At 45.6% G+C, this 60,853-nt stretch overlaps 2 protein-coding genes and 1 long non-coding RNA gene across 3 annotated transcripts; 2 read left to right on the top strand and 1 right to left on the bottom strand.

The window, feature by feature from the left end:
* The first annotated feature begins 8,893 nt into the window (after nucleotides 1–8,893).
* On the top strand, nucleotides 8,894–14,537 carry LOC116668238. Its single transcript, XR_004325312.1, has 3 exons — nucleotides 8,894–9,147; nucleotides 13,519–13,713; nucleotides 14,172–14,537. It is a non-coding gene; the product is annotated as an uncharacterized LOC116668238 (long non-coding RNA).
* Nucleotides 14,538–24,550: 10,013 nt separating this feature from the next.
* On the bottom strand, nucleotides 24,551–30,318 carry LOC116668235 (protein FAM110A-like). The gene is made up of 2 exons (XM_032495054.1): nucleotides 29,885–30,318; nucleotides 24,551–24,715 (listed from the first exon to the last, which is right to left on the bottom strand). Exons 1-2 carry the CDS (start codon nucleotides 30,155–30,157, stop codon nucleotides 24,668–24,670), a joined length of 321 nt encoding a protein of 106 aa, XP_032350945.1. The 5' UTR covers nucleotides 30,158–30,318; the 3' UTR covers nucleotides 24,551–24,667.
* Nucleotides 30,141–57,968, top strand: LGI2 (leucine rich repeat LGI family member 2). The gene is made up of 8 exons (XM_032495043.1): nucleotides 30,141–30,533; nucleotides 32,458–32,529; nucleotides 34,129–34,200; nucleotides 36,176–36,247; nucleotides 41,280–41,351; nucleotides 42,061–42,230; nucleotides 48,368–48,532; nucleotides 55,446–57,968. The coding sequence occupies exons 1-8, from the start codon at nucleotides 30,331–30,333 to the stop codon at nucleotides 56,261–56,263; spliced, it is 1,644 nt and encodes a 547-aa protein (XP_032350934.1). The 5' UTR covers nucleotides 30,141–30,330; the 3' UTR covers nucleotides 56,264–57,968.
* The last annotated feature ends 2,885 nt before the right edge of the window (nucleotides 57,969–60,853 follow it).

Here is a 60,853-nt window from a genome sequence, read left to right as displayed (position 1 = left end):
GGTATTAGGACAATTATTTAACTAATGGGGGGAATATAGATTTTACCTCATACTTTTTACCAAAATTACTGATTGAAGAGTTAACCTCTCCCCTCACCCCCAAGAAGCCATAAAATCTAGAAGACACTATAAGTTAAAGTTTACTGGATTTGGGGATGGGGATGGACTTTCTAAAGCATGGAACATATAATGAGGGAAAAATTTACAAATTAAACTCCCTATGCAATATCAAAATTAAACTTAAACAAACCAGGATTAAAAGTTTGCCAAAGAAATATGACAGATGGGATTTGTATCTTTAATATATAAAGAACTTTTACAGACAAATATGAGAAGATAAACAATCCAATGGAAAATATGAGCTAATGATATAAATGTGCAACTCATATTGAATACACGTATAAGGGAAAAATTTAACCCATTAGTAATTAAAGATAGCAAGATTTTTTTTTTGCCAACCTCATTAGCAAACTGTGTTTTGTTTTCTAAATAAAACTCAATATCACTGAGTGATAAGGGAACTCTCATCATTGCTGGTAGGGGTTTGAATGACTATATTCTTGGAAAATAATTTTGTGACATGTATCTAGGGCCTTAAAATGTTTATGACTTTTGTTCACATCTATAGTATCATTTTTAGAAATGTATCCAAAGTAAATAAGCAGAGATACAGACATCTTACTGTTATTTATAGTAAAAAATGGAAAATAATCTTAGGCAGCTTTGCTGTGTAATAATCATAGCATCTTACATCATGCAAAAGTTACAACAGAATGTGATAAATACTCTTTATAACAAAGCTAAGTGCAAAGAAAAGCAAGAAACCAGGCAAAAAAGGGACCACTGTGCCTGGAGGTGTCAGGGAAGTCCTCAGAAATGATATTTAAATTGGGTTCAGAAGGATGAATAGGAGTTTACCAGGTAGAACAAAGAAGGGTTCAGGCAGAAAGATGTATGAATGTATGGAGGCCTGAAAGTGTACATTTAAGGAACAGTAAGGAGTTTGTTGGGGGAGGGAGAGAAGGTGAAAGGAGAGAATTAGTTGGGTCACAGGGTTTTGGTGCCATCCTGAGAACTAGACAATGGACAGTCAATTTGGATTTTCAAGCAGAATTGTGGAAGGATTTGTTCTACCTTTGAGTTAGCTACAGATGATAGAGTACAGTTGGTGGCCAAACTCAAAACATGTGTTTTCTGTGAATACATACAACAGCTTCTCCCAAAATGGATGTTTCAGGAAGTTCATGGGGCATCAGGAGGCAGAGGGACAGTCAGGAAGCTCAGGAGAGAGGCCAGCTGGGACTTGCTGAGGGCTGGCCCAAGGCAAAGGTGGGGGAAGGATTAGAGAGCTTTGAAGGAGCAGCAATGCCAAGGGGAGGACAAATAAACAGGAGGAGCACCTGGATTTGCAGTCTTTTGAGCCAAATGGGAACAAATCATTAGGATACAGTTGATATTTGCACTCAAGGATTTGAGGGGAACCAAGGTGGAAAGCAGTAAAACTAGGAATTTGGGAAGTTATTACCTGCAGAAGAATACCTTCACACCTGTGTCAGCCTTATCTGATGAAGATGAAACCTCTGGTCCTCCCTGCAGGGGGTTGGGGAAGTGGGGACCACAACCAAAACCCTGAGTGGGGCACACAGGTGTCTGTGTCAGTTTCCAGTGTCTGCCTCTTCCTAGACTTTTCTCTATCAGTTTTGCCCCAGAGTGAACATGGGAGAAATGAAAGTTCATGAAATACCACCTTTGAGTTAGCTACAAATGAGAGAGTACAGCTGGTGGCCAAACTCAAAATACGGATTTTCTGTGAATATCTCCAATAGCTCCTCCCCAAAATGGATGAATAACTTGGGACACTGGAAATAGGTTGTGCTCAAATGCATTCTACCTTACCCATCCTGCAAGCACTTTGCCTTCTTTTAATGGGTGACCATTTGCAAAGCTGATCCGAGAGCCCTTGAGAACATTTCCATATATTACTGTGACATTCTTGATATAATAAGAAAAAGAGAGAGGGCTGGGGCTTGGCTTGTAGGGCTGCGAGCTGTGTCTGGTAATAAGGCCCCGGGTTTATAAGGTTAATTCTTCTATCAGCCGAAGAGGCTACCTTCTCAGGCATGTCGGAGAGAGGAGAATTTATTCCCCCAGGCACCGCTGTCACTGGGCATGCTGGTAAATAACCGCATTGCCAGTGTGCTGTGAAGGGGACACACTTCCGTTCAGAGCGGTGCAGAGGAGAGCGCAAGGCTTGAGAGACAGGGCGGAGGAAAGACCACCCAGCTTACGTATTTGGATATTTCTCATTTGGGGACACTGTCACAGTCACTTGGTGAGACCAGATAAGCAGCCCTGGTTAAACCTGGGAAACAGAGCTGGTTGCACATTTTGGAGTCAGGTTCCAAACAGCACTGTCATTCTTACTGAGGCATTTAAACAAGCGTAGCCTGGTGACAGAGGGGCTTAAAATGCCAAGAGGGGGAGCACTGAGTAAAAGCTGCTGATTAAGCTCCATGACCCCTATTACCCACTGGTTTCTCAGAATTAGGTCCTAAGCCCAGATGAAGTTTGGATCCTACGCTATAGGCTCATAGTCTGTGGTGACAATGAACATTCGGGGCTCAAGCCTCTCCCAGGGAAAGCTGGGGAAATATCTTTTCTTAGCTTGTGTTCCATTGTCCCTCCCTAAATGCCATCTTTGGGGACCTCATCCTGCAGCTTCATCTTGTGGGCTCCCCACACGTTTTTAGGGTAAATACTAAACTATTGCAATGATACCAAAAAGAACAGAGCCTCAGACAAGACTGACATTTATTTCTCTCTCATAGAATACTTTAGTTGTAGAAAGATGGTGCAGGTAGGGTGAGCAACTCTGTTCCGTTGAGACCAGGTCCTCAGGACCCAGGTTGATTCTCTTCTGAAGTCAACCATCCTTTTGATTACGAATCAACAAATGTTTTATGGGCTGGATAATAAATGTTTCCAGCTTTGTGAGCCAAGTGGCCCTTGTGACGACTGGACTCTGCCATCATAGCACTTAAGCAGCTAGAGACCATACAAAACAAATGGATGCGGTTGCATGCCAATAAAACTTTATTTACAAAAGCAGGTGGTTGGTAGGATTTAGCTTGTGGGCTGTAATTTTGCTCACCTCTGCTCTGGAGCAGTGCTGTCCAATGGAAGTGTACAGTGAGCCACATATATAATTTTAAATTTCCTCGTACACCATTTAAAAATTACAATGAAATAGTGGAGAATTCATTTTAACATTACATCATTTTTAATATATATCTAAAATGTTATCATTTCAGTATGTCATCAAAATAAATATTAATGAGATACCTTACAGTCTTTTTTTGGTACTGAGTCTTTGGAATCCAGTGCTATATCCTTATAGCGCATCTCAATTTCAAGGGTTTAGCAGCACACATGGCCAGTGCAGTTGTATGAGTGCCGTCCTAGAGGGTTGTTCTTGTCTGCCTGGTTACAGTGGCTCATTGGTACTATGTTTGCATTCCAGCTCTTGAGTAGAGAGGGAAGGGGGGCACTTGCCCAACTGTGCTAGCGTCAAGACTCCAAAGTTGCATATATCACTTTCCTTGACTTAACATTGGTAAGAATACAGTCACATGGACATGTTCAGCTGCAAAGGAGAGTGGGAAATGTAGTCTCTAGCTGGATGGCCGTGTGCCCAGCTAATACTTGTCACGGGCAGCTTTACTACTAACAGGAGAAAGGGAAGAAAAGGTATTGGTAGGCAGCAGTTTTTGCCATACCATTGAACATTTATTTAATTGTTCAACGATCTTCTCTCTGATTCTGAAATCACAGCCTGGCCCAGGGTGGAAGTCAGTCTGTTGAGATGGGTGAGATAGGGGTCCCTGATTCAGACCTTATCTTCCTCTCCTTGAAGCCACCCATTCCTATGCCATTCTTCTGTCCCTCTCCATCGCCTGCACCAACTGCCATCTGTCTTAGATTCTTAGCGCTGCTGTAACAAATGACCACAAACCTGGTGGCTTAAACAACAGAAATTTATTCTCTCACCAAAATCCAGGTGCCAGCAAGGCCATGTGCCCTTCCAGAGTCCTAGGCGAGCATCCTTTCTGGCTTCTTCTTACCTCTGTCCCAGCTCCTGGCCTTCCTTGGCTTGCAGACCCATCACTCCAAATTCTGCCTCCATCTTCACACTATCTTCTTTGTGTTTCTCTGTTTCTTTTCCTTGTTTTACAAAGACACAAATCATGGAATTTGGGGCCCACATCCAATCCAGGATGGTTTCATTTAACTATTTATACCTGCAAAGACCCTCTTTCCAAATAAGCTCACATTCCGAGGTTCCATGTGGATGTGAATTCGGGGGACACTATTCAATCCGTTACATTACCTTACCAGGACTCTAAATCATGGCTAGAAGTTTTCCAGCTACCTTCTCCCCATGGTCCTGAATTTCTGCTGCTCAAAGGCCCTTGCATGTAGGAAACCCTTTGCCAGAGAAGAGCTCAGGAAGTTTCTTGAGGACCTCTTATATGGCAGGAGGGCTCAGAAAAGACTGGAGATGGCCGTGCAGAGCAGAAGGCCCCTCCACACTGAGGGTGGCAGTAGGGAGTGGGGGACAGAGAGCATAGAAGTAAAAATGATGCTTCTCACACCTGCACCAGGGACAAATAAGTAACCCACAACACCCCATAGAGGGAAGAAATGTAAAACACTTTGCATTCATTGATAAAATAACAACGAAAGAAAACAACAAAACAACGAGATCACTCTATGTAGTTCTAGTACCCAAAATAAATGAGTCCTTGAGTATTTCCTGACAGTTGCTGATTACCTAGCAAAATGCCTTTATCCCTGACTCGTGCGACACTTATGCCCGCAGATGTGGAGATGCTAATTATGCCTGAAAACTGCTGTTATTCCACCATGAACAGATGACTGAAAACTTGGTGACCTTGGTAGTTTCGCAGGGTTTTTTTGTTTGTTTGGTTTAAATATCAATTGTGTTTTTATTTTCTGGCTTCCTCGCAATACTTAGCAAATTGACTTCTTGCTTCTGTCTCTGAGTCCTCCTCGCATGGGTTTTTGTAGTTGTCAAGGGGTAAGGATGATGACAGACTGGGATGAGATCTTCTTCTCTTCCTCTCTGCAGGTCTTGATGATTATTGTCTCCTATCTCTTCATTCTGTCCCCTTCTTTCCACCACCACTCCACCCTCCTACTCCAAGTGTTGCCGGGACTATTGCGACAGTTCTAATTGGCCAGCCCACAGCTTCTGGCCTCTCTACAGCCCATCTTCTACACAAAGGCTAGAGTGACCTTTTTGAAATCCAAACCTGATGATGTCACCTTCTTGCTGCTAAGCTGCTCTGTCTCACTGTTGCTCTTAGAATCATAGCAAATAAGCATATGGTGCCAAATGTGTGCCATGTACTGTTCTAGAAAGTTTTACACACACCCTATTCATTAATTTAATCCTCCCATTAATAGTCTCATATTTCACGTGAGCAAACGGAGGGATTAAGTAACACAGCTAATAAGGGGTTGAGTGGGGACTTGAACCCAAGAAAACAGTCTCCAGAATCCAAACTCTTACCTGCTGTTCTGGACAATGGCTTAGTGACCTTGGAAACCCTCCAGGATGCCCCTGACATCTTGCTGGCTTCCTCACTCTCTGCCCTTCAGTGACACTGGCCTGCTTCCACTTCCTTGTACTCATCCTGCTCTCACTCACCACATGGCCTTTGCACACACTCTGCTTTGCTGAACGTGCTCTTCTTTCCTCTCAGAGAGAAAGTAACTCTTCCCAGAACTTGGTTCAGGAATGCCATCCAAGATCTCCTCTAGTAGATCCAATCCCCCTAGACGGGCTTTCGGGGCACTGTGAACCTCTCCCACAGAACACATGCCAACTTCTAGCTTTTTGTTGGTTTGAGTGATTACTTGATAATATCCCTGCCTCCCTTCCCCAACCCATGGGTGAGCTACATGAGGACAGAGTTCTGCTCCCTGCTATTCTTCCAGGACACAGCCTGGGGTCTGGCTCACAATATTTGCAGAATAAAGAGAGGGATGGTGGGGGGCAGTGGATGAATCAATGATGCCTGATATCAGGTTTAAAAAAAAAGTTCTTATTATGCAGATTACTGAAAAGCTAACCAGAGACAGAGAGGACTCAACATGTGGTTTTATTGTATAGTCGTGGTGCTAGTTCTAGTGCTCAGTGTGACCCACTGCTCTTGGTCCTGATGCACAGATCAGGGAGTGAGCAGGCTGTCATGGAGAGAGCCTGGATCTTTGGACCAGAAAGACTTTGATCCAAAGCCCTTCCTCCGGGCTGATGTTCTGTCATATTTCTGTGTATTTCAGAGGCTCTTTTTTCCCTTCAAATTTTAATGTTTTTGAAAGCACAATTGATCTTACAACAAAGCTGTACATTTAATGAAGTGGGTTTTTTTGTGGTTCCCTGTAAAGCAGTTATGAAATCAATGGTGAGTCCCACGGTCAATGGCATTTTGGAATTGAGGTAATTCCATTTGTGGCCTTGGGTAAAGTCTTTGCTTTTCTGAGTCCTCATTTCCTTATCTATAAAATGGCGGGGTTGTCTTAAATATTGGAGATGGATATCATGGCCTCAGAACAGCGGCTCGTAGCTTTAATTCATCAACGGGAAGTCTACTAGAAGTTTCATAGAATATGTGTCAGATTAGTGTTTTGCTACAATGACCCCTATCCTTGCATGCTCAGTCTCATATTTGGCTACTCACAAATTTAAAAGGGAAATAAGAGAGAACATTTTAGGGGCTCTTTCTTCTTTACATTTTAATTAATGCTGTACAAAAGCTCTTTCTAGTCCCCTGCTAGTATTTTACTGGTCAGGCTTCCCGGGCACCACCCACGGGGAGAAAGGCACTGTTGAACCGGTCACTAGGGTGCGCTCTTAAAGCTTGGTTTTCCCCTGTCCTCCACTTTCTAAAGACTCTACAAATATTCTCCATCGGACCTTGCTTCTTCCTTACATTAAAAATTATATGAAATTTGACTCATCTACGAGGCATATCTTTTTTTTTTTAAACTCAGGGCAGTTACTTGTTCCATTTCTACATCTAATGCTCTTTCTAGTTTATTCTTGGTGAGCATTAGTCAGTGCAGCTCATATTTTGGCAAAGGATTCTATTTGCTCCAAGCCAGTAACTGGAGTATAATCTCAGTAAAGTCATCTAAAATCTTCATTTACGTCACTGTTTGTCATTCAGCAACTTGAGCCGGGACACAAGCAATGACATAAATTAAGCTTTCAGATGATTGTGTGGAAAATGATGTCTTTATGAAGGACCTCCCTTTACCCTTAAAAATAGTCAGAGGACCAATAAATAGCTGTCTTAACCATATTTAACTTGGCAGATGAATGTGTGCTAAGAATAAACGAGAAAACAGACATTTGGACTGAAAAACAGAAAAAGCAACTGCTGAGTGAAGGCAGAGAAGAATGTGAAAAGTCTGAGCCTACTTGTCAAGTCCGGAGACCCAAATCTCTCTTCTGCTGATTGGGGAACTCAGCCGCTGTGAAAGGCGGAGGTCAAAGCAGACCTCTTCCATTGACCAACTTTTGTGGATGTCTGCAAATCATTTTCCCTCTCTATTTATGCTGCTAGGATAAGGTTTTCCATTATTTATTATTAACACATTGCTTATCTTTCAGGAGTTGAATTAATTTTTGGAAACAGCAAAGAACACTGAGAGCTGAGTGGGGTGAATAAAGCTGATGACCAAGTAGGGTAATGAATGTGTGTGTGTGATTTTCCTAATTGAATATAAAGCAATGAAACTAGTTGTAGTGAGTTGAATGATGTCCCCATCCCACCCCCTCAAAGAGGTATGTGTATGTCCTAATCTGAGGAAACTGAATGTGACCTTATTTAGAAGGGTTTTTGAAGAGGGAAGTAAGTTTCTTAACATAAGAGCATCCATAAATATCCTGGTAGGCCGTGAATTCAATGACAAATGTCTCACAAGAGGGAGATATGAGGCAGCAAAGAGGAGCCCATGTGAAGACAGAGGCAAAGATTGGAGTGATGCAGCCATGGGCCAGGGAACGCCAGGAGCCCGTAGAAGCTGAAGCAAACAAAGGATTCGCTCCTTTTTTAAAAAATTAAATTAAATTTATTTATTTTTATTGAAGTACAATCAATTACAATGTATCAATTTCTGGTGTACAGCACAATGTCCCAGTCACGCATATATTCGTTTTCATATTTAGGATTTGCTCTTAATTCTTTCAGATGGTGCACTGCCCTGTTGACACCTTGATTTCAGATTTCTGGCCTACAGAACTAAGACAATATATTTATTTTCTTTGAAGCCACCATGTTTGTGGGAATTTGTTACGGCAGCCCCCAAAAATTAATACTCTGGTTCTATGCGGGGGCTTGAAAACTTGGTTTTAAGACAACTGCCAAAGAGAAAGGAATTTCAGAACTCATTTGAGCAGCGACGGTATCATTGAAAGAAGTGTCTCTTTTCCCCCAAGAATTCCTCCGCATCTGTATCAATCGGGGACCAACTAGGGAAACAAATCACTCTGGGTTTTTATAGAGACGGAAAGTAAGGCAGGAATTTGTTACACCACTGGGGGAGAAGCCAAGAAGGCCAAAGGAAGCAGAGAGGGAATCCCGAGATTAGCAGCAGCAGGAAGCTATGCCCGTCGCTGGGGGCAGGTCAGCCTCCCCGGGGTGACGCGGGAACCGTGCCGGGCTCTGTGTGTAGGGGCTGCGGCTGCTGCGGGAGACGCGGCTGGGGAGGTGGAGAGGGAGGGAGGAAATAGCCCCGCCTCCCCCTTGCTCCACCCTCCCAACCCTTTCAGTCCCTCTCCCCCTGACGTAGTGGGAGCCGGGAAACTGCCTCTAGACCGCAGAGCAGGGGAAAGACGAGGAACTGATTGAGGACAAAGCTGCCCAGGACCTGGATCCTGTCATGGAGATGCGCTTCAAGAAAAATGCTCTAGCGGATGGGACGGCATTCTACTTACATCCTAGAAGATCTGGAATCATCCCTCTCTCTTCTTTTCCTCTCTGTGGCAGATGGGATAATGGTTCCCCAAAGACGTCCACATTTGGCGACACATCCTAATCCCTGGAACCTGTCAATAAGGTACCTTATTTGACACAAGGGACTTTCTCGACGTGATTAAATTAAGGGTTTTGAGATGAGGGGGTTTTTCTGGATCATCCGGATGGGCCCAGTGTAATCACAAGGGGCCTTATAAGAGGGAGATGGGAGAGTCAGAGACTAAAACAAGAGATGCGATGTTGGAAGCAGAGGTTGGAGTGATGTGCTTTGAAGATGGAGGCAGAGGCCACCAGCCAAGGAATGCAGGCAGCCTCTAGAGGCTGGAAAAGGCAAGGGACTCCCCTCTGAATCCTCCAGAAAGAAACGGAGCCCTGCCAGCACCTCCTTCAGCCTAGTGAAACAGCTTCTGAACTCCAGAACTGTCAGATATTAAATTTATGTCTTTTTAAGCCACTAGATTGTGATCATTTCTTACAGAAGCAAAAAAAAAAAATTAATTTTTTAACTTCCTATTTCAAACGGTAAGATGAAACCGTCCAATGTATTCTGTCTTCAGCTGACACAGCAGGTCGAACTGACCCACTGTATTTTTTCACTCATTTCTCAAAGTACCTCTCCACCGTGAAAGCTCAGTGCAAAGTCAAAAGGCCAAGAAAATAATTGCAGTGATTTCATGCAATCCAAAGGAGTACAAGTCATAGTTTTTGTCGTAAATGATGTTACAATTATTTTGTGTCAAAGTTGGCTTTCCATCTATAGGGTGGTATTTAATCCAATACCTGTACTCAACAGGTAATCATGCTGCATTCTGACAAATGCCCTTTAGAATACTTAGAAGCAATCTCTTTGCTTTGGGGGTTGGTTAGCATCACTTGGTGATCTTTATTAGAGAAATAAAATATCGAATGCTATGACTTTAGTGTCTTCATTAAATTAAGCAGGCTTGATTCAGATCAGTTAAGTGGGAAAGGAGATTCTCTAAAATGAGAGCTCATGCATTTACAAGAGTTTTCACAACCTAATTAACGGCAGAGCCTTCTTTCTGCATGCTAGGGACGGGTAGGGGGAAGAGAAAGAAAAAGGGAAAAGATAAGGAGGAAGATTCTTTTCAGACCAAGCGATACACTAATAATAACAGTGGCAACAGCAATACTGATATAATTTAACCATATAGAATCTAGGAGGGAGTGATCAGCTCTCTCAACCTAATGAAAGCAGTACAATTAGCCACATTTCACAGCTGAAGCAGGTGAGTCTCGGTGGATCAAGGTCGTCCAGGTGGTTATGCATCCAAACTGGAACTCCTGAGTCAAAATTTTTAAGTGCTGTATTCAGGTTTTTAATTCCCCACTCCCACCCCCCGGCTTAGCTTTCTGTTATTTGGGAAGGGGAGAAGGCCTCAACAGTAGTTTATACATGACATGCATTTGTTAAATATTTATCACATTCGTGTTCGAATAAATGAATGAAAATTGTCCACCCAGCCACTGCACACCTCCAGGCAAGTTACGTGCTAATTCTGTGCCTGAGCAATGTATTTAAAAAGAGGCAAGCCTGCCTCTGGTTTGGAACAGAATGAATGGCTTGATTTTGTGCATTCATTCATTCATTCTTTCCCCCATTGAACAGAGAGCACTGACGACTTCCCAGGAGCCAGGCTGTGTGCTGGCCGGTGGGATATACAGGTAAAGAAGACAGTTCCTTCTCTTAGGGATGTTCAGTGACCTCTGTATTGGGCCAAGAACCCCTGCCGACTCTGATAACGTGGACAACACCACTGACTCACGAAGCCTAGACCAGAAAGGGTCCTGGGAGGGACCCTTCATGTGGGAGAGGAATCAGCTGGCCAGCTGGACTGTAGCTGAGGGTCAGATAGGCCTGGGTTCAAACCCTGGGTCTGTCACGTACCAGCTGTCACTTACCAGCTCGTTAGCTGCACTTGCTCACTTGGGGATACTGGTGCAGTCGTCCCTTGGTATCTTCAGGGGAATTGGTTCCAGGGCTTCATGGGGTTACCGAAATGCCATGATACTCAAACCCCTCGTATAAAATGGCACAGTATTTGTATATAACTGATGCACATCCTCCCGTATCCTTCAAATCATCTCTTTCTTACTTATAATACCTAATACAATGTAAATGCTAAACAGTTGCCAGCACACAGCCAATCCAAGTTTTACTTTTTGGAACTTTTGGGAATTCAAGAAATACACATGGTTGAATCTGTGGATGCAGAACCCACAGGTACAGAGGGCCAACCGCACATACCCCGGAGGCAGGAGGTGAAGCATATGAAATGCTTAGCTCAGGAGAGGAAGCACTCAATACCTGTTTAAACTCTTATGGCATTGTCTCCACCATGCTTTGGGTCTGACCGCACTCCCTGCTGCCATTAAGAAATGTTTAATGTTCATGTGTCATATCCACTGATCTATATTGTAAGTGCCTTCAAGATTGGTTAAACAACAGGTGAATATAAAATGCTGAGACTGAGTACTTTGGTAACTATTTAAAATAGAGATTCCAGACCACAAACCTAGTACTGTGACTTGTCCAAGTCCCCATCACGTCCTATAGGGACCCTTCTACAGCCTGCTCCCCTTCTCACTTGCTATGTGTACTCTCTGCTTTACTGGCCAGATCTGGTCGCTCTCCTGCCTTCCAGGGACTTCCCATGGCACTGAAATGAACCCATCTTCCTACCGTGGGCTGGGAGGCCCCTGCTGACTTGTCTGCTGTCAAGCCAGCCCATTCCCACTTTGATCTCTCTGTGCTGGCCACCTGACCTTTCTGTTCCTTGAACATACTAAGCCATTTTCTGTGCCAAGCCCTTTGCCTTCTGATCTCTCTGCTTAGAATGACCTTCCCAACCATCCCTCAAATGACCCCGCCTTATTAAATGCCTCTCCTAAAAGGCAGCACTCCCTTCTTGACTCTCCAGCCCTTGCCTGGTTGTATTTCCTTCCTGCTGCTCATCCCCACGCATTTACTTACATATCATCTGTCTCCCACACCAGAGCAGGGAAGCTCCAAGAACGTGCACTGCCTCATTCACTGCCGAATCCCCCCCGGCCTAGGATGCAGCCTGGCATTTAGCAGATGTTCAGTAAATATCTGTTGGAATGAATGAATAGACCCCTGTCAAGAGTGTTTTTTCCAATTTGGGAAAACAAACTTCTGTAATTCACAAATTATGGTATTTTGTAATTAACAAATTGTCACTACCTAAATCTTGTTGTGCATGCTTGGGTTGTGGCTGCTGAACAACAACAACAACAAAAGTAAGAGATACTTCCTGTTCCCCCCTCCCACAGCCCTGTGGACTGCACTGGACAGAGTAGCAAGAAGATATGTGTTTATACATAATATTCTCAATATACCAGAGAGGAGAGTGTGTCCTTAAGGCCTGTGATTGCCTGTGAAAAGTCCAGGCAGTTAGACCAAACCAGCAAGACTGCCAGTGCTGAGGAGATTGCACTGCAAGCCAGAGAGGACAGATTTTTTAACTTTAAAAAGAGGTGTGGTTTGTGTCACATTCAACATGCAAAAGGGCGTAGCTCAGTGATCTTCCAGTCTGCTCCCATGTTTCCTGGACCCTTGAAGAACGTGACTTGGGAAACAAGTGATCTGTTCATCAGGTTCTCAGGACTGATGATTTTCTTTGGAAATAGATGCCACTGAAACTTTGATTCAATGGCTGGTATAGAAAGATGATATAAGATGCTACAGATCACAGATTCTCAGTGTGAAAGCTGGTTCTTGGGTGATAAAATTTGTTTTTTTAATGTATAAAGCACAGATATAAATACACATTACATGATGGGGGCATGATTAGGGGGAAAACTAAGTGTTAAGTATAATTCACCTGACAACCCCTATGGGGTTGGGACTATTGTTTGACCACTTTAGAGGTGAGGACACTGATTCTCTGATAGAGAGAATGGTGAGCTCAGGTTCACCCAGCCATAAATGGGAGAGCAGCTACAGCAAGCCCCAAAGTGCCATGTTGTTCTGGGAAAAAAACAGTTCTCCTAAAAACCCTGGAAGGTGCTTAGGTTGACATAGTGTCCTGGAATACTCAGTTAACAGAGCAGTAAACAAAACTGGGAGCTGGGTGTCCTTCCAACTTCCTGTCATGAAGCTTTCTGACATCTCCAGGGCTCCAGAGTCCTCCATCGGGGACTGGGTTGTAAACACATCTGAGACTTGTTAGTGTTCACAGGTCTTTCAATGAGAACACAAGGTGGTGAGGCCTGGAGAAGTTAGAATGACAAAACGAAGCACTGAGGGAAGAGAGAAAGGAAAGCAAGAAAGAAATTCAAAAAGAAACACCAATAGGCTTCGCAGATTTCTGAGCTTATGAAGGACAGTGAAGACCAGCTCTGCCCCACTGTGTGCTGTGTGACCCGGGCAAGTTACTTAACCTCTCTGAGCCTCGCTTTCCCCATCCAGGAGAAGGGTGTGAGAACTAGTGAGATCTTCTGTGAGAACAGCCTCCCAGTCTCTGCTAGAGAGGAGGCTACGTCTCCTGGCCTGGCCTGCCACCCTCCAGGATGAACAGTTTCCTTTCCTCAGAGTCCCTCCACTTCACTCCGATGCTCCCAAATGATTTACCGAGCTGGAGGACGAACCCCACTGAACCCCACTGTAAGTTTTCTAATGGATCCATCTCCTGTGGGCTTCACAAAGGGCCACTGGCAACTGCAAAACTGCTAGTCGGGTAAAGAGCAAATCCAGGGAGAAAGCTAGAATCGTGTAAAACCTTAAATTGTCTTTTCTACTCTCCAGTACTTTCAGGCCCCTGTGTACATGCACTTGACACAATAATTTCTAATTATTCCTCCCAACTCATGAAAGCACATTAAAAAAATTTGGGGGGTAGTTAATTAGATTTATTTATTTATTTATTTAATTTTTTTTTTAATGGAGGGAGTGGGGATTGAACCCAGGACCTCATGCATGCTAAGCATGTGCTCTAGCACTGAGCTATACCCTCCCCCAATGAAAACACATTGTTTAAAGAGTCTTTACTTAGCCTCCCCTTTTTAGTTCTCACCTCCGCTTATGTACATGAATGCAATTAATTTCCAATTTCTGATGCACAGGAAATAAGAAGCTCCCTGTTACACTTTGTGCTTTGGCGTTGTCATTCTGCACCTTGATTCACCGTTCTCTTGCCTTTCCTGCTTCGTCTGGTTCTCATGTGTCCTGCGCTTAGGAGGTGATGTGGACTGTGAGAAATGTCACCTGCATTTGGAGTCAGAAAGGAATGGAGGTGAACCTAGTGTTGCCACTTCCTGGCTGGGCGAACTTGGGAATGTTACTTAAGTTCTTTCAACCTCAGACTCCTGTGGAATGGAAACGGTAATTCCTGACATGAGAATGTAATGAGATCTTGTTTGCTGGATAGTCTGCATTCTTAGTAGCAAGTGACAGAAAACTCAGCTCAAATTGGCAAAAAAAAAAAAAAAGATTGGCTCATGGAACAAAAAAACCCAAGGGTGTATAATGTCACAAACAGGACTGATAATGGCAGCAAGGGACGCTCCCCACACACAGCAGGACAGAAAGGAGGGGCCGTGACCGACCTGAATTATTAGAACCTTCACCGCTCATTACAGATTCCTTCAGGATCAAAGACCCGCTGGGTGCCTACCCTCTGCAAATATCAAAGGAAAATGAGTCTTTTGGTATTCATTCCAGCTATTAGAAAACTTTAAAGTGTGTTTTGAAAAATCTGGATATGTGAATCTGCTTTTTCAACTGGAAATTTTATGAACTCTAAGTACAGATGAAGTATTTTGAGTGAAAATTCAGTTCTATATAAACTATACCACTGTATAAACTATACCACTGTATGCTATATTCATCACTAAATGTCAAAGTCTCAATATGAGGAAAAGTAAAAATATCTCAATAAATTTTATGTCGATTACATGACGAAATGGTATTTTAAATATTTTGATGTTATAGGTTGAATTGTGTCCCCCAAGAGGCCCGTGTTGAAGTCCTAGTCCTCAGTACCTCAGAATGCGACTTTATATGGAAATAGAGTCATTGTAGATGTAATTAGTTAAGACGAGGTCAAACTGAAGCAGGGGGTGTCCCTAATCCATGACGACTTAAGTCCTTATCAAAAGAACACCACGCAAAGATAAAGAAACATGTAAAGCGGGAAGACAACGTGAAGACTCGAGGGGGATGTCGTCTATAAGCCAAGGAATGCCAGAGATTTCCAGCAAACCGCCAGGAGCTAGGAGACAGGCATGGAACAGACATTTCCCTCATGTTACCCAGAAGGAACCTACCTGGCTGACACCTTGATTTCAGACATCCAGCCTCCAGAAGTATGAGAAAATGCCCCCCAGTTTGTGCTGCTTTGTTATGGCAGCCCTAGGAAACTGGTACACTCGGGTTGAGTAAAATACATTATTAGTGTTAATTTCACCTTGTTTGCTTTTTTACTTTTAAAAAATGTGGTTCTTAGAAAGTTAAACATTACACAGGTAGCTTGCATAGCCTTTCTATTGGACAGCACTTCTCTAGAAGAAAAGCACAGGTGTTATGAGCATATAAGACAGGGAGTCCTGACCTACTGAGGGAGTTCAGGAAAATCTTCCGTGAAGAAGCCATGTTTGGACTGAGAGCTAGCGGGTCATTAGGACTTAATGAAATGAGAGAGTGGGCAAGTGGGAGGTGGAAGGGCAGAGAGCTCCAGGCAGAGGGAATGGGTTTTGCAAACACTCAGGCAAAAAAAAATAAAAAATAAAAAAATAAAAAGCACAGCTCTTGCGTGAAACCTCCCCAGTAACAATACGCCAAAAGTCACCCAAAGGAAACATTCCCTTGGCACACAATCATTCAACGCCTATGGGGTAGGCTACTCCCTGCAATCCCACGCCTGGCCGCTGAAGGGAGCTGCAGAACAAAACCGTGAACATGGAATAAAGAAGACGAATCAAAAGAAAGTTAGCAGTTTATGGGGGAACGGTGCGTATAAATGAAAGCATAGCATAAATAATTCGTCTAATTAACACGGATGTAAACAATTCAGGCACACTTGGAAGATGAGATGAGCCTGTTACCTGATTTAGTGGTTTCAGGTTACTAAAACATTCCCTAGTCACCATCAAATGAAACGGCACCGTTGTACCCTTTGACACCCCTTTCATGGCAGGCAATGGGGCAGGTTTTAGTGGGTTATCAGAGATGACAATCCCAACACCTCCACGAGGATTACATTGAGTAGAAGCCGAGCAAGACCCACGAGATTCCAACCTCTGTGCTCAGAAGAGGCACCTGCCCTCCATTCAGACACAGGATATGAACCCAACACCCTGAGCTGAGAACGTGGATGAGCTGAGAACTTGACTCAAGAAAATGACAGAATGAAAGGAAAGGGGGAGAGAAGCAGATTCGCATATTGATTTCCAAGCTCAGCCCTGCTGCTTTTAAATATACCTGATTTCTTAACTTGTCGGGAAGTTTGCTCTATACTTTTGAAAAATAGGAATGTTGATGGTGAACTCTCGAAGAACATCTTTGAGATGATCTAATTTGCCATGTGATCTAATTCTCCTCTACCTCCATGCTCCACTGAAAGTTCCCACCGCATAATGTTATCATTCATTCATTCATCCAAGTAACAATTTATGAGGCCCAGAATTGTTAGGCAGTTAAGGTCACAGAGCCAGTTACTGACAGAGTGTCATTTGGGGCTGAAGCATCACTCTATGATGAAAATAAAACTTGAGAAGCCAACCTTCACACTCTATGTCAGGAACCTCTTCCTCTCAGACCAAACATCCAAGTGACTCCAGGGGTTTAGAGCATATTTGGTGCCTGACTTCTCCTGGTACAGTTGTTCCTATTCACTGGTACCCATTCCAGGTGCTCCAAATCCCAGTGCCGTTCAGGACACTTCCTCAGTCACACTACAGGGCTGCTGGAATGGACATTGGTCCTTCCTTCCTTCTTTTATTTATTCACCCAACAAATATTTCAGAGTATATGATGTACCAGGGGCTGCACTGGGCAATGGGACTGGCACGGAAAACCAAACAAGATGCTCTCTGCCCTAGGGCTCCCCCAGAAACGTCCTGCCTCAATGCCATCCATGCATCCACCCATTCTCCAGTATTTATCCAGAGACTATTCACTGCCAAGAGCTCTTCTAGGCCTCCCAGATGTAGCAGAGAACAGGACAGGCGAGGTCTCTGCCTTCATGGAGGCCACATTCTGATGAGAAAAACAATATTAAACAAATAAACTAGCCAATGAAGATATACTACGCCAAGCAATGGGAACTGCTTACAAAGAAAAAGCTGTGTGAACTGATGGAGGGTGATGGAGGGTCTATTTTCGATGGGGTGGGGGCAGGGAAGGCCTTGCTGAAGACGACACATCTGAGAAAATATCTGAATGAAGGGACGGGTGAGCCTCTGCTGAGGGAACAGAAGTAATGGGTCACTGGTTTCCCCAAGGGCAGAATTGACAGTGAAGGGAGCCCACGCTGGCTCAGTGTCGGTAGCATCTGAGTGGGGGAGGGGCTTACCAGCGCAGAGGGGGGCCTTCCCTTGGTCTGCCCCTCTGGGCTCATGAATTTGTGTCTGAAGGTGCCCAGTGTCCTCTTTGGCTGGAGACAGTGCAGCCAGGGGACTGTGGGGAGCCCGCTGGGATGGTCAAAGTCAGAGGGACAGAAAGGAGACTCAGCACGAAGTTGCAGCCCTCCTGCCTCCTGGGATGCTTTCATCCGTTTCGGAGGGGAAGCGTCACTCCCCGGAGCTGCTTGATCAGAACCTAATTATCCCTGAAGCCATGAGTTTGAGCAGTGGGGGTTTTGTCACCTGGCGCCGGGAAATGGGTCAGCGGCCAGGACAGAATGTGCCTCCCTCGCCAAGTGGGCAGCCTTGCCAAGCACACACGTCAGGGACAGAGGCATTTACCCAGCTGAGCACACCTATGCTCGGCACTTTTTTAAAAAAAGGAGTCAAAGGCACTTAACCTCCTAGACAGGAGAAGGGCGATCTGGCCCTACCACTTACCCTCCCAGAGGCCCGGCCCCTCAGCACACCCATGGGTGACTCTAAGTCCATGGCCTTCTCAGTCTCCGCGCCCGACAGCACTGGAAACTGCCCCCCTGGAACCCCCACCTTTGCATACGGGACACACAGCTCTTCCTGGTGTACCTACCTTCCTGCCCAGCCTCCCCAAGCATCAGCCCTTGAGACGCTCTGGGGGCCATGGGGTCTGGGACTCCCATATGGGGACAAGAGATCCAGGGGTGCTCAGCTGATTTCTACAACACCCAACAATCGGTTTGGGGCAGAGCCAAGCCCCTCGTCCTGTCTGCTCAACGTTGCTCCCGCCTCCCTCTGTTCTGCCCTTTGCTTCCCCTTCACTGGATTTGATCTCCAATGCAGTTTCTTCAGTGGTGGCTGAAGTTCCCTCCCTACCCTGTTTTCTCTCAGCCATGGTCCCCTTGCTCCGTGGAGAACCTGACAGATTTGACTTGAATCTCCAGCCCGTGAAAGGCCGGAGCTCCACCCATGATTTCTGCAAACTCCTGGCGTTTGGCTTTTCCAGGTGCCGCCTCCTTGGGCCTCTGCTCTAAGCACACAGGCTCTGTTGGACTCAGTGTGGGCCTGACACGAAAGGCTCTCTCTCTCTCTGTCTCTCACTCACACACACACCACTCATCCTGAGCATGTGTGCTTTTGGTATTTCTCCCAAAGACTGGAGAGTCATGAGGAGGGGCTCAAAGCTAGCAGAGACTCCTTCATCTCTCTGTGTCTGTCCCTCCTTCTCTCTCCCTGTTTTTCTAGCCCACTCGCACCCCCAGCAAAATATACCCTGCTCCTCTTCTCACAAGGTACTTAGACACATTTTGGAGTCTCCTACTGACACATTTTCCAAGCAGACCCCCTGCTCCCCTAGGTGAATAAACAGGTTTCCACTTCCTAACACAGCAATGACCTCTCCCAATGTCTCTCCCAAACACTTTTCCAACTCTAGTCTCTTGTCTGCATTTCAGGTGCAAATCTCCACCTGGCTCCTGGGCACATCCACCCAGATGTTCCACAGACAACGCAGGGCTGGACCCACTGTTCTTCCCCAGAACCCAGCCTCCTTCTCGTCCTCATTCTGCTAGGAACCCTCCCTGACCAATGGTGTTATCAGTCTCAAATTCACCCACGTTAGGGGACAGCGTGGGGTTGGGAACGGACTTGCTGGTCAGATGACTCAACTTGGACTCGTGCATCAGCTACTGCCTTTGCAGCCTAGGGCAAATTACTTAACCTCTCTGAGCTTCAGACTCTTCTTCTGTATGTTGGGGATATAAACACCTTGGCTGAGATAGTTCTAGTTTTATGTAAGATAAACTTACACAAAGGGCCTAACCCAAACAGGCATTAGAGATGTGTTAGCTACTATTCTTGCTGTCCTTAGTAACTGGGGGCTCTTCTCCTCTTCCCTCCATGCAGTCTCCCTCTCCTTGTATCTGTCTGTTCAGATTCCACCCATCCACCACGGCCCAGCTCCAGTGAGAGCAGGCCTGGCACGCCGTACAAGCCAGAAGAAATCACTTCGTCTTCTGTGCATTCATGGTCCTCTGTGTTATTAACTCCTGTTAAACAGTGAATTTATAAGAAGAAATTGCTGCTAATAGTCTCTTGGGTCGAGAAAGACCTGAAGATCTTCTATGATGCCTTCTACTAATTTCCTCTCAGTTTTTGTCAACTAACCAAGCCCCAAATGCCTTTCTTTTCAATAGCAATTATAGGATTTCTTGCATTTCTTTCAGTTATTTATCTGCTGCTTAAGTGCCAGCTCTTTGGGGGCAGGGCTTAAGCTTCAGGAATCTGAAGCCTCATTGAGGATGCCACCTTCAGGGACCGCAATAGATAAATTTTTAAAGTGCTCAATAGATGTTTATTGGATCAACCCATGAGCTATGAATGAATGGAATTCAATAAGCAGCAGTTATCAGCTCCTGTCAAACAGTAAATTTCTCAGAAGAAATCACTGCTAATATTCTCTTGGGTTCAGGAAGGCCTGGAGACCTTCTCTAACAGCTTTTACCAAGTTTCTCTCAGGCCATGTCAACTGGCAAAGCCCAGATGTCTTTTGCACCTTTACAGCAGACCTGGAGAATCACGGCTCAGATGTCTCTTCGTGAAAGGTGGCTCCCCAGCGGCCAGGAGTGCGCTTAGCTGACAGTCTCCAGCCGCCAGCTCCTTCCAGGTCCTCTCCAAATTGCAGCCGAGGTCACTCTTCTCCCAGGGAAACCCGGCCTGGGTCTGAGCAAGGCAGTGGTATAAGGGCTGGCCACTTCCGAAGGTTTTTGGGCCCCAGGCAGCAGGGCTGGCCGACCCTGGTGGGGTCTGCATTGCAACCTGATGGCTCCCCTGCCCGATCTGCTTCTCCCTGTTTTCTTTTACAGGTGTTCCTCTCTAAAAAAGCTTTGTTTCTTTTGGGGGGAGAGGTGGTTGGGAGGGAGGTAATTAAGTTTATTAATTTTTTTAAGTTACTTTTTTTCTACTTGAGGTACTGAGGATTGAACCCAGGACTTCATGCACGCTAGGCATGCACCCTACCATTGACTTACACCCTCTCCCCGCTCCCTAAGAAGGCCTTTTGCAATTTCAACTCCAATTCAGCCTCTGTTTTCCCCAAATCCCAAATAGCTCACCATTGTGGACCAGTGTCCCAACAGAGCCTAGAAAGAGCCAGAAGAAAGACTGACCTCATTTTCCAGGAGTGACACACATTTATGGCAGGTGGGGAAATCCAGAACATTGAGTTGATCAGACAGCACCAATTTTGGCCAGACTCTGGCCACGAGAAGCCTTTTCCAAGGGTCTGTCCATATACCACAAAGGACACCGATGGTCCTTTGGCTTCCATGGGGAAATCCAACTATAATTACATTGCCCAAAATATTGTAGTGAAATTGATCAGAGAGAATGCTGTTCTCATGGCAAATTTTCTGATTTCCCAAATGAGTCTAAAAACAAGACATTATTGATGAATTCTATTATTCCTCTCAGAGGATAAAAGATAAAAATAAATAGTGCTGTCTGCGCTGTATACCCCACAGAACTGCCTCAGCTTGTCCTGGGATGGAGACGGGTGTGGAGCGTGGCTGGGGGCCGTTTTTTCCAGCCGGCTCTTTTTTTGGTCTGGAGGCTCCAGGATTATTTGTGATCTGCAAGGGTGACTATGCCTTCTCCTCTTTCTGCCCTTGTCACCCTTCAGCAACTCTCTCCTAGCTCCTGGGGATTCTTGCCTCAAGTCAGGCTTCGTGTGCAGCAAGGGGAAATTCGTAGACGGCCTTCATTCTGCCACTCACTCTTTCACACTCAGCTAGCGCCTCCTGAGATACTTGGACACGTTCATCTTGAAGGTCACATAAGCCTGAAAATTGTCTCGATCATCCCCTGATGACTTGAGGAATGGTCATACCTAACATTGCTTTTGGACAATAGTCCAACACAGAGATATGACACTTAGGTGGTTTCCAAGTCTTGGCTATTATGAATAATGCTGCAGTGAATATGGGATGGCATGTATCTCTTCAAAGTCCTGATTTATTTCTCCCTTCCTTCCTTCCTTCCCATCCTTCCTTCCCATCCTTCCTTCCCATCCTTCCTTCCCTTCCTTCCTTCCTTCCTTCCTTCTTTTCCTTTCTTTCTTTCTCTTTCTTCCTTTCTTTTCTTTTCTTTCTTTCTTTCTTTCTTTCTTGCTTTCTTTCTTTCGTTCTTTCTTTCTTTCTTCTTTCTTCTTTCTTTCCTTCTTTTCTTCTTTCTTTTCTTCTTTCTTTCTTCCTTTCTTTCTTTCTTTCTTCTATATACCCAATAATGGGATCATATGGTAGTTCTATTTTAAGTTTTTGAAGAACCTCCATATCGTTTTCCATAACGGCTGCACCAGTTTATATTCCCATCAACAATGCAGAAGGGGGTAAAAACCAACATATTTTCAAATAACTTGGAGCAAGATAAAGGAAGGAATGTCAGGGCTTCTGCTTTCTAGAATCTTGTGAAAAGCATTGACATTTTTGCCCCCCACCTTCCAGTACCCTCCAGCAGGATTATGATGGAATAGGACAGCTCGGCCCACTGCACTCTTGGACACTCTGACATTGGCTGCCTTACCTTGGTCAGGACATGTAACCTATCCACACCTCAGTTTCTTCCTCTGAAAACTCCTTCTGTTCCAAGGTTACTGTGAGGCTGCAACTGAGATAATGGGGGTTAAGGGGCTTTGTAAGCTGCAAAACTGCTGTATGGCTGTCAGATCCTATCATCGCACCCTTAAGAGGTACTCGACTTTTCCTGCTGTGGAAGGTAAGTATCCCTGCACAGGGATGCCTGAGATAGAAACACTTCTGGAACTTTTTTTCAACAAAGGATAAGCCTTTATCTGACACGAGCTAAGACGGCCTGCCGAGGACAAACTCAGGATTTATAACTGCCCTCTTCCTGAAATGACTGCTCCTGTGGGTTAGCATTTGGGCCAGTGGACACACCTCCTTGCCTTTCCTTAAATGATAGCTCAATCACTCTCCTACCAAATTAGCAGTCTTCAGGAGCCACATAAATTCCAAGACCCAATGTCATCCTAATGATTGAGAACGAAGAGTCATGAGCTTTGTTTAAGGAATGAAAATTTATCTCAGTGCAGTGGCGGGTCTAGTCTTGCTGTGGTCTTACCCCAACGTAAGAAGAGTGTGTGTGTGAGTGTGTATGTGGGGGGGGGGGCCTGTGTGCTGAACCCACCACCATCTCGCCCTCTGGCCAGGCTCCTGAGATGCCGCCCAGTTACCTGGTGGCTGCTAACCCAAGCACACAGGATGTCCTCCTGAATTTACTGCATGCACAGGGCCAGCTGAGGGCAGGGAATCCACAGCTGGATCACATCCGCTTGTCCACCACGGTATTCCCAGAGTCTAGCACAGTCTATGGCCTAGAAGAGTTGCTCAATAAATATTTGTTGGTTAATTAAGCTAATCTTCCTGGCTTTCGGATAATGCAGAGATTTTGTCTTTTGGGCTGCGGATAGAAATTGATGGGAAAGAATGAAGACACTTTTAAGTACTAGCAGGCTATTTTGACAAAGAGAAGTCTTATTTCCTTGGGTACATTCTAAGCTCCCCAAAGAGAATATATTTGTATCTTAATCTATATCTATCCATACCTCTATCTTTATTCAATCCATATCCATATCTATTTCTACAGTGATTTGTGGCTCTCAATGAACAGCTAAAGACCAACTAGCTAACCATGTAATTAACTAGCTTGTACTGCTTGTAAAGAATCTTCGTATTCTTCAATGGATTCCATCCTTCAAGCAACCTAGGGTGACGGGCACTATCCTCTCCCCATCTACTGAAGAGGAGATTAAGGCCCTTTGAAGATGAGACCTGCTAAAGTTTCTCTGGTAATAAATGGTGAATCTGGGATTCCTATCAGGCCCTCTGACAACACCATTCCATGAAGCTCCCAGTGCCCCTGTGTTCCTTGATATCCGTCTCTAAAGAGTTCAGAAAGGGAAGCATGAGGGAAGACTCTGAAGACAAATTCCAGATCCTTGTCTTCAGAGCAACTCTTCCTATAAGACAAGGGGGGGTTGAAGAGGGGAGACCCATAGCCAGGTCTGTAGGTAGTAGTAGCAGTCTTAGTCTGTCTTCTGGTTTCAGGGGGTCTGTCTGAGATTCTTCCCTTGGTGTCGAGTTTACTCCTGAGAGCTATGTTCAAACACAAACAACCCTGGGAAGGGCTAGCCAGTGAATTGACAGCCACTGGGATTAATACAAATGTATTTCAGATACTTTCCTCATAATATATTTTGATGTGGGTTGGGATGGGTTGAACAGAAGGCATAAGATCACAGAATAACTCAGATGTCATAGAATGAAAAAAATTAAAAGCTCCAAAAGTCTTTAATTTAGTCTTGTTTAAAAGTAAGTTGAGACCAGAGGCCACAGGCTTCAATAGCAAGGAACCTGCGATTGGGAGAGGTCTTATGACCTTTGAAAATGCAAAGGACTGAAGAGCCATGGTTTATGGATTAGAGAAGAGCTTAGAGGACATTTAAAGATCCAATAGTATAAATTTAAGTTAAACCTGTACTCATTTGGTAACTTGCTTTCCTAAAGTAGAATTTCTAAGTCTGTTTGTTAAGAAGAGTGAAGAGATTTCCCATAAAATTATTATATTGACTTATAAATTTGAGACCATGAAAGTCAAGTGCCCTTGTCTTAGAAGACTGACTTCACTCATAGACCCAGTGTCTGGGACTCACAGATGTACTTCTAGCCAACTCAACCCAACCAAAAGAGCAGACACATTCTCCAAGACCTAGGAAAATAGCTAAAGGCATTCTGATATCAGTATAAACAAAGTGATGTATTTGTCAGGGTTCCCCAGAAAAACAGAGCCAATGAGATACACATATGAGAAGATTTATTATAGGGATTGGCTGGAGCAGTGATGGAGACCAAGAAGTCCCATGATCTGCTGTTTGTGAACTGGAGACCCAGGAAAACTGATAGCGTACTTCAGTCCAAAGGCCTGAGAACTGGGGTGGGGGTGGGTGGCTAGGGCACCAGGGCAATGGTGTTAAGTCCTGGTTTGAATCCAAAACCCTGAAAAACAGAAGGACCAGTGTCTGACAGCAGGAGAAGACAGATGCCTTAGCTCAAGCAGAGATGGCAAATTCACCCTTGATCTACATTTTTGTTTTGTCAGGCCCTCAACAGATTGGATGATGCCCACCCACATGCACTGGTGAGGCTGGTGAGGGTAATCTTCTTCCCCTGGTCTACCAATTCAAAAGCTAACCTTTTCCTGAAACACCCTCGCAGACACACCCAGAAATCACATTTTACCAGCTCTCTGGGCATCCCGTGGCCCAGTCAGGTTGACACAGAAAATTACCCATCACAGGTGACTCTTAAAGTGTAAATTAACATCCCTCTGATTAACATTTTTTTAAGTGCAAAATTTCAGAATAATTAGTAGAAAATAGATAATAAAGATGAACATACAGTAGTGAAATAAGAAACAAAGATCAAACAGAAAAAAATCAACAAAGGCATAACTTGGTTTCTTGAGAAAATTAATAAAAATAGATAAAATTCTGGCAGTATTAATTAAGAGAAGAAGAAAAATGACCCAAAAAAGTATAGAATTTCAAAATTTCCCTGACAAAGGGGAGGGAAAAGACATCACAAAATTGGGGAAAGAGGGAAACTGGCATTGAGAGGCAAAGTTGGGGACACTAACTGAGTTTTAGCTGATTCTCAGTTTCATCTTGAAGTTGCTGGGTATGACCTCTGATGTCTGAATGGATTAGTTAGGATTCCTTTGGTTACAATAAACCAAAACTCATATTCTGGCTAGTTAGGCAAAAAAGGGAATTTATTGTCTCACAAAACTGAAGAGTTTAATGGGTGACTTGATCTGAGGTCCAAACAATGCCATCAAGATCCTCTCTTGTGGGGGAGGAGTTAAACTTCTCAGGGCCCTAGATGGGTTCTCAGGCTCACATCACCACAACTCCTTGGCCAGTGGAAAAGTGAGACTGCTTCCTCAAATTTAAAGCATAAGTCCTGTCAAGCAGTTCTGTTAGCCCTGATTGTTCCACTTGGATGATATATTCATCATGAAACCAGTCACTGTGGCTGGGAGAATGGGATGTTCTGAAATGCTCTAGTCTAGATGCCACATGCACTAGGAAATGGAAGGGGCCCCACATAGATTTAACACTAAGAACAAATCATTCCCTCCAAAGCAAAATTATGTCTCAATGTCATCAGAAGGGGTGGCTGATGCTGAGTAACAAATATCCCACAGCTGTCCATTACACTGGTGGTGGGGAGGAGGTGGCAAAGATCACCAGATACCATGGCCAGCGTCTTGAGGGCCTTTCAGCTGATTTAGGAAACCACATGAAATATCCACAGGCAGCTCTTCAAGAACACAAATCAAATTCAAGAGGCCAATATTGGGCAGATTCAGAATGAATTCCAGACTTGTGACACCCACTGAGTTTATGCAGAAAGGAAATGATGAGAAGCCATAATGGCATCTACATTTGACCAGCAGCCAACCACAAGAGTGGCATATTAGGGTGATGTGGTCAAAGAGGATAAGAAAACTCGATTAGGAAGAAAAAAAAAAAAGACTGTTTTGGTTTCACTCCCCACCCTGCAGAGAATCCAATTTGTAGCCATTCAAACCAAGTGCCTTTGAGGTTTGGATGAATAATTTTTCTTTGGTTGTTACAGTAAGCATCAGAGCCAGAGTCAGATGTTAGTCAAGGCTTTCCAAAGCTTATAGTTCTGGCGAGAACACTGCTGGCAAGATGTGGGTAGGGGCAGTGTCATGGTGGAGGTTAGCTGGAAAACGGGGGAGGGGGTTAGAAGCATGATGAGGTCCTTGAGAGTCTTACAAGATTTACAGTTTGCTTTAGAACTTGAAGATTATGTTTGGTTTAAAAATAGAACACCAAACTGCAGTATTCTTAGATCCACACTCTTCTCTAAGATTTCTGTTTTCCTGTTTTCTGATTGCACCTGATAGCTATTTTCTCTTTAATGTCTGTATGTACAAAATATCATTCATTCATTCCCTCATTCATTCAATCAACCAACATTATATTGAAGGCTTACTCAGGGAGAATCAAGGTTTCATGCAGGGTCTGAAGTTTTCCCATCCAACGTCCCACAGTTCCTCCTTCCCATCCCCACTGGTCATCTAGCTGCCAACCTGGCATCAGCACATGGGTGGCTCATGGACATTTCAGAGTCAACATCTCCAATATCAAACCCTTGATATCTCTCTCCCAGCCAAACCCTCTCCTCTTCTAGGCTTTCTCATCTCAAGACACGGTGCCTCCATCTACCCACTGGCTCCAGCTAAAACCTGGGAGGAAGCATCTTGACATTTCCTCCACTTGATGCTGACATCTGTCCAACTTAGCACCTAGTAGGCTCTCAATCAATATTGACTGAATCACAGGTGATTGAATGAGAGGTGAATGAATGAGCAATGCTTTGAGTTGCCTCCACACGCCACTCCAGCCTGTGCCATTTCATCCCCATAGGAATGTGTGCCCTGACACGGGGATGCAGCTTGAGTAAGTGGACAGCTGAACAAGGATTTTTACATTTCAAAAAACTCTTGCTATTTCCTGGAAACAGATTGTGTCTCTCCGATTGTCTATGAAGTTTTTTTTTAAACTACTGAAGATCTTGGAATCAAACCAAAGTCATCTGCATTTCCATTTTTATATCTTTATTTATAAACTGCACCTTATAATTTACAAGCATTCACTTAGTGTCTCTAACAGAGCCGAAACAAATACCAACCCTGCCAGCTATGCTACCCAAGTCTTCTCTCTGCACCCTTCCTATCAGGAACTTTCTAGTTTTTCAGGTTGGAGGGAATGGGCTGGAGTTAGACCTAGCTTGGGGAGGGTAAGGATAGGAATAATGACTATATGTCTCCTTTATTTAGGGGAGAAAGAGGAAGGTCTCATTGTGCCCATTTTCTAGATGAGAAAATAGAGGCTGGAGATGAGAGTGACATGATCAAGAAGGTTTGCTTATGAGCGGTGAAGCCAGGCCTCGAATCTGCATCTCTGGAATTCCTCACACCAAGGGTCTTTCTAGGGTACTGGATGGGGATCTCTCCACCTCAGCACCAGTGGTATTTTGGGCTGGATCATGCTTTGTTGTGCATTGTAGGATGTTTAACAGCATCCCTGGCCTCTACCCATTACATGCCAGTAACACCCACCCCACTGTGATAAGCCAAACTACATTGCCAAGTGTCACCCCTGATTGAGAACCATCGTGCTAGACTGCCCTTGTCCCTGAATAAAAGGTAGGAACAAAGGTTAGGAAGATTCTTCTCCTTTCACAGCCTCTCATCCCCAACCCCCTCCCTATTTCCTCCTATCCCAGGGTTTACCTGAGAATTGCCCCGCCCACAATATTACACAAACCTCTGAACAAATACCTAGTACCTCCTGGGTGGCATTGGGGACTTTACAGACTTAACAACATTCAATCCCGAAGGTGCACACAACTATCTCCCATTTTACAGGGGAGGAAACTGAGGCATTGAGAGGTCATAACTTGCCCACAATTACAGTTAGTAAGTGACTGGCTGGGCTGCAAACCCACACCTGTCTAGCTCTGAGGACAGAGGGTTTACCTTCCTCCTCGCTCCACTACCACACAGCTGAGAACGAGAAGGCACTCAATCAGAGGAGCCTCACCCTCTCCTCTCTATAAAGCAGTAGCCAATCTCTCTGAAGGCAGACATCTCTCAGGCGCGCAGGACACATACTCATGATTGTGGGTCCACGTGCCTGTCGCCCTCTCCAGACCATGGTCTTTGCCCTCTTCCCCAGCATGGGGCCTTGCTGAGTAAGGCATTTGGGGAATGTGTGTTAGCACAGCAGTGAGGGCTATGCATAGAATCCTATTCCTCTTAAGTAGGATTCTCCTGGCTGTGTCCTGTGTGACCTTGGGTAAGAGAAAAACATCTCTGAGCCCAATTTTCCCATGTACAAAATTGGAAGACCTATTTCTCAGGGCAGATGGGAATTAAGTGATGATAAATGTAGACTGTTTCCCAATGATGCTAAGTGCTGGCTGAATGGTGACCTGTAATGAAAGACAGCTCCCTCCATGAAGTTACTTGCAACAAACTGACTTTCAATTCCTGAGCCCCTTTTGGTCCGCCTGTGACCCCCACATAGCCATGTGGAGTTACTTCTTCAGTGCTATCTGCCCAGCTAGATTTCAAGCTCCCTGAGGATACAGCCTGTCCCTTTGTCCACCTCCCACAGTGGCTAGCCAGGTGTGCACAAAATAATTGCTGAAGAAGCCGCAGTATTGGTAATTCCTATAGTAAAAACCTTTTGCGGTGGGTACTGCTTTTCTGGGTCTATCTTAATATGGAAATGGTCTTCCTTGGTTAGTAGCCTGATGATGGTGTCTTTGAGTCCCCAGTCTGAGCGGTCCTGGCTTTTAGCCATTTTGATTCTGTTCTGGCCGTTTTCTTTGATTTCTCCAGTTCACATTACCTTGTGGTAAGATTCAAGCTGTGTCTCAAATGTGGGGAGAGAAGAGGGGCTCAGTAGCACCTGGTTACCAATCCCCACCCCAAGCTCCAGTCCCCATCTCTGCTCAGCCATCTACTCCTTGACCGCCAGCCAGTCACTGATTCTTTCTGTGCCTCCGGAGGACCTGCCTCGAAGGGCTAGAAGATTAAACATACAGAGCCTAGAATACATCACACCCTCAATCTCTATTAACAATTGTCCCCTGTCCTTTAGTCCTTTAATTGGTGTGGGTGGGGTGCAAGTGAACTGCTGGGTGACAGAGAAATTTCATAGGCTTTTTAGCTCTGTAGCAAGCAGCAGGCAGGCCCCAGAGCAGCAGGGGTGCGCACTGCTGTAGCAGCTTTTCCTGCCTACCTGCCTTCAGGAGGGAAAGGTGGCTGGCTTCAGGAAGCCCAGGGTGCGCGGGGAAGAGGAGCCCGACCCCACAGCCTCACCGCAGAAGACAGGCAAAGCCATCCCTCAACGGCACTCACTTCTTTTTAAAAATTAATAAAAGCTCCTCAAAATTCTGTACTCTCCAAATACCCAGGACAAAGTCTCCCTTCCTGGTATCAAGCCAGTTCCCCCAAATTATTTCGAGCCGGTGGAGAGACTGCAGGCAACCGATCCCGTACCGCTTGGCCAGGTCCCTAGGGAGTCCCCGTCCAGGCCAGCCCCTCCCCCAAGGTCACCCAACTTTTTCCTGTGTCCGCAGCTCCTGGAGAGGGTCCCGGAGGGTCCTAGGGGGCGGCGGCCGGGCGGGTCCCGAGGCCCCGGGGGCCGGCGGGGCGCGGCGGGGGCGGCGCGAGGCCCCCTCCCCCGCGGGGCGCGCATTATTCATTGGCCAGAGCGGGCTGCGGGCGCGGGTGCTGATGTCAGGCGGGCGCGGGTGCGGCGGGCGCAGCGGCGGCGGCCGCCCAGCAGCCCGGGCGCGGGTGGGGGGGCGCCGAGTGGGGGCGGCGGCCAGCATGCTGCTCGGCTGCGGCTCGGCCTCCCACACCCGCGGCGCCCCAGTCCTCGCCAGCAGCGGCGGCGGTGGCGGAGCAGCGAGAGGCGCCCGCGTCTGCAGCGGCGCAGGGTCCGAGCGCGCGGCGCGGCGGCGGCGGTGGGGGTCGCGGCCGGGGCGGGGACCGGGGACCCGGCATGGCGCTGCGGAGGGGCGGCGGCGGCGGCGGCGCTCCGGGGCTGCTGCTGCTGCTGCTGGGCGCCGCGTGCCTGATCCCGCCGAGCGCGCAGGTGAGGCGGCTGGCGCGCTGCCCTGCCACTTGCAGCTGTACGAAGGAGTCTATCATCTGCGTGGGCTCTTCCTGGGTGCCCAGGATCGTGCCGGGCGACATCAGCTCCTTGTGAGTGAGTGGGACCCCGGCAGCTCCCGCCGCGTGCTGCCCCACCCTGCGCTCGCCGCCGTCTGGGAGTTGCCTCTGGAGCTGGGACGGCGCGACCCTGACCCCTACTTCCCGGGCCCCGTTTCTCTGCGTTTGGGTTGGGGAGTGCTTTGGGACGTGGGTGGAGTCTCGGGCCCTGGGGAGGATGAGGGGAGCCCGAGACCCGGAGTCTGGGAAGCCAGAACAGTCCCTGTGGCACTGTTTCTCAAAGTCTGGCCCACGGGCCACCTACATCCAATCCACCTGGAGGAGCTTGTGCCAATGCAGGTTCCGGGGCCCGTGCTGAATGATGCAGGGTCTCTGGACTGGAGCCTTGGAGCCCGCATGTGGCATCCCCAGATGATTCTGGGGTGCATTAAAGTTTGAAAGGATGTGTACGGAGGGGGAGGTGGTTGTGTAGGGGCATATATGTGCAGCTGAGCGTGACTGGAGTAATTGCAGACAGGGGAGGAATAAGGCCTCGCTGTCCCACCTGAGGTCTGGGGCTGTGGTTTATACCACGGCCTCCTCCAGACCTGTCCACACTGCAGATTGGGGAGAACCTGGGAAAAGGCATGTAGCCTCTGGAAGTGGAGATGCCGCCCCATGTGGCCTGGAAGAGGGAAGCAGGAGGACTTGGCTGAGCGTTGGGGCATGTGGGGCGTCCAGCCCAAGTGGCCAAGTGCTGGAAATCTGCCTGACTTCTTGCCCTGAGTTCATATGGGCTTCTCACCCCACTCCCCACCACATGTTATGTTGGCTGTTTACTCAGCGCTGGAGGAATGCACAGGAAAGGGCTTCACATTATTTATGCACCTGCTAAGGGATGATTTCAACCTGGCCTCACACAGCCACTCAAGCCACATGACCAGCTCTCATAATGGCTGTGGAAGGGGCTAGTGCGCTATATCATTACTGCGGGGAAATGCTTCCTGCTGAAACAATCCCTTGTTCCAGGCCAAGGTGCTGGGGTGATGCCCCTCAGTCATAGAGGCAGGGAATCCCCGGGGAGGAGGGGGAGTTGCTCACACTCAGGGCACTTTCTCTTGTGCTGTCTTCCACCCCAGGCAGGGCTCTGGGGCCTAGACCCAGGAGTGAAGGGGATCCTGTTTGCATTTACAGGAATTCAGGGGAGTCTGGCTGGGCAAGAACAGAGGGACTGTTTGATTCCAAATATTGCTAAGTCGGGTGACATGGAGGATTCCAGAAATGAGAATTCCCCTGGTTAAATCCTTTAGACCAGCAGCTGTTTAACTGATCTGCATATGAACTGAAATAATGTATTGAGGTCCTACTGTGGCCAGAGAGGATCAGGGACCTGGTGGCTAAAACAATCAAGCTCCTTGTTCTGATTGACCATTAAACCTGGCAGCTGGCATTGCCTCCTACCACACATTCAAGTTCAGGTGTTTCTGAGTTTTCTCCCCAAGGCTTTCATGGTGCATTTAATCAGAAGTGCTCTGAGTGACTTTCAGAGATGTGCTCCCAAGGGAAATGCTTAATCCTACCCTGGAGTTGCGTTGGCCAACATTAATGCTGTGTCTACACAAACAGAATCATGGGCAGAGGTGAAGTAATTATCCATCTTCAGCTAGGGCCTCCCGTAGTTAAAGGAAAGGAAGGGAGGGGATTGATTTAAACTGGCTGAGATCTCATCTATGGAGAGAGCTAGACTGATGGTAAAGGTTTCTGTTATTTAGACCAGTTTTCATACTGATCCAGTTCACTGAATAATTGCTGGACTCGTCTCATTCTTACCCCTGAGAAGCCCCTGGCAGACTGTTTGAAACCTCATTCCCGAGTGGAGGAGTTTGAAGTACAGGTGAAGGATAGGGCCACTTGCCCATCCTGCCCGGCACTTCCAGAAAGCGACCTAGTCCTCATTTTGTTCCTCTCTTGCCTCTAGGAGCCTGGTAAATGGCACGTTCTCAGAAATCAAAGACCGAATGTTTTCCCACCTGCCTTCCCTGCAGCTGCTGTGAGTATGAGAAGTTCTCTCTGGAAATGGGGTTCCTGGAGGTACGGTTTTGGGAAGAGCCATCTCTGCCTCTTTGGTATCAGTCCTTCCTAAGATAGCCAAGCTCCACGAGGGAACTGTGGGTGGCTTTTCCTGTTAACTTGCCCCATCCTGTCCCCACCAAGCCTGAGTTCCAAGGCTCTTTGCTCAGTATCCTTTCCTTCTTTCAGCACATGTTTCCCTCATGGAGTTTATTGTAGATGCCACCGCCCATATCCAGCAACTGGAGACTCGACATGGTTACATCAAATCATGACCTGAATTTCACCCAAATGAGCCATTTCCCAAACACTTCACTTTAAAAGAGAACCTGTATTTTAAACTCTTAATGTTATCATGGAAATAGGAGTATTTCTACGTGACTGAGTATGTAAACTGTTGGGCAGCATACTATGCATTTATGTGCAAAATTTTATTTAATCATATCTTCCCTACGAGTAGGGTATTTTTCTTATAGATGAGAAAACAGGCTCAGGGAAGTTAAGTAACTTGCTCAAAATCACAGCCAGAACTCTAACCCAGGGCTCAAAGCCCACACTCATAACTGCTCCGCATCCCAGCTACTCTCGCCAAGTGTCCGTGTCATGCCTTGTAGCCCAGGTCAGTTACTGTTTCTTGATAAAAAACAAAGTCCTTAAAATGTAGTTTTCAAAAGCAAATCAGTGACAGGCAAAGTCATGAGTACTTAGCTCATTCTCTTTATTTGTATCAGTTTCTTAAATTTAAATGAGATCAAAATGAAAACAAGCCACGTACTTGGAACATACAGAGAGACACGGAGACGTGGGCTATGTTTGACCACTATTCATCCTACACCAACTTAAGGTTGATATTTTTGTCCTTGAAATGTTACTCATAATGTTATCCTTAGCATTTTAAAATCTGTAATTTCTTAGAAATTATGGTTCTATTAAAATATATTTTTCATATGCTAGGAATGGAATTTTAGGTATTTTACCAAATACCATACCTGGTGACTATATAGGTTGTATAAACTTTTACCAAATGGACTTAAATGATCTCTTTAAAAAACTGTGTGGTGATAAAGAGTCTTCTCAAGGTTCTTTTTATTATTTCCCATGGGGGTGTGTAATGGAAAGGGGTTTTGTTTTCTTTGTTTTGGGGTTTTTTTAATTTGTCTCAGCTTTGTGACTTTGATCAAGTCACCTAACTTCTCTGAACTCAAATTTCTCTAAAACTAGAGTTGGATTAGATCCTTTAGATCCCTCATCTCACGATTGCTTGTGCATCGTAGAGCACTCACTGGCTGTCGAGTTTTGCTGAGCATCAGGATGTTTTGAAATAACAACTCTGAGGTCATATTTGCTAAGACCCACAGGGAAGAAAGAATGGAGTAATGCAGGTGAACAGAAAATCTGGCCAAAGGGAATCGACTTGCCATTGTCCATCAGTGTCCATGAGTCAGGTTGTGCACCGGATGGGACAGTTTAAGGCTGAGAAGAACCCAAGTTGGCAACAGAAGAAGACAAAAGAAACAGTAGCTTCACTATGTGACTCAAATTTTATACTTCTGTACTGAATTCTGTCCTTTATTTTCAGATTGCTGAATTCTAACTCATTCACAGTCATCCGGGATGATGCTTTTGCTGGACTTTTCCACCTTGAATACCTGTAAGTTTGGTGCTTTGCCTATCTGCTGAGCATCTGGTATGTCAATGGAATGGCTATATCACTCTGCAAGTTGGAACAGCATCTCTTAGAGAGCTCAGGGGTGGAGAAAATGCAGAAAACCCCATTCTCTTTTCAGTGCTGACCTTTCATGGTTTACTTGTGTATAAACATGCTGGGACAGGAGGAGGTTGGAGACAAAGGGGGAAAAGGAAACAAAGAAGGAAAGATAGTCATTCATTCTCTGCTGACATTTAATTTGTAATGACGTAAGCACAATTGGAAATTGTATTGGATATTTTTACCTCTCAAAACTAGGCATGGATTTGCTGATCAACCAGAAATAAGGCTGAAGGATTCTGAGGGTTATTTATTTTTAAGAAAGTCTCCTTATTTGGGGACACAACTTTGTGGTTTTAATTCGGCTGTCCTATATCTCATTTGCAGTATCTCCTATGAGCTGCTGCTGAAGGTCTAATTTTTTTTCTCCTTTAAAAATAAAGGTTATTTTTCCCTTCTCAGATGTGCAGCTTCCACCGCCCCCAGCAATTAGCTTTGTCCTGGCTCTGATTTCTGCCTCTTCCCACTTTCTTATAGTCTTCCCCCACCGCGAAGTTCTTCCATCCTTGTCTTTTGTAACTTTGTAATAATATTAATCCTGCTATCAGATGGGATTCCCTTACTTAGCATTCAGAGCGATTTTTAAAGCCTGCCTCCGCTTTCTTATCTGAGGTTAACAGGTAGATGTTTGAATTCTAAACACGTCCTGGGTCTGAGAAAGCTCTCTGCTGACTTTATGTCCTCAGGAAAGATGTATCTGAAGGAATTCTTTCTCCAGAGGACACATAATACTTGTACTGTCATAACACTGGATAGTATAGGCACCCTGGGTAGGGTGGTAGGGCTGAAGGGCTGAGTCTAACTAGGTTCCACCAAAGCGCGTAAACAGCCGACGGAGGTGGTGAATGCAGAGCTGCCCATTCCCTCTTTCGAGCAGTTCACCTTCCTGTCAAAGTTATTGAGGAGAAAGTTCACTTATCAGTTTATACTGAAGTCTGTCGCTGAATAGACCCCCAATTAAAAAAATAAAACAGGGAGCAGATAATTCTCAGTGTAAGAATCAAGGACTGTTTAACCAGCCTATTACATCCTGTTACAAAGCATCTCCATTCGACTGTCTCATCCGAGACCCTCTTACATTTGATGAAATGTGATGCCGTAAACTAAAATTCAGTTCTCTGAGGCCCTACAGAAGAGTCATAGTGCACTCACTTCACATATTTCCCATGCCACATATTTAAAGCACGGCCAGAGTTATTATTGCCAGGTCCTGTGTGCAAGCCCTAAGACACAGAGGAAGAAGTCTGGCCCATGCTCAATTCCTTATACTTTCTATTTCTTAGTGGCCCGGACATCTTGAGAGCATCTCTGTCTGGTTATCCATTTGTTCAGAGATGACACTGTGTAGAACATGATGAACTCCAGCTTGCTAGGAACCAAGCTTAATGGAATTCTCCCTGGGCAGAGACTTTAATATGGAGATGTAAAACTATGGGCTCCCCTCGAGGGACTGTGATATGAACAGAAGTATTAATAGCCAGGCAGTGGGGAACGTAAGAAGCTTGGAGCGGGGAAGATGTCTGGAAGCCTTCCAGTCTTGCGGAATTTGAGAATTTCTCGCTGTGGTGTAGTGCTTTCTTACTTTTATTTTTCTCTCAAGATGTTTTTACCCGTGCTGCCAACTCTGACTGTGAAGACTTCCATGCTGCTTCTGGAAGGGGCGTGGAGCGTACACTGTGCACGTGCATCCTCGCACACACACCACTTCCACTTGGAATCGGGTGTAGCGGGACCTAGCCTTCAGAGATGAACTTCTGAAATTCATGCATGCTTTTAGATTTTATTCTGAAAGCACCTCGGTATCAGTTTTTTCAGAGATATTAAGCAGAGAAAATTCACGTGTTTCTGTTTTCCCTAGGTTCATTGAAGGGAACAAAATAGAAACCATTTCCAGAAATGCCTTTCGTGGCCTTCGTGACCTGACTCACCTGTAAGTCCTATGAAAAGTGTTGTAAGTCCTTTAATGTGTAGAGCAGGGGTCACTTCCTGGTGCCTCTCTCGTTCTTGACTGTTTTGTCCATTTGTGACATTCTCTGGGGGAAACTCATTTACAGGTTGCCTAGAAGATTTCTATATTGTTGATCAGACACCAGCCCATAGTGATTACTCACACACTCGGCTGTATTATCTTTTCCATCCTCCCAAATCACCACGTGGCCCTCATGACTGCACATGAAGTAAGCTGAGAGGGGCCTCTGTCCAGTGATGGACGAGGTGAGAAGGAAACAAACACAGATCACACACCTACTGTATGCCCGGCCCCGAGCTGAGTGCTTAGTGAGTCTTCTTTATCTTTCATGCTAATCTGTGAGTCCCCATTTTACAGATATGGGAACTGAGGCTTCATGACTTATTGAAGAATGTTGAATCAGGATCAAAATTAGGATGAAGTAGAATAGAGACATTTTTGTGGTTCCTCTAATTTGAATGCAAATAGCTTTTTCTTTTATGTTGGATTAATCTTCGGCTTAAGCTAAGCTCTCTGGGTTCTTTAATAGCTTTCTGGAGAAAAAAATTAAACAAATGGATTTGAATTGACATATCGAATGAAGTAAGCACACACACACACTTAGCAAATTTAGAAAACTGGAAAAAGTAGTAGCTGTGTTTATGAAAATGTGACCATAGTCATTGTCTCGGTAGGAGCAATTTATTAGCCAGGAACCAAGTTCCATTTGCGTGACGGATATTTTGTGTTTGAGTAGGATAACGTATCTCATCTCCATAGTCAGCTTGTCTGTGGTAAAAGGAAAATTGGGGAAATTGGAGAGCTTTGGATGGGAGTATTGGGCGGGGCGGGGGGGGTAGAATCTCCAGTGTGTGTAACGTTGACTTATACAGCATCTAAAGAGATAATCATAATCATTCACACCAGTCCCTGAGAGAGGCAAAGGTGTCTGTCCACAGGCTCAGCGAGCACTTGATTCTGGAATCCTACCAATGGGAAGTCCTGCCTGAGTTACAGCTTGTAGAGTAAGGAGATGAGGGAACGGAAGTGGGGGTACAAACCTCTGCATCAGCATGGGGGTCCTGGAGAGCGGCTCACTCTTGTCGGCACTATTCCTCCAGGTTTTCTTTCCCTCCAGTAAAAGCCTTGATTGCTTTTTACAGATTCAACCTAGATGCCAAATCCCCATCTTCTTGTAAAGGGCTTTGAGTCGCACAGACTTCGGTTCAAATCTCAAAGCCTCTATTGGTTAATATTATTTAGCCTTTTTTGAGCCTCCCTTTTCTCATCCTTAAAAATGGAGATGGTTATACTGACCTCATAAAATTGCTGCACGTAGTGGGTTAATGCTTGTTTGCAACGCATCCAGCCCGCTATCCAGGGTAGATGATCAAGGTCTAGTTGGCATTGTTGTCATTGCAGTTGTTCACAACAGCAGCGTCACTCCCTCCCTCCCTCCTGCAGACGTCTCAGTTTTCTCTAAGGGCTGCCGCATAGCCTTGGCAGTTTGGGTGGCTAGACAGGGTGTGCTAGGAAGACAGCTGCGGGTGTCTGGAGAGGAGCAGCTGTGGCCAGACAAATCCGGCTCCCAGAAGTCAGGAATGAGGGGCTTTGTTTTTGAGCAAAGGCTCTGGGCAGATTATGAACCTAAAGCAAAGCTCCTGTGACTGGCTGAGTTTACCCAGATATCTGCTTTCATTTGACCGCTCGGCTGCGGGTCCCTGGTCTGAGAACAGGTGTGAACATGCAGGTGCTGTGCATGTCTGTTTGCATATCTTTGTACACGTGGGCCCTTGGGTGCATGGACTTCTCTGCATGTGTGTGCGTAATGCTTTGTGTGTGCATGTTTGTGTATTTGCACATACAACCACATGCTGTGTATTACCCATATGTGTGCTTAAGTGTAAGAGGTACCTCCTTGTCTGTGTGACACTCAGGGGGCACAGAGGGAACAAAGGAGTCCTCTGCTTGGGCCCAGAGCACATCTGACACGTTAGAGGCAATCTAGGTCTGTCCAGCTTGCATTACCATCCCATAGTCAAGCCTACGGGGCCCTCTCTCTCCAGCTCTCCAGCCTCATTTCCCTGCATGTCCTCACAACACTGGGCTCGCAGTGGGCCCCGAGCTCACCCACTTCATTCTGTTTCCGGTCCTTTCCCTTGCCCGGGATACGGTTTCGTCTCCCCACAATCTCCTGGAATCTGCCTTTTCCTTCATAGTCCAGATTAAATTCTATCTTCTCCCTGGAGACACTCCTGATCTCCCCTCCGTCCGTCTAGCAGCCTTCCCAGTTGACTCCACACAACCTTTGCTGTAGACCCTGGCCATATTGGCTGGGGTTTCACGGATGTTAGTTTTATCTCCCCAGCTGTGTTGAAAGCCCCTGAGGGCAGGGCCCATGTGGATCTTCCATTAGGTCTGCTCTTACCCCATCATCTCGCTCAGGGCTAAGCCGGCACGACATTCTTTCTGATTCATTGGCTGTCTGGTGGGTTTCATAAACTGGATTTCCCACATATACTCTTCTTCAGGGCAAGTCTTGAGACTTTTAAAGTTGACTCCTCTAGGCCGGAGATGTACGGAGTAATGAAAGCATTTAATACACTGTTTAAAGAGTGAATTGATCCTCCCACCCCACCCCATCCCCCCTTCTGTAAATTTCTAAGCAAAGAGAACACATCACCTCTCAAAGTTCATGCCTTTGCTCAAAGGAGTCGCTGTCTGGAATTTGCTTGTTTAAGTATCTGATTTTTGTCTCTTTATGAACTTTTCCAACACCTACAGACTCGCATTCATATGTAAAGAAACATAGATCAGGTTTCAGAGCTCTGAAGGAGCAGTGCCAATCTGTAACTAAAATCTAGGGCATTTGTTTTCCAGCAGTCTCGTGAAGCCCAAGGGACAGGTTGCTGTTAAGTAGTTTTCGAAGTAAGTGCCGTGAATTTGTAGACAAAAATGAAGTGGAAAGTGAGATGTTATGCATTGAGTGTGAGGGCGGTGGATAGTCCATCTAAATAATTCAGCTTTCTGAAATCCAAATGGAACACTTGGAACAGTTGCTACATATTCTGCTTTTTTTTGGCCTTGACCATTCCGTGTATGCTTATCATTTCAATAGAATAGATTAAAATTCACTAAAAAGTATTAGCTAAACTGTTAACCTTTAATTAGCTAAAAATTATACTTTACTTTCCAGAACGAGTAACCATCAACCAGAAAAAAAAATCAAAACAAACATCTCCTTTTTAAATTTCAAAAAGCTACTTCTAGAGAATGTTCAATTGGATTACAATCTGTAATCTATACTCTCAGTCTGTAGTTATGATTTCAATCTATAGTCTGTTCAGCCTGTTTTCCAACATCTTTAAAAATGGACCAATTTAGGAAAGAAAGATAAAAATAATACATAAAATTATATTTTAATCCATTTGTGGTTACCTGGATGAGAAGGGGTTTAATTCAGAAACTGTAGTTCCTCCTCATATTCTGTTGGTATCATGCAGCAAGAATGTTTGGATTAAAAATGGGCACAAAGCTTTCTCCCCTAGCTGACTCTACGGAGGAACTCCCCTTCATCCCTGCTTCTGGGATGGGTAATTATAATGCTACAAAAGAGTAATTTCATTCTTTCATTTTTAAAGAGGTTGGTGGTGAATTGTCTACATGCTGATTATCATTTATAGGTTTTGTTGTTTGTACTCAAATGTGTAAAAAACAAAAGTCAGCATCAGGTTTTTGGCCGACTCACCTCAGGGCATGGCACGCAGGGGAAATCAGATTTGATGTACGGGGTTTCAATGCCTACCCTCTTTCTGCGTCAACAGCCCAGCACGGTGGAAATCCATCTTCAGCAGGATGATGACAGGGCACTGCATGATCCTGAATCATCAGAGAAAGACTTGATGATGTCTGTTCAAGTCTACTTCCTGGAGATGGGGAGTAGATTAGGATATTTTAGACAAATCTTTAACACCAAGAGCAAAAATGCAAAATGGTTTCTGGTCAACCTTCATTAATGAGAAAATGAAATTGGTCACAATCAATCATTCCCTAAACATGGTTGTTCGCTGAGATTATATATTATCATTAGGGTTAGAGCTGAGATTCTTTATGAAAGAGTATTCACTGAGTCCTTTTTTATACTCCTAAGTAATAAAATTCACTTAGATGGACCATTAGGGAACTTCTTCGGACGAGACTATACATCCGCCTTTTATCATCCTCATTTTAGTGCTTAAATCATTCATTCAGAAAGACTGACTGAGTACCCACTTTGTGCCAAGCACTGCTCTAGACGCAAGGCATACAGATGTGGACAGACAAAAATCTCTGTCCTCATGTTGCTTACAAATCGGGAGAATACACAGCCAGTAAACAAATAGGTCGTGAGTGTATACTGTATGCTTAGTGACAGTGGTACAATGAAGAGCAACAGAGTAAGGAAGGGAGTTGTGTAGAGGTGAGGGAAGGTGGTGACAGTTGAGGGCAGATCTAAAGGAGGTGATGGATGAACCACGGGGATATCTAGAATGCAAGAGCGTTTAGGCAGATGAACACCAAGTTCAGAGACCTTGAGCTGGGAGTGTGCCTAGCCTTTCAGTGGAACAGCAGAGGAACCCATGGGGCACTCTGAGTAGTCAGAGATTCCGTCCCACAGTGGCGATGGAGGTAACTAAACAATGGAGGTCTTGGGTGCCATCAAAGGGATTTTGACTTTTATTCCGAGAAAGGTGAGATGCCATCTGAGGTTTAATAAATGTATATCAAGCACTTAATAAATGCTTATTTTAAAAAACAGAACAAAAACATACATTGTGCACTCCAGCATCTATCATGTTATTTTTGTATAACTCAGTTCATTTATCTCAGCATCGATGACCAAAACCATAAATTGAAATTCCTTGTGCTGAAGAAGTTGAGAGTTCTGTTTTAAATCACTTAATTTATTTAAGGGACTTCAGAGTGACAGGGCATGAAGATAATAACCGCATTAAAATGTGACTTCTTGTTCTAGTTCTTTGGCCAATAACCACATAAAAGCACTCCCGAGGGATGTCTTCAGTGATTTAGACTCTCTGATTGAACTGTAAGTAATGAAAATTAAGTTTATGTGTCCTTGTCTTTACATCCCTTCTCCTCCTATACTGCATTGTTCTTTAACATTGCAGCTAAAAATCTATGACAACATAGAAAATACTGGGAAACAGCATATAGTTTGTACTATGTTCGATTTTGCCGTTTTGGAACATACTTAGTAGCATCAGGCCAGTGGTAATTCGGCACGCTTGAGGGGGAGGTCTCCTTTCTCCCAGAGACCCATAGCGTATCCAGCTGTTTTACCTTTCAGCGTTTGTCATTTCTTCCTGGGCAAAGTTTAACAAGATCTTAACATTTCAGTTGTGTTCTTTGTCAAAGCTCTCTTCCTGTAATGTCCTGTTTTTACTTGTGAGAACCTGTGCTGGGGGGGGAGGGGTGCCACCTTCTGCCGCCCCTCCCCCATTTCCAGCACGGCATGCTGACAATTTCAAGAGGATCTGGAGAAATGCTGCTATGTCAACACCAAGCACTCTCTGTGTGCTATACGGTTAAAATTGTGGTCACTGAAAAGCGTTAGGTAAAGTCAGTGATAAGTGCAAGAAATCAAATGCATTAAATACAATTTTTAAAAAATTCCATTTTTGGGCATTATTAAATATGTCAGGATGTTAAGAATTCTGGAGTTTCATGTTACTGTCAAAATGTTTCTGACATGTCTTTTTTTCTGTGTATGTGTTTGTTTTGTTTTATTTTCTTAGAGATTTAAGGGGCAATAAGTTCGAATGTGACTGCAAAGCCAAGTGGTTGTATCTGTGGTTGAAGATGACAAATTCCACCGTGTCTGATGTCCTGTGTATCGGTCCACCGGAATATCAGGAAAAGAAGCTGAATGACGTGACCAGCTTCGACTATGAATGCACAACTACAGGTATTCAGAACCTCTAGCATTGAAGTCTGATATTTAGAATAATCCCAGGGGCTTGGGGTATAGCTCAGTGGTAAAGCATATGTTTAGCATGCTTGAGGTCCTGGGTTCTAATCCCCAGTACCTCCATAAAAAAAAAAATCCTTTGTCTTTTTTTAGATTGTCAACGACATGAGGGTAAAAGTTGTGTATAAAAATTATTTTAGGGGAAATTTAATTGATGTGGCGAGGAAAATTTCTCAGTGGTTTGGGAAGATTTTTGTTAACTGCACTGGCTTTAACTTTGATTCTTTTTGATTCTTTACAAAATTCAAATTTCTCTAAAGATTTTTTTTTAAAGGCCAAAAGTATAAACTAGTGAGTTTGGCATGAGAACATTTTCATGTCATCCTGGGCTTCATGGAAAGACAGTGAGGAGAAACCTAAATCATTGTTCTCTTGAATGAATAATATGAAAGTTATTGAACATTTAACTGATAACTTGTTGAACATTTAACTAATAATTTAAAATCTATAAATTGCTTTTGTAGTTCCATGTAACATGAGAAAGCTAGGTAAGTCATAACAAATGACAAAGTAGAAATACATGTTAACAACTAGTTGTCAAAAGGGAAAACTTACATTGGGGAAAAAAATGTAAAGAAAGTTTGATTTTGTTTTCCACAGCCTGCCTCAGGCTTCAGTTTATACATTTTTCAGGTTACAAGATAAAATTATAATGCTAACTGCCTCTGATGTCAGATCTTGTAGAGAGCAGGTGAGTGTCTCCATGTGAAAGGCTTAGGTGGAGTTCCTACAGCTTCTCAGGCCAGATTTTAAAGGAGAGTGGATCAATCCACAGTATGAAACCTGCTTACCAGACTTAGAAAAATAAACATTCAGGCTGAGAGCTGATATCTACAAAGCCTCAGGGCACGTCAGTGGAAGCCACAGGAATGAGAACTCAGAAAATAGTTACAGAAACTCAAAAGACAAAAAACTCCAAGAACAAAATATCACATTTAGGCTAGTCCCACTGCTACCCCCAGAACAAATAAACATCCACAAAGTAAAGATTATTTCTGGGGATCTCTGGTAAATGAGGGGCCCTACAAGTTCTGCTCTTTTTTGGGAGGAAACCTGCGGTCTTACGGACATGCCCTTGTCTTTCATCCCTGGACAGGGACTTACTCAGCTGTGTAATTGGCAGGTGCCCTTTAACCAGCTGAGGCCACTGAGGGGTTATGTACTGTACTGTAGAGCAGTGCAATAAATCAGAGGTCACGGTCAATGACGTTTGCACCAAAAGATGGCATTCAAAGCCGCGCTGTATGAAATGCGAAACCACAGCTTGCTGGGGCTCCTCTCTGCCTCTTCTCGTTTTTTTGGAGAGTTCCCCAAAGCCCAGACTGAAGTGAGCAGCTTTTCCTTTGTTCTATTCAGACCTGGCCTTAGTGTGTGAAAACTTTGCCAATCTCAGAGAAAGATGGCTTGGGCTCTAAGGGCCCTTGGGAGCTAGGAACCTGTCCTAAGCCCAGAACCTCTGAGGCAGCGTGAGCCCCTCAGCACATTTTGGGCATTCTCTTCTACGTAACTAACCTTTGCTAACAAGCTTCCTGCTAAAATTTACAAAGTCAGCACCTCTCCCTGGTAACAGCGAGATGATGATTCTGGCTTTGCTATTGTTTTATCCCTGTAAGACTCATGGACAAATGAGCTCTTACAGTTTCTTCCATCATGAAAAAATGGTGCCACCAAGTTGTGACCCACCCCCAAATATTGTCCCTGCCTTGTAAGAGCTAGGTCAATAAATTGTGAGTTTGGGGTGTTCCTGCCTTCTGCTCAGATCAAGCCTCATCCTCTGGTGCTTTATTTAAGGCCGGGAGGGAAATGTGTGAGGATGGATGGAAGTTGGAAAGCCAAGTCTGAGAGTCATTGTACCATGACCGAGTTCTCACGCGAGATTTGGGAAGGAGCACATTTTCTTAGCTCAGGGTTTTAGGAAAAGAGTACATTCTTCAGGTAGAATGTACTACCTTCTCACCTTGTTCTTCCCAGGGCGAAGGAGGTACTATTACCATCCTGCTCCTCAGCGCAGGGGTATAATTAACACCACAAAGCCACCCTGGACGGTTTCAGCACTCCAGATTAATCACAGCCCTTCCATAACCCACTGATTCAAGTCTATTTTTAACCACCTCAGAAATCCCTGTTACCTACTCATGATTCCCCATGTTAGGTGGATAATTCACTAAATTCCTCAGAGGGAGTGAATTTTGCATCCTAATTGTCCCGTTAGCTTCCCTGTTTCAGGGCTGATGAAAATGCAAAGAGAAATAACGCATTAATATGCAGTTTCTCTCCCAATAGGATCAGCATCATGTATAATTTATTTTCTGCAAGTGCTATAAATAGCTGTGTAAAAATCTGTTGATTCCAGCGGGAGCAAGGCCTAAATTGTAAGAGTCCCACTGACATCATGAACTTAATCCAATGTGAATGGAGGTGGCAGGGCTTTTCTGCAGAGAAGGCCATTAATACTTTAACACTAGTAAATTGATGTCATATCAATATGTGCATTGTCTGAGATCTTTCCACAGTGAATGTGCTTTGGCCGTTTGTGAAAGATAACTTACAACGGGGCTGGGGGAAGATGTTTAATTTCCTTGAGTCTCTGCCCCCACTCACACAAACACACATTCATCAATCATATTGTTTCTTCTTTCCCTTCTTTTCTTCCTCCCTACTCTTCCTTCTCCCTTTTTTGGGGGCGAGCGGGGGTAGGCAAGGGAGGTGAAAGGTCTCCTATTAAGAATTAGGTTTGTCATTTAAATGATTTAACAGTCTGTGCTGTACCAGATAGTCAGTATATAGAGAATATTATGAAGACAACGTTTAGGGGAAATAAATGAAAATAGCACCATTAAAGGCAAGATTTGTAAAATGCTCTCTGTCTGGGCAGCTCTCTCTCATTCTGGGATTTTTAAATACAAAACAAACTTTTTGGCCTGCACTCTAAACGACCTACGTTTTTAAGCTAAGGAATGTTTGTGTTCGTGAGAATTCAAAGTGCAGCCGGAGACTAGTGAGAACCAGCAGATGGGGTCGCAGACATCCCAGGAGTGTTTGGAGCCTTGGGAGACTTGGATGAGACAAGGCCGCTGGAGATGTGGGAGGGGTTTATAGCCTTCTTGGCTGTAACTAGACGAACACAGCTGTATTCTCTGGTCCTCGCCCTTTGCAGAAAAGGAAGGAGACAGTGCCTGCTCGCATTTCCCTTTTTCCATTTCCCTACACGTGAACATGGAAACCTCTCGTCCCCCGAGTGCATTCTGAGTTCCACACTAGGGCTGCCAGTGCCTGCAGGAGAGAACTAAGGGGGGGGTTTCAGTTTTCAGTCTTTGATCCAGTCACGCTGGATTCGGGGGGGGGGGGGTACTTGATGGAGGAGGGGGAGCGGGGAGCCATTCTGACTCTCCCCTAAGTCTTCAGGCAGGCAGCCTCATACTGTCACTGTTAGGGAGTAGGTCAGGCTCCAGAGGGATGAGCCTAGATGAGGCTGTGCAGCAACACTTACTCTTACTTAGTCTCGACAGCAACCTTCTGAGATAGACGTTACCCGTATCCTTTTACTCCTGGGGACCCCGAGGCTCAAGTGTCTTGCCTGCGGTCCTGGAGCTGCAGGTGCCGGCAGGGTAGCCGCCAGTCTTTTTCACCCGCCCCCGCTCTTCAGGCGGCACCGCGCCCCGCAGTGGGGGGAGGGGACCTCCTCCACTCTTGCCGCCTGTCCCTGCTGTCCTTGGCCACTTCTTGCGGTCGGGTGCAGAGGCAGCCTCCTCTTTGCTTCTCCCTCTTCTCCCTGCACCTGCCAGCCTCATTCATTCAGCCCCCGTCCTCCCCCCACCCACAGTCTTTAGAGTGCGCAGAGGGCGCGGCCAGCCCTGCCCCTGCCGCGCACATCGAGCCAGCAAGGATTTATGAAGCAGCTCCTGTCCACTCAGCCTGAGAGGGCACCTCCAAAAGGAGCATGTATTGAGCATGCACCTTGTGCTGGGCACCGTTCCACATGAGTATGAGTCATGATATATGACAAGGAAACTGAGGCAGAGAGAGAGTTTGGGTAACCTTTCCAAGGTCACTCAGCAGAAAGGCAGAGTCAAAGCTTCAGCATTTTATCTCAGATGCCATTAAAATGGACACTCCCTCAAGAGACAACCCGGTGATGGCGAGGACAGCGGAGGGGACTGTCCTTTCTTGGACCTTAATAACATGTTTATCAAGTGCCTGCTGTGTGCTGAACCCTGAGGTTGGCATGTCCACCAGCGTGACCCAATCTGTCCCCGCCGTCGAGCTTGGGTGGTAGGTATCGTTGCCCCAAGTTGTGGATAAGTGAATGGAGGCCCTGTCAGAGCAAGTGCACAGCACCCAGGGTCACCAGCACAGGAAGTGGTCTCAGGTGGTCTGACTCTAGGCGCAGCGTTCTTTCCAGTGCCTCACCCGCCCTCCCTCCTCAGCCCTGCCCCCTCTCCTGCCCCCTGACCGTCACCTGCTCTTCCCACGCCAGCACCTTGCCTCCCACCTCAACACCTGCTCCGTTGCTCTGCCCCCTTTCTTGCCTCTAGTCCTTTTGCACTGGCCCTCCTTGCTCACTACTGGGTGGCCTCACTACCCTTTAATGGCTTTCTCATTTAACATCTTTTATGAGTCTTCTGAGTCCGTTATTTCTTGAGTGGTTGCTGTGGGCTTGTGTCATGGGGTCTCTGAGAAGTGTAGGACCCAGGCCCTTCCTTAGGAAGCCCTGGGTTCAGGAGACATACCACACTGGCTGTGTGGCTATGGTCGGGCATGCACCCTCTCTGAGATCCAGCTTCTGGCTCTGTAAAATGACTCTGGGCTCTAAGATCTCCCCCATTTCTCCAGATCTGACTCTGATGCAGCTGTGTTGGAGATTCAGTCATTGTGAATAATCAGATGTAAACAACAGAGCCTGGTTATGAGTCCAGTGAGTTAGGAGGAGCACCGTGATTGGACCAGCCAGGGAAGTTCTGCAGAGGAGTTGGGGCTCGAGAGGGCATGGATAAGGATTGGGTGGTGAAGAGGTGGGCAAAGCCAGGATTTTCTCATGGGAACAACTTTCCTAAGCTAGATATCAGCCATCATTTTACCCTGGGCGCCTTTAGCCTGCCAAGAAGCAGTGCATACTGAAAGATCTCTGGCCAAAGAAATAACTTACCTTAAACTTTATTAGTGTTATGTTTCTTTTTTTTTTAAACTTCTTTCTTTATTGGTTCTCCAGCTATCCCACACACTAACTAGTCTTGCATCCAAGGGCATGCTAACCCTGTTCCTTGATAAAATTGTATGTTCCCTCCGAAGACGTCATACAGTGAGTCATTGTAGCTCAGGGGAGCAATACGGATGGCAGGTATCGACTTACCACTAAATGTAAGAGCAGGATGCATGCTCAAGTAGGACGGCTTCTAGGTTGCTTGAAAATCTAATAGATCTCTTGTAACTGTTTGTTTAGCTGCAGAACTCTGTCCCGATCCCAGGCACAGCCAGTACTTAACGGTGCTATGAGTCCAGGAACCAGTAAACATACTTAGGTTAACTGTCCTGCACTGTGGGCTTTATAAACCTCTGAGACCTTATCAGAGAGTTTTGATGTGGTTTGCAAAAGTGCAGCATGCCCTTTGGGAAGTTTATTTTTAGTTTTCTTTACTCCTGGGGCTATTCTGAGAGAGCTAAAAATACAGCGTTTCTCCAACGAATTTGACCATCGCAGCCCTATTTCAGAGTAATTTTCATGCTAGTTTCAGGAATGTCGCTCTGCAGCATCTTTTCTGTCCTGTCTTTTTGAAAGCCAGGTCTCACCAAATTTGTTCAAAACTTTGAGATCCTCTAGCCAAACTTGTGAACTATTTATCTCAAAGAAGCTATATTGGCAGCTGTGCATTCAGTCTGCAAATGCCATGCAAGCCAAAACCCTCTGGAATCTCCCAGAGTGAGATGTGCTGTGATGTGTGTTGCTTCTCTCCTGTCCTCCCCCCGCCCCAGTCCTCTTTGGAACTGATGAGAGGGGAGGTAGAAGGGGAATGGTGGGCCGTAATTCCCACAAGAGATCTCACTGAGACTTGTTTTTTTTAAACACCCATTCCCAGATTTTGTTGTTCATCAGACTTTGCCCTACCAGTCGGTTTCGGTGGATACGTTCAACTCCAAGAATGATGTGTACGTGGCCATCGCTCAACCCAGCATGGAGAACTGCATGGTGCTGGAGTGGGACCACATCGAGATGAATTTCCGGAGCTATGACAATATTACAGGTGTGTTGTGGCTTTGATTGGTTGTACTGACCTCACGTCAGCGTGGCCTAAAGCCTGGGAGTGAAAAATGTTCTCTGTCACACTGGGAGGGAGCTTGGCTCTCTGGCTTGGTCCGATTTGGGAACACATTCCAACCCACCCTCATCTCTTCGACTTTTTCTGGACATGGTCAGTTATTGGTGAGAACGGAAGCCTCGGGTGGTGATTCTGTTTGTCGTAGGTGGTCCTTTTGTAAAGAGGGTGATGGATGGCCTGTGGTGGGAAGTGTTTTCCCACTAATTGTTAAGAAGTCGCCCCCAGAATCCCTGGATCTTGAGCAGTTATGGTAGTCTAAGACTGCACCAGCTTTTCAGCAGCTAAATGATTCCTTTGACTTTTGCTAAGCTGTTAACTAATATGCTAATATGCACATGGGCTCATGTACACACATGCACACACACATGGATACAAACGCGCACACGGATACACACGCACACACACACACATTCTGTAGCTGTTTCTACTGCCCCCTTGCCAGGTCCTATGATCGCTGCTTCCTCTTAGTAAGTACACACAAAATAACACTTCTTTCAGTGCTATCAGGGGATCCCAGTGTCTTATCTCTTCTAAAAAGGGACTGTCTACTTGCTTCTTAAATAAGTGGATAAAGTCAGAATAATCTTTCAAAGACTCCCCATTTATCGAAGTGCCATCTGATTATAATACTGACTTTGCAGACAGTGTCACATGGCCTGTTACCCCATGAGAGGGTTTCCTTTAGTAATTGCTGGTCCTGTTCGAGCAGCATCTTGCTGCCGCAGCAAGAAGTGTATCTGGGTAGAATTCCCAAATCTGGAGGCTCCTAGGAACCTCTCAAGCACAAAGCAGAGCTGAGAATGAGCCTGGCCTTGCAGCATGGAGAGGTCTCTGAGATGTACGTGAGAGAGGGACTCGCTGTCCACGTGTATTTTTGCTGCCCTCTTGTCTCCGACTTTGAAGATGGATGAGGGCGGGGTGAGCCGGCCCCTGAGCCTCCTTTCCTCCCCTCCATGGGAGGAGGTAAGGCACTGGTTGGTCTCACTGGAACTCACAACAGCTGTTTGAGGTGTTACTCCGGGCTCCCTGCCCATAGGTAGAGGACAGATGCCCTCTGTTCAAGAGAGAGGTGGTGTCTAGACTATAAAGAGCTCAGGTTGTGAAAACCTGTGAAAGTGGATTCTACTCCTGACTTCGCCATCTGCTAGGAAAGTAGCTGCGGCCTTTGAGGCTCGGTTTTTCTGTCTGTAAAATGGGTAGGAGATGTACCTCCCATGGATGTTGCGAGGACTCTAAGAGGGCCAGGCACAGAGCAGGCAGTTCTTAATGTTGCTTCCTTCTCATCTTTACAAGTGAAGAGACGGAGGCGCGAGCGTGTTGAATCACACCACTGTGACTTCCAAGGTGGAGCCCAGGGTCCGTCACAGCTGCATCCCACCCCCTCCCTCTCCTAGGTTGGCCTTGGTAGGAGAGAACAGTACTGCCCTCCGCCTGCCCTTGCCACACGCTGCAGCTGGTCACACCCCCAGATTCATCAAGTAATTCATTCATTCATTCATTCACTGAGATTCATGAGCACTCACCCTGAGCCAGACACAGTCTAGGCCCTGAGGTCAGCAGTGAACAAGCCTGATGAAAACCTCCATTTTCAAGGAGTTTATATTATGATGGGAGAGAGAGAAAGACAATCAAAAGACAGATAATTGTAATACACACAGCACATTAGAAAGTAGTGTGTTTAGAAGAGAAAAGAAGATGGGGAAGGAAGATTGGAAGTGCTGGGCAGGGGAGGATTGAAATTTTAGGCAGAGTGTCTGGTGAAGGCTGCATCAAGAAGGTGTTGTTTGAATAAAACCTGTGGGGCATGAGGGCTTGATGCACATGGAGAGCGGGCAGGAAGAGCGTTACAGACAGAGGGAAGAGTGAGTGCAGAGGTCCAGAGGCAGGAGGGTATTGTTCCTGTTTGATAAATATCCAGGTGGCTGGTTGGCTTGGACAGAATGATCCAGGGGGAGCTGCAGGAGACAAAGTCAGAGAGGCAAGAGGGCTGATCATGGGGGCCTGGCGGGTCCCACCAAGGGCTTGGGCTCTTACCCAGGTCACAGAAGGTTTGGAGGAGAGGTCAGCCAGGCTGCCCGAAAGATGCAGGTTGTGTCCAGCTGCCGGGTTGGGAGTGGGCTGTGTGTAAGGAGAGGACAAATGTGCAATCAGAGCAAGTAGCTGAATGGCTATTGCAAGAATTCAGGCGAGGGCTGGCGGCCTGGACCTGGCGGAGGCTGCAGAGCTGGTGGGTAGGAAGTGGTCAGTGAGGCCAGAGTGGGAGTGGCTGGAGCCAGAGCCAGGCTGGACCTTGTTGGTTTCCATGGATTCCTCAGCTTCTCAGTCCTGAAGTCCAAATCTTCTGAGAAGTGGGCAGCTGGACATGAAACCTACTGGGCTCCTCTTCACAGCCAAGCCCCAGAAATGAGCTACAGAAGTGTGATAGTTAAGCTTATGAATGCCAGCATCACACTGGTTTTTTGTAAAACTGGCTCTAGATCTTTCTAGCTGGTGACCTTGGACAGGTTTTGTTTTTGTTTTTGTTTTTTTAATGGAGGTACTGGGGATTGAACACGGGACCTCGTGCATGCTAGGCACATGCTCTGCCACTGAGCTATACCCCTTCCCCACAACCTTGAACAAGTTTCAATTTTCATGAGCCCCTGTCATTGGTAAAATGGGAATTTCATGAATATTGGGCCCATGGAACTTTAACTGAGCAGAGTATGTAACACTTATCATGGTGCCTGGCATATAGTAAATACTCAGCAAGTGTTGGGATATCAGTTTGGGATAAAAACAGATATTTGATTATCATTCCTTGCTACCACCATTAAGGAAAGCCCTCAACTTCAGATCCTTTACTCTTCTTAATTCATGAAAACACACAGCACCCTGTCTCAGGGTCCCAGCACACCTTGCCAAATATATATTGTCAATTTCCTGTCACTTACTGATTTTTTTTTTATCACATCTTACAATTCAACCAGCTCACTTTCTTTTATTTCTCCCTTCACCTGAGTCTCCAGGCTCCAATGCGGTCTCCTCCAGGAAGCATTCCTTGATGACCTGATTGGAATGAAATATCTGTCTGCTGCCTAAATACATGAATTTCTGTTAAATACAAATCACATTTGCTGCCACAAAAGTTTTCACATAGAGGAAGACAACTCACATTTATGTACTCAGTAATTTATAAGCCACTTCTTATGTCAATCTCACGACAACCTCATAACATGTGTACTATTGTCTCTATTTTATGTTGAAAGAAATAGGAGCATCTCCTCTTCCCCCATAGACCATAACCCTTTGACTTCAATGAAAACTTCTGCACAACCTTCATAAGCATAGGAATGCCAGGAGCAGCAGGGACTGGCCTGTGGGAGGCAGGGGAAGAAGTTGGGAGAATGGCTGGAAGGAGTGGGACCAGCTGGAATTCAGCCTGGTGTGAAGGAATGCCCCCGCAGCTCAGGTGCTAGGCAGATGACAGATGGATAAGCAAGGGCCCAGCCTTGAACCAGACCAAGATAGATGTGGACCGCTCCCCACTCATAGGGCCATGCTTGCCTCGTTTATCATCTTGTTTGATCACAGGGCGATCCCAGAGTCAGCAAGGGCTGGGCAGGATTTGCTCCATCCTTGCCCAGCACGTCGGGGGCTCCAAGGAATGAGAGAGGCACCTGTTTCCTCTTTGGTGGCCCTGCTGAGGATCGTACAAAAGGGTCATCCATCTTCTAGTGGGAGAGGGGTACCCAGGGTCATAATCACCCCAAAGATTTGCTCCTCACATCTTCTCCTTTTTTCTCTCTCTGTCTCCTCTCAGCTTCCCTATTTTTGGTTAATTATGTTTGCCTTTTGATTTCTGCTCACTAAGTATGTTACAGCATCTCTCTTTCTAGATTAAAGCACACTCAGACACAGACAGGCACACACACAAGAAGATTCCTGCTGCTACTGCCAACTCTGTTGATTAAAGGTGTTTACCTGGACAGAGGTGTTCCAGAGCATCTCCAGGAAAGAAATTCCTTCTGTCTCACACATTCCCTCAGCTGAGATAAGCAGAGCTGGAGGACACTTCTGAGTAGCAGGGACCTCCACGGCCAGGGACTCGGGAAGGGGATGAGGATCATGCACCTCAGTGAGTGTTGGCAGGTGGAAGTCAGTGCAGTTTCTGGAGAGCAGTTAGATAGTTTAAACCCAGAAGAAGCCTTAAAAATGTGTACAACATCTGCCCTGCAATCTCTATGTTTAAGAACACTGCCAGATGGTTTTCAAAAAAAGATTTCTCTACAGGGAAGCATATTACTTACAATAATGAAAAACTGGAAATAACTGCAATGTCCAACAGTAGGGGATTAGTTAAATAAAATATGGTGCATCCATGCAATGGAACCACGTAGTGTTAAAAAATCAAGTTGTAGAAGATACAGTAGTATGGGGAAATGTTCACAACATAGTGGTCAAGGGAAAAGAGTGGGTTATCAAAATCCCATGTATACTATAAACCCAAATCTATTTTTAAAATGCATTTAAGTATGTGCAGAAATTGGCAATTTAAAAAATCAGAACATTAAGTGTTATTTCAGCATTTGAAGTTCAAGTGGTTTTTATTTTCTTCTCTGTACTTTTTTGTACGTTTGTGGTGGAGTGTAGACTGGATCTAGATTACCTGGACTTGGATCCCAGGTTCCACCACATTGTAGCTGTGTGACCCTGTATAAGTTACTTAACTTCTCTGTGCCTCAGCTTTACCCTTTACAAAATGGGGATCATGATGATGTTAATAATAGTACCAGCCCCATAAGGTTGTTGTAAGGATTCAGTGACTAAATGCATGTAAAATGCTTAATATAGGGACTTTATAAGTGTTACTTATTATTATTTTAAAATTTTGCTTTGATTAACATTGAAAACTTTTATACTCAGAAGAAAAATCGCAATAATTAGTTTTAAACAAAGGAGAGGAAACAGGTTCTTGCAAGAAAGCCAAAGTAGTGAAAAAGAAAAGTAAATCCCACCCTAAAAACCACCCGCCGTCCGTCTGTTCCACGCCCTCCACTGCCCACACCCAGTTCACACCAAGGACAGAAATTGGGTAATTACCCTTGTAATTTACAGACCAAATTCACTTTGGTCCAAATTGCCTAGAAAATTAGGTGAAAGAAAGAACTTTTAATCGAATAACCTAGATGGAGGGTCAATGTGCTGAGAGGTGGGTGGCCCTATTGCTTGCTGGCTGGAATGAGGGGGTTAGCGGAGGGTCTGGAGGTCTGGGTGCAGATGGAGAGGATGGTGGGAGGTGGCCCAAACAGGAGAGTCATACCTGGAAACGTTCCCCCTTTCCCTGCAAAGTTCTGGTTTTGTGCTGCCGGAGCTAGATCATTCAGGTCATTGCTCATCTACAGGTACTCCCGCAGAGGCTGCTATGGGCCATCGCTAAAGGACTGGGGCTTTTGATTATCAAGACAGTTGCTTCAATTATCCAATGACGATAGCTACTAATTATTGACCACTTCCTGTGTGTGCAAGCTCTGTACTAAAAGCACTGACCGTGGAATTTCTCCCTTAGTCTGTACAGTGGTTCTGTAAGGCCAGTGCTGGCAGCATCTTCAGTCTCATTTGATAGTGCAGGAGCCTGAGCACAGAGAGCTGAGATCACTGGCACAGGGTCAGAAAACTTGTAAGTCCATGGGGTCTAGAGTCACAGGGTTTAACACTCATCTATTCGGCCTCCACTCAGCTTTTGGCTCCAGAAATCAGAAAAGATCTTATGTCATCAAGGGCCCTCATTACATTTTTTTTCTTCCTGCCTCTGAGCCCCAACTCCTAGCTTTTTACCCCACAAGAGAAGAAACCCATTTAAGTGCCTCATTCTGCCCTCTGGACTTGGGAATAGCGTGCAGACATTCACTTGATGTGTTGGTGAATTTCCTGAATTCTGAGTCTCCCGCTAAAGACACCAGAGGCCCATGTGACCAACACTTACCTATTTTGATGGAAGTACATTTTTTTTTAATTTAATTTAATTTGTAAATTATTTTTTAATATTTTTGTTGAAGTATGGTCAGTTTACACTGTTGTGTCAATGTCTGGTGTACAGCACAATGCTTCAGTCACATAGGAACAGACATACATTTGTTTTCATATTCTTTTTCACCATAAGTTACCAAAAGATATTGAATATAGTTCCCTGTGCTATTAAAACTGTTTTTTTAATCGTGGGGAAACATACATAACATAAATTTACCATCTTCAGTGCATTTAAGTGTACAGCTCAGTACATGCGCATTGCTGTACAACCAATCTCTAGAACTCTTCATCTTGAAAAGCCAAAATTCTGTACCCATTAAACTCTAATTCCCATTCTCCCCTCCTCTCCAGCCCTGGCAACGACCCCTCTACTGTCTATCTCTAGAATCTGACTCCTCCAGCTACCTCTTATAAGTGGCATCATACACTATTTGTCTTTTGTGACTGGCTTATTTCACTTAGCATAATGTCTTCAACATTCACCCAGGATGCAGCATGTGTCAGAATGTCCTTCCTTTTTAAGGCTGAACAGTATTCCACTGTGTGTATCTACCCCATTTGTGTATCCATTCATTCGTCAACGGACACAGCTTGTTTCTACCTTTTGGCTTTTATGAATAATGCTGCTATCAACGCGGTGTACAAATACCCCCCCAAGAGCCTACTCTCAGTGCTTTGGGTATAGACCCAGAAGCGGAATTGCTGGATGGTGCAATCATCCCGTGGTTCACTTTCTGGAAGACTGGCACAGTGTTCTTCCAGTTTCACGCTGGGCAAGCGTTTTTCCCGGTGGCAGCCCTAACCCCCTCTCCTTTCTTTTGGAGCACAGGTCAGTCCATCGTGGGCTGTAAGGCAATCCTCATCGACGACCAGGTCTTCGTGGTGGTGGCCCAGCTCTTTGGTGGCTCTCACATTTACAGATACGATGAGAGCTGGACCAAGTTTGTCAAATTCCAAGACATAGAAGTCTCCCGCATCTCCAAGCCCAACGACATCGAGCTGTTTCAGATCGAGGACGAGACATTCTTTGTCATCGCCGACAGCTCCAAAGCCGGCCTGTCCACCGTTTATAAGTGGAACAGCAAAGGCTTCTACTCGTACCAGTCGCTGCACGAGTGGTTCCGGGACACAGATGCGGAGTTTGTGGACATAGATGGAAAGTCACACCTGATCCTGTCCAGCCGCTCCCAGGTCCCCATCATCCTCCAGTGGAATAAGAGCTCTAAGAAGTTTGTCCCCCATAGTGACATCCCCAACATGGAGGACGTGCTGGCCGTGAAGAGCTTTAGGATGCAGAACACCCTCTACCTTTCCCTCACCCGCTTCATCGGGGACTCCAGGGTCATGAGGTGGAACAGTAAACAGTTTGTGGAGATCCAGGCTCTTCCGTCCCGGGGGGCCATGACCCTGCAGCCCTTTTCCTTTAAAGATAATCACTACCTGGCCCTGGGGAGTGACTATACGTTCTCCCAGATCTACCAGTGGGATAAAGAGAAACAGCTCTTCAAAAAATTTAAGGAGATTTATGTGCAGGCGCCTCGTTCCTTCACAGCCGTCTCCACTGACAGGAGAGATTTCTTTTTCGCATCCAGTTTCAAAGGGAAAACAAAGATTTTTGAACACATAGTGGTTGACTTAAGTTTGTGAAGGTGTGCTTGGTGAATTTAAAAGACACGCAGCTTTACCTTTTAAAAGAGAGGACCGAGGTGGGGTGGGGCGGGGTAGGGGGAGAAAAAAGAAGCCAGGTTCACAGTGCTGACGTTAAAAATGCACTGGGGAAGTAGTTAGAGGTTTTCAAACTTTTAGAACTCATGTTTTAATCAGGGATTGCATTTGTTGGCTAACTGCATGACACATCCATTCTGCCACGTAAAAAGTCATCTTAAAACCTGTAATTGCTAAGAGCACAGCATTAACTCTTACCATCTAGGGAAGTAACGTGCTTTTATTTTTTTTTTCTTTTAATGAGGAAGAAGAAAATCGGATAAGATAGGATAGCTCTTATGATGAAATGATAATAATAAAAAAAGACCAAACATACTATGGGCCCTTCTCATTCCGTTTTAGTAGTCTTTTTAATAAGAACTCTTAAAGCCAAAGTCAGCTGAAAAGATTTGCTGCTGATTACTTTAAAAATCTGCTAATACTCAGCAATGCTATTTTGAGCCATCCCAGATTCCCGAATCCCCCCTAAGAGCCCAGCCTCGGCTGTTTCACCGGCTCATATGGATGTCCATCCCGGGTGTGTTAACAAAATAACTTCTGACATTGCTTCCTTCGCTACAAAGAAAATGTTCTGCTGACACATGTCTAGGCCCGGGGCTGGGCTGTGGGCCAGGAGTGTGACACAGTCATCCTCTCCTCTTGTGGTTGAAAGCTGACCCCCACGGTGGCCGGAGCAACAGTGCTTGTTTGATGCTCTGTGCGACTCATCGGCTTCACTGGACCTGTCCTTTGAGCCTGTGGGTAACCAGCAGACAGGCCAAAGACAGAGCGGTGCTTTTTATTCTGTCCTTTAGAGCAACAGAACAGGTATTTCCATCTGATGAGCATTCGGTAGTTTTTGAAGTAGGATTTTGTGGAGTCAAAGAGGACTTTACACAAGTCCTGATGTTCTTTGAAACCTAGAGACAGCTCGTTGATTGATGCATGTCGTTGCCCTCTGGGCAACTTAATATTTCAAGTAATTGAATACCAGCCTGCCCACCTAGCCACCTGCCCACCTGCCTACCTCCCTCCTCGTGTCACAGTCCTACTTTGTTGACTGGCTGACGTTGCTGCTGCCAGTGCAGTCCTTCCAAAGGTGCTGCAGCCCCGAATTGCAGAACCCAGGGTCCTCATGACGGCAGTGCGCCTCCTCCTCCCGGCACGCTAGCAGAGGAAACCCACACCCTCTCAAGGGGCCATGTGCGCAGGGCGCTCATCCTGTACGGGCTGCGGCAGGGGGTGTGGGCGGGAGGCTCCAGCTCTTCTGGAGGGACCAGATTTGGAGCCAGACAGGCGGAGTCCCCCGGACCACATCTGCACTCAGGAGACCAGATGGCCTCTCTGGTGTAGCCCACTGGGAAGCTCACAGGGTCTGGTTTTGTGGGAGGTTCCAGGTGGATATTCTGCCTGGTTAGCTGGTTCACTTCAGAGACTGTGAAATGAGTGGCTCTCAGTCAAGGAGCAATCCAGCGCTTCTCTCCTGGCCGTGACAGTGGCACAGGCATCCTGTATTGTATTGCTGTTTTTTAATGATTGCTTGCCAAGTCGTGAGTAGGTAGATGTTTTGTCACAAATATGAATGTGTTTGTTGTTTCCAGACTTTAAGCAATGCAGATTGAGGCAATAAATAGCACTTAGAGAACCATGCGTCGATGTCACAACAGCACTCTTGGGTGCATTCTGGGACTGCAGGCGCAGGGCTTCCAGCCTAGGGCCCCAGGGACGGTAATGAACTAACTCACCCACACGTGGTAGCGTTGCCGTTTGAAACTTTCCTACTAATCGTGGAGCAAACAGGAAAAAGGAGGTTTGTTTTCATTTTTTAAGCACAAATCACTCTTTTCTCCATGTTCTTTTGCCTTCCTGGTTTATTTGAATTGACTGCAAATGCCCCACATCGGAGGCTAAAAGTGGGACAGCTCTGCTGGTCCTCTAGCTGTCAGGACCAGCAAGCTCTTCTTTCTGGTGCCTGGAACCCCTCAGATAAGGCTGGGTTGACAACAGGCACTTGGCCAGGAGTGTAGGGGACATTTAGACGGTCCTAGGTCAAAATGATGTTCTGGATTCCAGCCGCTGGTGGAGGAGGCAATGGTTGCATCTTTTCACAGTGCTGCCTCCATGGAGCAGGGACCACCTTCCCAGCCTCAGCTCTGAGGGTGGGGTTAGGGGCCACCAGCTGCACTCACCACACAGGTAACCATTGCCCAGAATCTGGAAAACTGGGAGCACAGGGTGCTGGGCTGGGGCTGGGGGCATGTGCTGAGTCCAGGTGAGACACTGGGCGGGGGTGAAAGAAAGATCTAAAGCAATTGGGGAGGGGAAGAGAGCATAGCTCTGTGGTAGACTGCATGCTTAGCATGCATGAGGTCCTGGGTTCCATCCCCAGTATCTCTGTTAAAAATAAATAAATAAATGCCACCACTACCACCCCCCAAAAAACTTAACTAAAATAAAGCAATTGGGGATGGGGAGGGTGTTGGGGATGAGAGTGAGAGGGTGGGTAATCCACTCAGCTGCAGTCAGGCTTTTTCTTTGAAAAGAATCATAGACACGATCAGAGTCTGCCATCTACAGAGTCCCCGTGCTGAGGGAGGAGATATTTGTTCTGGCCGACTTACCGAAGCAGCGTAGATGTTCTTGGCACGAGGCTGTGGAAGCTTTGCTTCATTAATCTTACTGCTCCAGCCCGAGAATCCCAAGAAACAATTTCTGCCAGAAGCTTTCTTCCAGTAATAATGGAAGACCGAAAAAACCCAAACAAGAACAACAACGAAAACCCAAAGCAAGGAGACACGTGGGACCGTCCCCCGTGGACCTCACCCCGGGGGAGGCTGCTCTTGCTTCTCGATTCCTTCCCATCACCCGTCGGTTGATCACCTTCTCCCGCTGTTTCTTCTTTGTAATCTCGGTGTCTAAGCTCCCAGACGAGTCCCTCCACATGGGACTTGTCCCCAAACTCCATGGGGCCAGGAACAGATCTCTTAGGAAGACTCCAGAAGCAAGTCTTAGGTGTGAATAGCACTGTGTTCTTGGGCACCGGATAAATAAGACTGCCTGCCGTTTGGCAAAACTTTACATTTTTCCAGTGCACCTTGGTGTTCATCTCATTTGTTCATAAATAGTTCTTCAAAACCCTTAAGTCGATCGTCTGCTCTAGACTGTCCAGGGATGAGTGGCAAAACTAGAGCCTCCCCTCCGAACAGCAGGCTTTGTATTTTCTTTCTGTGACCCTGCTGTTCCCTCCGAGTGAAGACTTTCTATCATGGTTTTGAATATAGCAGCACCGTGAGATAAAATTAAAAATGCAGCAAAATGGGCAGAAGGAAAATCGTGCTGAACAGACACCGTTCAATCAACCAGTCCGTTTAACGATGAAACACTGCAGAACTGCTATTTACATGCAAGACCTTCTTAAAAGTCTGCCAGAAGTTACAGATAATTTTCTGCTCTAAGGAGGGTGTTTAGCGAGCACGGTGGTTTCTCCCCCAACATGTTAGCTACAGGAGGGATGTTAAAGTTGAGACACATCTGGTTCTTGTCAAAATGTCCACAAGATAAACAAGAAGAGCTCTGGGAGGGAAAAACTGAAACCCCTAATGCACAAGTGATGATGAATTGCTCCTGGGCTGGAGTCAGCCTTTGGGGAACACGCTGGAAATGGCAGTGTTGCATTTTTCTTCCCCATGGAGTGAGAGGCTGTGTATTTTTAGGAAAGAAATCAGTGTGGGATGCTGGAGGTTTGGCTGCTGGAACACTCACGATGGAAATTTCTCCGACCTGGGGTATAATGAAAAAGAGATGAAGGTCTACAGGAGGGGAGTCTATTTGCATGCCCTCTGAAGAAAATCTCTTTAGCCAGCTTCCTGATTCTTCTGCAGAGGTATGAGCCCCTCGCTCACAGTTTTGAAAGTTCTTTAATTGGGCAGTGGTCAAAGATTCTGTGAAATAGCATTCTGGAATGGAATGCTGTATAATCTGGATGTTGACACAGTGAGCATGGTGGCCCAGACTTTGGGGACAATGTAAAGGAAATGGGCAGAAAGGCAAGGCAGGTGGCTGTGGAGAGAACTCTTTTGGGAGAGTAGAATCAATTGGAAGAAAAGAAAAAGTAATAATGATTTCCTTTGCCTCAGCCAGGCAAGTAGATGATGGAAGCCCCAGGCAGATTTAACAGCATCCCAATTATTAGTGGAGAGAGCCAATTGTAATGCTGATTAAAATAAGAATTACATTGCAAAGCTACTGAGATCTAAACTGGGCCACTCCTATCCTTGTGTTATTCCATTGCTTGCATCAAAAATTCAGGGTTTTTTTTTTTTTTTTTTTTTTTTTTTGTGGTAGGAAACTATCCATTCCCCGTCAATCCCTTTGACTATCAGGAATGTATGACCTGTGATAAAATCAGCCAATATACCATTTGGTACCATTTTTATGTATATTAAATGCATAACTTAGGGAAAAGAAGAATACTTTCTATGTATATGAAAGCAAATTTTGCAATCTTCAATGCAAGCTACAATGGATGAAATT

This window comes from Camelus ferus, chromosome 2 (assembly GCF_009834535.1).
Source record: "Camelus ferus isolate YT-003-E chromosome 2, BCGSAC_Cfer_1.0, whole genome shotgun sequence".
In the NCBI taxonomy this organism is placed as follows: Eukaryota; Metazoa; Chordata; class Mammalia; order Artiodactyla; family Camelidae; genus Camelus; species Camelus ferus.
This window is presented reverse-complemented; position numbering and strand designations above follow the sequence as displayed.

What these genes read in the sequence shown, in the direction of transcription:
- LOC116668235 (XM_032495054.1), bottom strand. Translation starts at nt 30,157, where the DNA reads ATGCTGGCCGCCGCCCCCACTCGGCGCCCCCCCACCCGCGCCCGGGCT. An exon ending in AGCTGCGGACACAGGAAAAA is followed by an intron (nt 24,716 to 29,884) that starts GTTGGGTGACCT and finishes TCTGTTTTTCAG; the next exon opens with GGTTTTGGATTCAAACCAGG.
- LGI2 (XM_032495043.1), top strand. Translation starts at nt 30,331, where the DNA reads ATGGCGCTGCGGAGGGGCGGCGGCGGCGGCGGCGCTCCGGGGCTGCTG. An exon ending in CTTTTCCACCTTGAATACCT is followed by an intron (nt 34,201 to 36,175) that starts GTAAGTTTGGTG and finishes TGTTTTCCCTAG; the next exon opens with GTTCATTGAAGGGAACAAAA. An exon ending in CTTCGTGACCTGACTCACCT is followed by an intron (nt 36,248 to 41,279) that starts GTAAGTCCTATG and finishes TTCTTGTTCTAG; the next exon opens with TTCTTTGGCCAATAACCACA.